The 72,089-nt window shown below is 46.0% G+C and overlaps 1 long non-coding RNA gene across 1 annotated transcript; it reads right to left on the bottom strand.

Moving 5' to 3' along the window:
• Nucleotides 1-36,111: 36,111 nt before the first annotated feature.
• Nucleotides 36,112-58,010, bottom strand: LOC134472412 (uncharacterized). The gene is made up of 2 exons (XR_010042216.1): nt 57,810-58,010; nt 36,112-40,227 (listed from the first exon to the last, which is right to left on the bottom strand). It is a non-coding gene; the product is annotated as an uncharacterized LOC134472412 (long non-coding RNA).
• Between the last annotated feature and the right edge of the window lie 14,079 nt (nt 58,011-72,089).

Below are 72,089 nucleotides of genomic sequence, written 5' to 3'. Positions count from 1 at the left end.
CCAGCACAGCTCCTTCACCCCATTGGCATAGACTTTCTAGCTTCCACTGCTGACCTTTGGGCCTTCCCAGCACAGATACATAAAACGAGCTCTAGACCTCCAGCTGGACTACTGGGAGGGCATTGTCATGGGCTCTAGGTCTTCAGGTGGACTCATGCAGGATGCTGCTGTGAGATGCAGGCCCTTGGCTGAATATTCTGGGTCTTTAGTGTTGTGGACAGATTTCCTGCACTTTCTTGTGTTAACTCTGGGTGACCGTCATAAATAATATTATAAATTCTGTGTCCTCATTCTGACTGTTCTCACAACAGCATTAGGTAAAGAGTGACTACTGTCTTTAATCGTCCACAGCTCGCCCCGTGGCCACAAACTCTTTACTTTCTTCCTTCAAATCAAATACTCTCCTTCACATTCCCCAAACCACACACACACACGCACACGCACATGCACACGCACATGCATACACATACAATGTCATCCATTTACAACATCAGAAACAGACTTGAAGTCCAGGAACTTGTCTTTTAATGGGACCCAAAGGCAATGAGAAATGTACTCCTGGGGCAGGGGAGCCTGCAGCAAAGTTCCTTATTTGGTGACCTGTGAGTTAGACAGACACCATGTAAGACATACTTAGGAGAAAGTGTCAGTTGATGCAGAAACTCAAGTTTGCCTCCCGGTTTGTCCCCTGGCGAGAGCTGTCCTCACATGCCAGCCACCTTGGCTCAGGCGTGAGCTCCACCCTCTGAGTCATCTTTCTGTACAGACTTGGCTTTTGACTATATCCTTGATGTCATGGCTAGAGGTGCTTGGTTTTTCAGCCCATGAACTCCTCCAGGAAGTTCCTATTTCCACAGTCCTTGTAGTGGGACTCCATCCTGACTGAACACTGACCAATAGAAAATGAGGTGACCCCTATGCACCAAGCTTCCTTAGACAGGAAGCAGCCCTGTCTAAATCTCTTCTGCAAATGCGGCCATTTCTAATGTGAAAGCAGATAGCCCAGCAGGGCCAAATCACAACATGAGCAATTAAATATAGTTATCTCTTCGCAGGTCCGTGTCTGCCAAACTTACCCACGCCTCTAACAGTTTGGCCCTGAGGTAGCCTATGCGGTACTTTGTGCTGGGGTTAAAAGGCTCCCAGCCCATTCTCTTGAAGCAGACATGAGACACAAATACTTATGGAGGCCATAGGTGAGTTGAGGTTAAACCACTGCAAGGAAGGACAGATGATATACGGTAATCCCGGCTCTCTCAGAGGCTGAGGCAGTAGGATCAGAAGTTCAGGGTCACCTAGGCAAATAAGCAATTCAGCGAGACCTTATCCCCACCCCAAATAGGAGAAAGAGAGGTATCTCAGTGCCAAGGGCCCCAGTTCAAACACCAGTACTGAAAACAAAAACAAAAACAAAAAGAAACATTCAAGCCAGGTTATAGGAAGCCTTTCAATGCTTGTTTGTGGTCTCCCGCCTTCTTGTGGGCTACCTGGAAAGTCCTTAGAGTTTCTGGACTGGGGAGGGTCATGCGGAAATTGGTTCAGGTAAGTGTGACAGGTGACTGGGGTGTTGGAAGATGGAGTGGCTGGAGCTTGTTTACCAATAATCTCTGGGGCTGAGAAGGGGACGGAGGAGCCGCCTTCCTGTAGCCTGAGGAGCTGTGGTGAACTTTGCACGGCTGCAGAGATCTGTGAGGTTTATGGTGACAGGTACCAGCAAGCACAGTCATGCTTCGTCCTTTGGAGTTAGCGGGGCCTCAAGATCCCGAGCCAGGCTGCTGGGGTGAAGGGCAGCTGCAGAGCCAGGGGACCGTGTCGGATAAGACAAATCCGCTTGGTCACACAAGGGCGGTAAACTGTTCTCTTGGCTGTGTCCCTTCTGACAAATGAAACTTCTCTTGCTAACCAGATCAATAGTCACCGAGCTAAAGAATCGTTGGAGACGCTTTTGAACTCCGGGGAGTTTATTTCTTATAAATCATATTTGCTTTCACACCCATTTATTACCTCGGATTGGTTCACCACATGCTGTGCAGCACTTTGAGGGTGGCAGGTGGGACCCTGTGGGAGTCCAGGCGGGGAACGGAGCAGGGCTCCTCAAGGGAGTGGGCGCGTGGGAGTGCCACGTGCCAGGCTGAGTACCGTGCCAGGCTGTGGAAGAGATTTATGTGGAACTAAACATTTAATACACTCATAGATTTTATGTTAAAATGACGCTGTTCATATTTTTTTTTACATGTCCTTATAAAATGATATTAGGTGATATTAGGTAGTAATATTTGCTTCTGTCTTTTATCTAAATAAAAGACTCCCTGGCCCCCATCTTCTCTCCCTTCTTCCTGCTTTCTTTCTTTTTAATATAAAATTCTCTTATTTGACACATGAATTATTAGCAACTTTGTGTTAATACCGTGATGCCTTCCCTGGCCTATGACGCCGGGCAGACGCCATGGCTTGGGAGAAGGCTTTGTGTGAGTTTTGTCCTGGTTAGATAAAGGTAATGGTGGCATTCCCATCACATCTGTGTGTCTAATTGTATATGTGTGGATTGAAAGCAAAACCTTCTGAAAATATTACTGACACCACCAAGAGATGGATTCTAGAAAGATTCTAATGGATCTAGAAAGATTCTAGATGGATTCTAGAAAAAAGCTATGCTAAGTTCGCCTCTAGACTTGAGACCATGCTGCTCCAGTGACATCCTCCAAGTGCAGCATTCACAGGCAGGCGAGCCCAGGAACGTGTTCAGAACATCAGAGCCATAACTTTAGATAAGGACAAAGGAGATACTTAGGAGCAACCTAGGGATGCTCATAAACGTGTTATTTAATAGTGACGTAAATGTTTTGGTGCTCTCACAGGGGCAGAACTAAGGCTAAAACTAGGGAACTCAACTTGTTTTTACTGTCAGAAAATAAAGTTACCAGCCAGACAGTAGCATTTTCCTCAAAGTGACTACACTGTTGCCTTGCCTATGGATTATTCAGTGTGTAGTCTTCAATGATAAGAAGCTCCTGGCTGTCCTCCAACCTTTTCTGGTGCAGAGCCTGGCTTCTGCTGTGAGACAGGCAGGTGCCTATTGATCTGGATTGCGTGATTTCACTGCTTCACTGTTGATTTATGTCCAAAATGGTGGTTTCTTATAAATTTGTTCTGAGCTCCTGCAGGATAATTGATCTACTGGGAAGTATTGCCTAGCCCACTAAGTTATTGTGTTGGTCAATTTTTCTATGACTGTTAAAGAAAGCCTGAGAAAAGAACTTGAAAAGAGGGAATGTATTGTGGCTGATGGTTTCAGAAGGTTCCGTTCATGGTCAGAGGACCACATTGACTTTGCCCTTTGGTGACAGTGCATATCCTGGTGGATCACACAAGGCAAAGTAAAGATGTTCATTTCGTGGAAGGGAAGGGAAAGAAAGGAAGAAGAAGCCAAGCTTCCACAATCCCCCGAAGGGTGCAGCCACAGTGATCTCAAAGATCCCTCTAGGCTCCACATTTCAATGTTCCCACCAGCTCCAATAGTCCAGGTACTGGGACTAACTCTTTCATACATGAGCCTTTTGGGGGACATTTTTTTCCAATCAATAGCACTTGCATGCCCTGGCTATGTGTATGTGACTATTTTGAGACTATTTAAGAACACTCTTTCTCAGTGTCTCCACATATGGAAACCAGCAGGATTATACCTGCCTAAGTTGTGAGTCCGTATTTGTGTACATTAGGGATGCTTCTCTTGCTGCCACTTGTCGACCCTGATCGACAAGATTAAGGCTCAGTGGCGCTGAGCAAAGACAGCAAGAAGGCCATTAAACAACTTGTGAGGCTCAAAAAATGTGGGCAGAGCAGGTCCTTGTCCGTGCTGAGTCTGCCAACTGGGCAGAGTTGAGTGTCAAGGGAGCAGGCAGACGTCCACTTCCTGGAGTGTGGAGAGCAGGGTGATTTCTGGAAGATGAAGGTGTACTGGAGGGCCAGTGGGTTGAAGTGGTGAGGACCAGGGCACACGGTGAAGGTTCTTGATGGTTTTCTAGGGCAGACTAAAGGACGAGGGGCATCCTGGGAAGACTTGGCTCCTTCTCAGCGTAATCTCTTCCATGGACCACAGAAACTTCTAGTATGTGACTTTAAAACCCAGTTCTACTTGGGTAATCTTCAAAGTATGATGTATCCAAAAAGACTGCCGTGCAGTCACTCAGGTTTCTAGGAGACGGAGCATTGAAAATTATACTAGGAAAAGGCCTTTGTTTTCCACTTTGGAAAAATGTGTTCCCTTTTCACGTCTGTGTTTCTCTTATTTCACTGGCAAAAGAATCACAAATTTGACAAATGGGCAGGTGAGCTGCCTTCAGCATAACAAGAAAAGCAGTTTTTTTTTTTTTTAAAGTACCACTTCCTGTTTAGAAATGAGTCTGCTTCTGTAAGTCCTCCAACTTCCCCCACAAGGTGTCCAGAGGCCTCTGCTGGGGTCTGCAAACTGTTCCAGTCACCGTCTCCGCTCCAGGCCCCAGAGCAGAGACTGTGAGAATTCTCTTTTCATAAATATTTAAAAAGAAAGCAAAAACAAGGTTCCACTCATTGACACTCGTGTGCAGCTGTTACTGCTTTGCTGAGAACTGACATCAGAGGTCAGGACAAGATATCCAAGCCGTCGCTCTAAGAGGCACAAGGGTCCCAAGCAGTTTTAATGAATTATTAAAAATCTTTGCCTGCATCTACGAGTAAACATCTGCCCTTTTGTTTTTTGGTAGAAATACAAGAGGACCAATGATTCTTTTTAAGTTTTAGTTTGTTAGTCCGTGTGTGTAATACGATGTTTGTATTCCTGTGGGACGTTGATTTATGTTCATAACACATTTTAAATCTAACTTTTATCCTCCTCCGTTCGTAAAGTCCTTGCTTGTGTTTATGACCTGAAGAGCCTGTCACTCATCTTGTCTTCCAGCACGTTGAGGGTTTCTAGTGTAACATTTAGTTCTTTGGAAGCAGTCCAGTCCCACCAACAGGGGAATGGATAAAGAAAATGTATTTTCACACAACGTACTACCACTGTGCCATAAAGAAAGGTAAACTTCAGTCATTTGTAAGAAGTGGATGCATCTGGAAACCATGGTTTTAAGGGAAAGAAGTCAGACCATAACTTACGTGAGAGACCCAGATGAAAATAAGGATAGAGAGTAAGAAGCAAGGAACAGATCATGCTCAAAGGGGAAGGGAGTCAAGGCAGGAGTGGGGAGAGAGGGAAGGCGTACGGGAGGAAAGGCATCGGGGTGTGTTATGCACGGGCACCAATTTCCCACAAGGAGTGTGTGAACACTGTGCAATACAAACATGAACAAACCAAGGAAGGAGGTCAGGGACCAGCGCGACGGGGAGGAGAGGGAAGCAGGTACAGAAGGGGGTCAGGTGCGGGGTGTCCGTGCAGCGGTCCTCCACCAGGAAGGAACTGCCACCGCTACGCACGTGTACTAATAAATGAAGATAAAAACACTAGACTCCCCCCAATAAAAGACTCCATCAACATACTGGCAGGCAAAATGAATACGCACTTCACGGAAAAACGAAAGCATAATAAATGCACGAAGAAGCCCTTAATGTCCCTGGCCACTAGAGTGTGCACATTAAAGCAATACTAAGATTTCCGTCTCACCCCACAAAGGAGGTCCATCATAAGAAATCAAATGATGACAAATGACAAGGAAGGTGGGAGAGGGCAGGAAGGCTTGTCCACCGTGAGTGGGAAGGTGAACTACACAAGCCGCTGTGGAAATCAGCGTGCAGAGTCCTCAAAAATCTGAAACTAGAAATTGCATTTGGCCTGGCCATTCTTCTAGATATCTTCCCCCAAGAGTTAAAGACGTCATGGTGCAGTGATCCACACACACCCGTGCGTACAGCAGGACCAAGGATTCTTCAGGCCACTGGAACAAGAGAGGATCACCCAGAAAAGACGGAAATGCTGGGGGTAGGCAGAAAAGCTGCCAGGCAGAAAAAATGCCAGGCGGAAAAGCCGCCGGCCCTCGGCGCACACTGGAGCAGAGGGGCTGCCGGTCAGACAGGGCATGACGGGGGGTCAGCCCAGTCACCGCCTCCCACGCCTGAGTCTACAAGACGTGGGGAATGAGCTTGCTGTTGTTCTCGTCCATCTTCTTCTGCTAAGGCGGAGCGTTCCGTAGGGACTGATCAGGAGCAGATTCACTGGCTCATGGTCCCGGGGGCTGAGCAGTTGCTTTGCTGAGGGCTTTGTGTGGTGGAAGGACAAGAGCTAGCAAGCGAGAGTGAGAAAGCAGGAGAGGGACGGGCGTGTGGGTGACCCCTGCTCCACAACACTGAGTCTACCGTGCAGTGACGACCATCCAGTCATGAAGGTGGGGCGAGTTCTTGTACCCATTCACAGCTAGAGAAGGCTGGGGACACACGTGAGGTCACAGGCAGTTGGAGAGCCAGCCTGTCTGACTGTGCCACCTGCTGGCTGTCACCCTTGGATACTGACCTGGGCAGGGTACCCCCCTGCCCACAAATGGCAAACTGTGTGTGTCTGAAACACAGATGCCTCTCTAACATCTTCTGTAGCAGTCCCATTGCTGCGTCTGATGGTCTGGGCCAAGTTCCTATGGTTCTGGAGGGAAAGAATCACAGCTACCACCAGGCCTGGCCAGAAGCTTCAAGGCTCTCCAGGGTGCACCACGCAGCGTAAGCAGGCTCGGCCGCCTTCTGAGAAAGTCACCCATGGGCGGGCAGAGCTCTGAGCTTCGGTTTTTCCACAGCAACCCCACTGTCCTCTTGTGTGTAGGGCAAGGGGTAAGTGACCTCTTCCATGGAAACGGCCGAGCCTGCTCCAAAAGATGTGCCAAGAAACCTGCTCTTGTACCAGGCTGGCTGCACCCTGCAGGGCCCAGCGACAGCTCCTTCAGGGCAGGGTCTGCGGCAGGAGGAGCTCATGGATGCGCCACTTGGCCCTGCACCAAGCTTGTCTCTGGCTCTGTGCGGTTCCCTGCTTGGATGGCCCTTCTGCCACCATGGACAGGGAATGTGATTCACTGGGACACAAGGAACTGTCCCTGAACTTACTACTCGGGCTGCAGGATGCAAGAACATCAGTGCCTCGGCCTCAGCCGATCCAGCCTTTCTTTCAGGACAGCAGAGCGGGACGGGCTGAGGGCAGCAGGGTGGGATGAAGTAACGATGCTCAGAAACTGGGCTGGAGGCGACTTCCAACAAGTCACCGAACTGTTTTCTGTTCCCTGTTTAATCACCCCGAGACCTGACTCCAGGAGTGTTTCAGAAGTTACATGCCATGGGTGGTACTGGACCGATGGACAGGCTCCCTCTCCTCCCCTCTTGTCCCCTCTCTGTCCTTTTCCTGTGCAGGTTCTGGAAGGATCTGGGAGATGAGCAGCGTGGGCTCTGCACTGTGGGATCTGGGACCCCGTCCAGGTGAGAGGTGCCCCCGGCCTGGGGCGATGCCGCCCCTCGGACATGTAGGAAGTGGGTAAAGGATGCGCTCTCCCTCCCCGTGCTGGCCCTGGGGAGGTTAGGGAGGTAGAAAATCACAGACACCAGGAGCCAGGCTTCATTTTCTGCAATGATATGGGCGAGGATCATCTTCAATCCATGTCATTTCCAGGAAGAAAAAGAGCCACTTCTTAGTTCACCCTCATTTTGTACAAAGGGGAGCGTGATGAGTCTGTCCTCCCTGTCCCTCATCCGCGTGCCACTGCCACCACCTGGAACCCTGTCCTCCCTCCCTCCCACCTCATCTGCTCAGCGTGCAGCCCCTGGATGGGGAGTGGCCGCAGCAGCAGCTGCTGCTCCTTGACATCCCCTCCTTCTCCTCGCTGGATGGGGCTGTGTCTTCTGTCTGGCACCCTCTCTCCGGCATAGAGCTGTTGCGTTTCTGCCAAGGCAGCACAGCTGGCCCCCGGGTATTCTGTGACACCTCACCCTGGAGTCACCAGCGGGGAACTGGCTCCTGTCTCTGCAGCCACCGCCTGCCACCTTTCCCTTTCCCCTGCTGTCCAGGCTGGAGGGATTGTCCTCCCAGCCGTAAGCCCGCACGCGGGTCTGTGATTCCCATCTGGCCCTTGACTTCAGGCCATCTCCTGACCTGAGAGCCTGCTCTTGTCCCTCACAGCTGCAGGAGCCCCCGAGCGTGCTCTGCCTTCTCCAGAGGCGCCTGAGCACAGTCCCCAGCAGTGTTCTGCCAGCCAGCCCTCCGCAGCCTCTGCTCATCTGGGGGGAAGCCGCCCTCGGGGGCAGGACCATGCTAGCGGCTCTCCTCTGTCTCCTCCTGCCTCGGCCAGCCTCTCCAGGTGCTCCCGGCATCCAGTCTCAGGGCACAGGCGGCACAGGACACATGAGACACCGGAGCCAGCTGTCTCCGGCCCTCCTGAAGCTGGCAGGAGAGCTCTTGCCAGCTTTGGGCATCGAGCTCCACCACACATTCTGCCCGTCTCCACCTCACCTCCTCCTAAACTACCTGAACAGCAGTCCCCACCTCTGCTGCCCCAAGAGATCCACAGCTTTTCCTTTGTTTCTTGTCCTTTCCCTGTAGTAGTTTTTTCTCCAATACTACCCTGCGGTGGAAGCCTTTAATGTCACCTTTTGTAAATTACAGCCCTCCCTCCTGCCCTCTGACCCTTTCCAGGCTTCCTGCCTCTGTCTGTCCCCGGTGATAAAGCCCCAGGGACAGAGCCCCTTGTCTGTATCTCAGTGCAGAGAGCTGCCTGGGCTCGTGTCAGCCCTCGGGAGGCACACAGTGGGTCAGCGGGCTGTCATCTCTGCAGCCACGACGAGCCTGGTCCCCTCTCCACCACCGTCTGTCTCATTCTTTACTGCAGTGTGCATGGCCTCGACACCAGCCTCATGAGCTATGCGCAGCAGGAGCACCACAGAAGCACGACCCTCTCTTCAGGAAACAAATCTCCCTCAACTTTCCCTGGCCATCATTTATGTCCCAACGGTACCTAGATTTTTCATCATCATGTGTCACCAACATTCAGGACTCAGTGCAACTCAAGTGACCTTGCTCACCTGTTCCCCACTCAGGGGCTGGGCTCCCCTTGCGGGTGGGTGGCACTCACAGAGATGAACAATGGCCCTGCCATTGCCCTAAACTGTCAGGAGCCCTCATTGGCTTGATCCATGCGGGCTACCTTTATTCAGACAGAACAGAAGATCAGTCAAGTCAGTTACTTGACAAGGTGTCTGAGACACAATCAATTATGTGATGGAAATATGCTATCAGGTAGGTTGGTTGGTTTTGTCTGGATATTTACCCTCCTTCTGAGACTCTGTAAAGAATATGTATCTGTGCCTGGTTTTAACCCCCAGAGCGTGAACCTACACTTACTTCATTTGCTTGTCTGTAGGAATTACTATTTGTGAATAGACCTGGGGAGAAAATTCCTACTCACATTCAAATGTGGGTATTTGTGAGCCTGATCACTGAGACTGCAGCTGACCTGGAGCTGGGAACGAAGCCCTGCAGAGTGGCCACACTGGCTGAGCACTTTCCGCGCACTGTTATTCATCTCTCAATTCAGCCTCATGGATAGGTTTCATTATCACACCTGACTGATGAGAAAACAGAGGTGCAGACAGGTGTGCAATTGCATGAAGTCACTAGATACATGTGGCAGAGGTGAGACTTGGGCCAAAGACTATTTGATTCTGAGATCAGATTCTTTTAGTGCTTTGATCTTCAGCCTTAATCTTCACTCTTCTGGGCTAGTTCTGTGGTTGGCTGAACGAGACGCATGTTTAAAGGAGCAGAAATGCAGAAGGAAGAGATCAGTACTTCGATCCCTTCCCCTTGTGTGGTCTTGGAGCTGGTCCACTCTCTCATCATTTACACAAGGATGCTAGGGGCGCGGGAGTCACCCATCAGTATCCAAAGTCAACCATCTTACTTGAGACTAATGAAGCTGCCAGAGAGAGAGAGAAACTCTCTGTGAAAGGTTTTAAGAAACTAAGGAAAAGCGTTAGCACCCTGAAAATATCCCATTGTTTGAACCCACTTCAATAGACGTGGCATGCAGGTGCCAAGCTGACCGTGGGGTGAGAATGCTCTTGATCTCATGCATCCATCACCCCAGTGTTAGTTTTTGTCACTGACCTGTCCCTTGGGGTGACAAGTTTGTCACAGCCAGCTATCCTGATCTTACTTGAGCAATTCCAGAAGAAATGGGATATTTCTCTCCCAGAATTTCCAAAAGAATCCAGGAGCTGAGTCTCCCTAGCTTGGCTGGACATTGCCTGTGTATATACCTAAATAATGGCCAAGAGAATTGACACGCTGATTGGCCAAACAGAGTGGGGTGAGCCACATCCAAATTCATGAGTCGGGGTTAGGGAGGTGGCTCAGTGCTTGCCTAGGATGTGTGAGGGCCTGGGTTCTACCCCCAGCACTACATATCCATGCTGCAAAACTCATGCACACCGAGTCAGGGTGATGGAAGGATTTACACAAGTGAATCAGGGTATCATGGCCAGAAGGATGGGAGGAACTGGATTTTGGATGGGGAGGAAAAAAGTGTCCACTAAACAACTGTATTCAGTGTATGATCTCTATGGATATCAGCTACCTTCTCTGTATAACAATCCTTTCAGGCATCTCACAGCACTTTTCAAAGATTCAGTGAGACAGTGTTTAAAATTGCAGAGCACAATGCTCAGGTCTTGGTAAGCGCTTTAAGTTCAGTGTCATTATTTCGTGTTACGATGTCCCAGACCTTGTGACTCTCCTGTGTTCTCTGTGCTACAAGATTGCCGTATACCCCTCCCACCTCTGGTTGGCTATTTAAATGGCTGAGAATTTCTCAGATAATCATTGGAATGTCTGATGGCCAGAAGGTCCGTGGGAAGCTACAACTTTCAAAACGGCTCCTACGGAAGCTGTTGGCATCCCTCGCTTTTCAATGGGGAGAATGTGTTTTCAGATTTTTGTAGCTGCTGTGTGAAGCAGAGGTACCCAACTTATTATCCCATTAATCTTCTAATGTGTCACTACTTGGCCATAATCCTTTCTCCTGAAAGACAGTGAGGTGGGAAGCAGCAGTGACAAACACAACAGATTGTGCTTTGATACCCACATGAGATCTGGGGGCGTGTGGCTAAGGGAAAAGCTTCATCCATGCAAAATGCTCCTTCCAATTTGGTCCCTCTAGCAATGAACTGATTGGGGAGACTCTTTGAGGGAAGTTATATTAAGGAGTTATATTAGGAGATAAGCTCCTGGAGATGCATCTCTCTCCCTTTCCCTCAAATCTGAAATGTAAATATTTCAGGATAAATACTGAGAGCTGACTCTGCCTCCCTGGTGGTGGAGAGCATTGTTTTAGGAAACAGTTTATATGCAAGAATCTGAAATGCTGTAAAAAAAGCCAGCTGACTCTCCACTGATGGAAAATAAAAATGGCCCAGAAAACCAAGGAACACAAGGGAACAGGTGACCACGACAAGGACAATGCCGTCTTCGCCTTTTGTTTTCAAAACATTTTTTTGTCTGCACGTAAACATTATTTTTCGATTCCAGATGGAGAAGGTGTGTGGTGATCTACTTGTGGAACTGGCGCCTGTTTTGAAGAGTAGGGATGTATTCATAACCAAAACAGATAAAGTCCTCACTCATTAGAGCTTGCCCTAGTCAAGGAAACCGAAAATTAATGTCATGTAAGAATAACTTTCGATGCAGCAAGTTTATATGACAGTATGTGTGAAGGGCCAGGGGTTGTACAGGTGCGCTGATTTCCCTTTGGATCCTATTTATTTAACAGATCCTGCAGCTGTTGGAGGGTACAACTCTGGCTGGTAGCTTAAATAGGCCTCCTTTGCAGGAAAATTGTCCTTGATGTGAGAGATGGCTGTGCCACAATCAGTGCAGGACTGATACACTAAATCCTGGACCCTCCCTCCAAATTGGCCCATCTATGAACAGCATTGTGCCCCAGACTTCCCCCATCACCCCAATCCCTGGGTCGATTGAAGGCTGGACATTACCTACCAGCACAGTTAAGTTCCATTCTTGCCTGTGTTGTTTTTTTTTGTTTTGTTTTGTTTTTTTTTTTTGTTTGTTTGTTTTTTTCTCCCTATCTGCTTTGTCTCTATAAAAGCTTTCCCTAAGGCTTTATTTCTGGGTAGCCCAAACCAAGACAGAAGTCAAGGAAGGCCTCTTTTAAGGGATGATATATCAGCTGGGAGATTAGTTGTAAGAAGTAACCAGGCATATGATCCCCTGGTAGAGTGAGCTTGCCATGCTGGAGGAACCCAAAGAAAGTCTTAGATGCACAAATTTAGAGAGAAAGATCAAAGCCCAGATCTTACAGGGTAAGGACTGTGGACTTCAGTGGAATGTACCAGGGAGCTGTTAGAAAGTTTCTGAGCAGTTGAACATGCTGACTTATGCTTTAAGAGGGTTCTGTTGGTCAGTGGATAATCCTGGGGTCCCAATGAAAGCACGGAGACCAATTTTGTTTCACTTCTCTGTTGAAACATCAGGCTGAAACGCCCCAGAAAGACTGGTTGCCATTCGCCAAACACATCTGCTTGTAATTATGAGAAGCCCTTAGACTTCCCCTTTTTGTCCACATAATTATCTTCAGTCACAGGCATGCTGCCCTGACCAGCCCAGGGACCCTCTCCCCTGCCAACTGCAGTAGCTGATTTCCAAAGCCCCTGCCCAGTCCAAACGTATGTGCTCTCTTCTCAGCTCCAAGAACAAGACGTTTTGAGTTCAAAATCATGGAAATGGAGGTTGCTTCCTGCTGTGTCTGTGTCAAAGTGTGTGCAAGAAGTGGTTAACTTACCTAGTGCCCTGGCTGAAACTGTAAAAACACCAGGAGATTTGTGCCAGGGAGGAAATTTCAGTGGAGATTTAGTTTGGAAGCTTTTTCTCCCCCCATGAACAGCCATGGTATCCAAAATCTCTTCCTTCCATCGTGACTCAGATAGGAAAAGAGAAGCCAAATCTGTCTCTAGTGATCAGTCTAGGATCAAGGCAGAAGCGATCTTTCAGAGTTGAAGAAGTCATGACTTTGTGCATGGTTGGCAAAGATTCTGTATTAAAGTCCAAACTTTGAAAAGGGCAGGTCAAAAAGTTTTGTGAAGTTAACCTAGGAGTGTGGAGTAATCGTGAGAGGAGTCCAGCGTGCACTAGGACATGGCAGAAAAAGGAGCGCTAACATTTCCTTAGCATCATGCTTGCCAGGGACGGGCTTGGTCTCCATGGTGACGCTTAACCCTTAGGCCACTCCTGTGCAGAGATGACCTGGGGCTGTGCACTTAGCAGAAGGCACAGGCAGGACTGCAGCTTCGGGCTCTGTGTTTCCAATCTGTGATAAAAACAGTGGAACAGTGAGTAAACAAGGGAAATACAGAGAACATGAAGAAGATTTGAGAGCTGTGTGCTTCAAGGATTCCTCGCCAAAAACAGCAAGCAGTTTTGCATTTGGGGTTGAGGCAGCGTTAGAGATAACAGAATCCTAAGGCATACTAAAAACAGCTTGATGAATGCATGAATGTGTGTGTTTTAAATCACAGCATATAATTGCTTATCATTGTTTCCATAGAGCATGGCTCGGTTGTGCTGGAATATTCTCTACGACCCTAGTCAATCCTACAAAGCCCTCGGGGTGCTGGGGAGCTGCAGTAGCACATATCAACAGCATGCAGAGCAGGTTACACCTCTCTCCGAACCGGTTGCATCGGGACAGGCTAGTGCTTGCACCTGTGCTGCGGGCAGTGGCATTGGTAATTACCCTAACTCTAATTCCAGACCGCATTGATCACACGGAGGGCTGAGCCATTGACGAGGGTCTTCCCGGGTATTTCCAGTAACCATCGGCCTCTCCCTGCCCTGTCCTACATTTTTATCAGGGTTTCTGAAAGTGCTTCTTGCTGTCCTGGCGGATGCATAAGCACGTAGATGACCTGCCAGCCGACTCAGATCTCCCGCCCTGATGAGGGGTTGCTATCGGGCTCCCTAAATGCAGTTTCAGCTCCTCTTTGTAAGGTCCTGTTTGTGGAAACCCTGGGGAGTGTCTCCCTAAGTCTCCCTGCTCTGTTAAGGTGATCTTAACGTCTGTGCAGGCATCAGCCTGCTCCTGATGGGAGGATCCTCCTGTTTCTCCTTCTGTCCTTTGCTTTCCTCCATCTCTCTTCCCTTTTCCTTTTCCTGCCTTTTTATTCCTTCTTTCCCTCCTTCTTTCCATCTCTTAGCTTTCTTTGTTCCTCTACCTGGCTCATCCTTTGCAATTTTTCCCCTTGCCCACCTACAGTTCGAACTGATCTTCTCCGAGGATTACATATCCCGCTATTCTCTGGAATGTCCTTTGAGAATTGAGAAACGCGACTGCCAATCTTAGCAGGGTTCACAGAAAGCTCTATTCAGAAAGGATAAGTGGAAATATGATCGAGTGAGCACTTTAAAGTCTCAGTAAAATGCATTTTGCTGAACTGACAAGACTGAGAAGCCAACTTTAGAAACCCAGTCTTCCAACCAGAGCAGCATGGCGGCACTCCCCTGGCTTTATGTGACCTTCCTCCCGCCAGAGGGATGCCCATTTGGCTGATTGAGCTACACAGGAAAGTATTTAGGGCATGGCAAATTCTGGGCCTGTTTTCTTATATTCCTTTCATGTGTCTCTAATTGGGCCCCTGTGATAGATATAAACATAATCAAACAGTGATCAATTTTTAAATATCATGTCAAGGATGATGCTAAGCATGGCATAATGCTTACCAACAACAACCTTCTAGGGTGAGTGTTACTAAAATTCCCGCTTACATTGAGAAAAGTGAGCTTAAAGCAGGAAGAGTTCACATCGACATCAGTATATTGAGCAGGACGCATCCCTGTCCTGCAACACAATGCACAGATTGGAGCCCCAAGCAAGGGACAGTGGAGACTCACCACGCCTGCTCCTGGGACGAAGAGGACAAAAACACCTGGATGTGTAGGGAGGTGCCACCTGGGTGAACCAAGGGACTTGCATGTACTAAACCCCAGCTCTGCCACTGAGTTATAGCTCCAGCCCCTGACTCAGTCTCCTTAATCAGCTTCTTCAACTCTGCCAGACATGTGGGAGTGGAATCCTCCCTGGTGGATTCAGACTCTGCTGGAATTTTTGTATTTTTGATAGGAATTCTTGCTTAGTTTTCTAGAGTCTCAATGCTCTCTAGTACAAACACATTCTTGTCAGTTGGAACATGTTTTCTGTTTATATTTTCCACCCACATATTTAATGCCTTTCCCCAACTTACATTAACACTTATCACACATTGGAACCGTAACGAGTGCAGTTTGAAGTGTGACAGCAAAGCTAGCACAAATTTCTTTTGCCTTCTTCACGGTTTCACGGACAGAAGATTCGTTCTTGCCGTAGATGGTAGCGACACAGATGCGGCAGAGTATCAGTTGTTTATTCATGTTACAGTGTGGCTGGCTGAGAGCTGCGGTTCACTGCTGCTGTCTGGAGCCACAGAAGGATCACAACACATATCAGTAGTCTGGGAAAAGATCAAAATTCAAAGTTTGAAATACGTTTCTGTCGAATAGATATCCCTTCCATACCATTGTAAAGCCAAAAATCCTAAGTAAAACCATCCTAAGTCAGCCCATAGGTGGAGATGTAAGGTTAGCTGGCGCAAGGTTATTAACATCTTAATTGGCTTTGCTTTCAGTTCGGGAATTGGGCGATGCATCACTCCATAAAATAAAACAAGTGACATGACAGACTAACCACCAGAGGTTGGCTTTATAGACAGACAAAGGTCAAAGGAAACAGAAACCAAACAAACACAGATTGGTCCCTGTAGTGGTTGATTGATTGTGTCAGCCTGAGACATTTAGAAGTTTCACTAGACAAACTTAGCAGTTCTATACCCTAGGGTGCAGAAGACCTACCCTGGGGCGCTCATCCCTGGATGGTATGAAAGGGAAGGAGGAAGGATGGATGGGGTTCCCCTCCTTGCAGGAGCTCCAGTCTGTGCCTTTGATTTGGACTTTGTTTCCCTCTTCGGCTTCCGCCTTGGATCCTTCAGCCTTCCGTGCAGAGCCCTCAGCTTGCTGGTGTGGACTTGCACAGGCACTGCGGTGAGCTCCAGACCCTGGACTGACTCCTTCGGCCTCCGGCGTGCAGACACCCTCTGCACGCTCTCATCCAGCTCTGTGGCTGACCATCGCAAGCCAACCTGTCATTTGTATGTTTGTATATCTTGTGTTATGTCTGTTTCTCCAGGAAAGCTCTGACTAATACAAGCACTTGACAATTACTTTTCTTGTGAGAGGGGGAGAGGGAAACAGAACAAAAGGAAATCAACCAGTGGGCTGTCACAGAGCACCTTCTTCATGTCAGGATTGGAGTGGGGAAAGCTCCATCCTCACTCAGCTGACACAGGCCTGGGCAAAAACTCTCCTTTGTGCTTGGGTAGGGCTGATACTAACTTAGTTTCACTGTGGTGAACACAGACCTTTAGCGCAAATGGCTTCATTCGGATTTTTATGCTTAGTCCAGAACAATGGCCTCCTAGGATGTTTATTTAAACCTAAAGTTCTCATGGGAGGCATCTAGGGAAGAAGACAGGGCAGATCATTCTGGAAGACGGGGGAGCAAGTGCTCAGACTCTGGAGGCACAGAAAACGTGGCTCGTACGCAGAGTCCAAGGGAGCAGAAAAGCACGAACATGTCAAGTGGTCACGGCACCAAGTGAAGCCCAAAAGTCTGAGCAGCAGCCAGCCTCAGCTGAGCCCCGTAAAGCCACAGGGTAGCCCCTGACTCGACCCTGGGCACCCCACTCTGGTTTTATACACATGGACATTTTCCATAGGGCTGTGGGGCTCTGCACGATGGTCTACTGACTAACCCAGAGTTTCGAAGGAGGCTGAAGGGTGGTGTGAGCGTGGTCAGGAAGAGGCTGGGTTCACAGCAGGAGACAAGGGGCTGGTTTCTCCTTATGTGGCCAGGAAGGTTGCCTGAGCCCATGTAGGGCGGGAGAAATCAGAAGACCAAGGACCCCTGTGCAGCCTGAAGACTTGAGCTGGACATGGTCACCCAATGGGATTTCTTCGAGCCCTCTGCTGGACCAAGACCTTGCACTCTGGACTCCTCTGTGGGGCCCCCACAGCAGCTCTTGGGTCCAGTGTCCATCACATCTCCGAATTCCCATCCCCAAGTGTGATTTCACATTCTGTGGTTTCAGTTAGCCATGGTCAACCTCAGTCCCAAAATATTTACTGTTATTCTAGAAATAAACAATCTGTAAGTTTTAAAGTGCTGTGATCTCACCCTATCCTTCACCCAGCCAGGACACGAGTCATCTCTCTGTTTGGTGGATCTGGGCTGTCTGTGCTGTCCCCTCTGAGTCCCTGAGCAGCCTTCTCTGCTATCAGATGGATTCCTCTGGTTCACCGTGCTTGTGCTTGGGCGACCCTTACTTGGCCTGAAAGCACAAGGGAAGTCATGCTAGCAATTGAATTACAGCCCTTTGGCATAATTGTTCTATTTTGCTATTAATTATTTTGTTAATCTCTCACTGGGCCTAATTAAGCTTTATCACAGGGATATAGGTACAGTACAGAAAAAATAGTGTACATGAGACACATTATTTCCCATGGCTTCAAACACACATGGGGAGACTCAGAAGGTGCCTTTACTTACAGAGGAGCAATGACTATTGAAATTTCTTTCCATCAGCATGGGGGGTTCATGGGGTTTCTTTTTTGTGTGTGTTTTTCATTTTTATCGATAAAAGGGATCGAACTCACAGGCAGGCGCTTATGCCGCTGAGCTAAATCCCCAGCCCCTCCATGGGGTTTCTTGTGACACACGGAATCAGTATGGAGGAAACAGAATGTTAAATGGCCACATGGACCACTGGATGAGAAAATGAACCTGGGTCTGATTCACCCAGAGAGCTAAGATTCTACTCACAAAGACCATGTAGCACTTACTTTGATGTCCCTGGCATCAAGGTCCTGTGACTCCTGACATTTGATGATGGGCTGCACATCAAACCCGTACTGCAGGAGACTGGGTCCCCAGATGAGAATCACTGCCCATCCTGCACAACCAGGATTCGTTTCAAAGGCAGAGAATTTGGATAGTCAGGGACACCTGGACTCGGAGAGATCCCATGGTGCCATCTGAATGCCAGTCCTCCTGCAAGGTGACGCCCTAACTTTGTTCACTCTGTTGACCCCTGAACTCTTCAGTGAGTTACCCGGATGCCACAGCCACCTGTTGCCAGCGGTGTGCCCTCCTATGCCTCTGGTAATCAACAGATATCATCTGGCTGCCCTTTCTGTCACACGCTGGACACCTGATGCCCCCCATCTGCCAATTATCTGCACATGCTCTGCTCGGAAGGCCAGTCTGGATACCAGATTGGAGCTCAGCCTCTTGCCAGGACCACTTGCCTGCCACCTGCTCTCCCCTCCCTGAGACAGATGGCTTGCTTTTGTGTCAACCCACGCATACTTGGGTTGGCTTCTGACCTCAGCAATCAGGGTCTCCCCAGAGTACAGGAGGCTCGGAGAAAGTCTGGCTCGGTTTCAGCCAGCCCAGTCATTTGCAGATGGTGACAGGATTAATTTTGCTGCCCTAACCCTGGACGGTAGCTCATCCTCAGGAGGTCCTGGACTGTCACTAATCCCCGGCACATGTCCACAGTGTAGTGTATTTGTCCTGCTTCATTTATTTCTTTGCTCTCTGGCTCAGCACTCTTTTTTTGGGTTGCTTACGTCCTGCTTAGTGTCTACTGTATTGCTCTTCCTCAGAAAGTCCTTGTCCTGGTAAATCGTCGCTTTTGAGAGTTTTCTGCCAAACTGATGGACTGCCTTGAGCCCCGAGGTGCCTTCCTCAGATGTGAATGCCTTCATTGCTTACCTGTGATCCCTAGTTCACATTCTTCCTCGAGACCAGCCTCTGTCAGGCTGTGGTGCTGGACTACGGTTCCTCCTGTGAGGGTCATCCACAGAAGCTCATCCTGCTGGAGAGGTAATAACACCAAAGTTACGGATTTGGGCCCAAGGCCAAGCTGCCTGAATTCAAATCCTGGATCTGCCTTTTCTAGTAAGGTGTCTTTGAGCAAGACAGGTAGGTGTCTGTCTGGGTTTAAGTTTCCTCATCTGTTAGTAGAACTGACAATCGCATCTATATTACTGGTTGCTGTAAAGATGAAATATGTGCGTTGGGAATAACATGAAGCAGACAGTGCACTCTGGACCAGCACTGGTTATTGTATCTTATCTTTTCCTACTAGTTGTAAGTGGGCACTTGCTGAGCTTGGGCTAATATTTCAGATGTCTCAGATGTAGAGTGGTTGGCAAGATTAGCAAGATCTCGTAAGATTCTCCCCTGGTCACCAAGTCACAGAATTTACTGGAATCAGAATGTGGAAATGAAATAAACTCACATCTCTTTACCCATTCTTTGTTTTGCTTGTGTAAGAAACACTTACAAGCCTCTGCTCTACAGAAGGCACTGGGCTCAGTGCTTTGCGTCTCTTGCCTTACCTGGAGGTACAGTATTCACATGGAAAGCTAGAACCTTCCATCCTGCTATGATAAACTCTGCCTAGTGAATTGTGAATTTCCATGCGAGGCAGTCTGGTCTGTGCCAGCGAAAGTTGAAGGTCCCTCACACACTGCCTGCTACCCATTCTTGCTAATATCATCACTCAGAATTAGATAGGAGGGCATTTTAACATAAGTCCTCAACACGGCCACCTCTGCATGTGGCTTCCTGTGGCTTCCAGGCTCCAGGGGGCTGGGACTCATTCTCCACCCTGCCTCCCACAGAACGCGGACTCGCCCCACTGTGCTGTGTGCTGTGCCCAGGGTCTCCTTGTCCACAGCCATTTCTGGATCTGTGTCTTTGAACCCCTCAAGGCAAGGTCTCCTGCTGCCTAAAGTTTCCATGTCCTTCACCAATCCCGTGTTCCTGATCACCACAGGATAAGCCAGTGCTCTGGGGAACCGAGAGCAGGGTTTTGTTTTCCTCCTAGAATAAAATAAAAAGCCACAGTCTAGGGTATCTTGGGAAGTCTGACCACATTTGCTGCAAAAAAAAGTCCATAATTAAAACCACCAAATTGAATGGTAGTTCTAAAAGCTGGTTTCATTAGTAATGGGAAACTATTTAAATGCATCAGATTATGGACAGTTTCGCTGCTTTTCAGAAAGAATTGAATGTTTAACAAAGAACGGAAGAAGAGGCTAGAAAATACTCTGTCTCAAGCAGTGCATAAGAAAATGTCTCTGCAGGCTCTTGGGCCTGCCCGCCCTTGCTGCTTCCCTTCTGAAACAGCCGTCAGATGGTCCTCAGCGACAGCAGTGCCAAAGGGCTGATTGGGGAACAACGGGCCCTTTGGAAAATTTGCTTTTTCGTAATCTAGAGAAGCTAATTGATTGCTTGGTGGACGGAGGGATGCGGCTGGCTGAGGAGGGGGACGGACTCGCAGTGTGTCCTGCTGGCTGGGCCAGGCTGGCAGGTGTCCATGTGGTGCTTATAGGTGGTCATTAGTCTAGACCAGGTCGGAATACAGCTGGGAGGCTTGGGGACCCATGGATGCTGGAGCAGCCAGGGAGGAGAGAGGTGAGCTCTGTTCTAAATGTAGACTCGCTTACAGGCTCACTGGGAATCAAGGTCAGATTTTTTCACCTCACTTGGTCTCCTTAACTCAGGTGGAAAATCGGTTAGCAGATCCCGTACATGGGGAAGGGCTGCGGCTCCTGGGGCACTTTCGCCGGCCTGGTGTGGGGTTTCTGAAGGACAGACGGTCAAGGCGGGTGGGTGGACAGGAAGAAGGACGGGGCAGGGCCTCTGGGGAAGCAGGCGTGTCTCCCGCCACCAGCAGGAACTGGGCTGCGAGCCGTTTGCATTTCCCAGCACTGCGCTCCTGTCAGATGTTCTTGCCTTGTCTCAGACTCCGAGCGAGGACCATCGCTCGAACTTGGCTTGGGCCCAAGGGGCTGCAGGCTGTGGACTGGGCATTCTGGGAGTGAGCAGAGCGCTTGAGACACAGGCCACTCAGTGGCCGATGAAAGCCAGATCAATAACCACACCTGCTCCTCCTCCTCCTGTCTCGCCACTCAGCTCCGGCTTAAACCCCCCGTCGCCTGGCCCTCGCTGGAGAAGCTCTGGACGGTGTCTTGGGGTTCTCCTCCTTCCTGCTCTGATTTTTACCCAGCCCCCCCACCTCCAGTCACTGCTGCCCAGATCTGTTCTACAACTCAACTCTGCCGGAAGTGACCATCAAGACTCTCTTGGGAGGCAAAGGCACCCGTGCGTAGTTTCCTAAGGTGAATTTGTGGAATCCCTTTCTCTGAAGATAGTGATGATAGAGACCAAGCTGGGTTTGCTCACTCTGCGCACCTCCGTCAAGCGTAACCTCCAAAAAGAGAGATAAATAGATGTTCTTCACTCACCATATAAAATGAAAATTTTCTGCTGGGTACCTGGCCCTGGACAGGGAACCATTGATCATCCCGAGCAAAATCCTTCAATAAATCTTTATCTCTCCCAGAGATAATTGGGAAGACGGTGACTTCTGAGTTTGCTGTCTTTCAACAGTTACTTTCCTGTCTTTCTTCTGGGTATATTTGTTTTCAAAGCCAAAATGTACAACATGGCCCCATCCATCAAGCTGAAGGAAGCCCAAATGATTTCCTTTTTCAGCTCTGGTGTGTCAAGCTTGAGGATTCTTTTAATCTTCTGGCTTTATGAGGTGCCTGGCATTTTCCATCTGAGGCGGGCATGGCTTCTTGCCCCTGTCCTCCTGAAGGATGTGCCTATGTTACCAATGCCATGGACATGTTAGTTTATAGGACATTTTGCCATTCATTTTTTCATTCCCCACATAACCCATCAGATGCTTATCATTATGCTGTGATGTCAGTTGCTAAGGTAAATCTACTGTAATGTGTGCCCGTGGATATCTGCCCAGGTGAAATTCCCTGGGGTCCTGGCCCCCTGGTCAGTGTTTCTGAGAATGTGCAGCTACAACAAAAAGACATCATTTTGGTTGCCACTAAATCTGTGCCTTTTTTACTCCTAAAGTTCATTCGAAATATCCAAAACCTTCAACTTGGTATTTGTGATTTTTCTGAAGGCTTAATTAGCTGTGGAGCTGGTACATCAATATCATAAACCTCATATTCATTTCTTAAAATCTAGGTTATAATAATGTACAACTTTTAATAAAACCTTCCTGCTATAGTAATGCAAATCACAGAAGCTCTGAAAGGCCCATGAATCAAAGCCACTCACGCCCAGTGGAGGTAGTTATTTGGTATTTGCACAATAAACTTTTAATAGAGGAGTGTGTTCTCAAACACATTGGGTCTCTGCAAGGGGCCCACCCCCATGATTAGGAGGCTTAATAGTCTGTGTGTTGCACTCTTTGTATGAACATAGCAGAAGGAGCTTTCACCATGGCAGAAACAAAATGCTGATGCTTAAGACGAGGTTTCACCAGGACCTGCTGGGTGTAAAGGTTACCAGGGCAACGCAGAGGGCTGCTTTCTGTAAATGGTAACATGCTAAGGAGGGCGCCTCCTATGGGCGGAGGGAGACATCAGATTCCACCGTGGAGGCTGCTGGAGTAACTTAGGGATGGTAGACCTGGTTTCCCTCAAAGTCAGGAATCTGGAAAGCTTACAGTTAGCAAAGGGAGGGGTATCAACCCCACGGACAGTGGAATAAACGGGCACTAAGTGCCTTCTGGTGGCTGCCCTGTGTGGGACAGAAGGTTTCAACTGCAGTCCTAGGAAGTGTGTAGCCTGGATCTGATGGAACCAGGGCAGAGTGAAGGATGTTCCATAATACTCAGCTTGACTCTTGAAAAATGTCAAAGTCATGGGAGAGGAAGGTAAGAGGAGAAACAGGCCCTACAAGGAGGGCACAGCCCTAGATTAAAGTTTGCAAAAGCAAATATATGAATTAAAGCTATTATTAAAATAATCTCTCTCTCTATCTTCTATCTAGCTACCTGTCTATGTTTGTGTACCTCTGACTTCCATATCTGTGTGTATGATCTGCTAACAATGACATGGAATCATCCCACAGTAGTCAACATTAGAAAATTTGACACCGAGGAACATAAAAACATTACCCTCCGTCCGCATCCTCACCCTGTCAGTCGTCCTGGTCGAGCCTTTAGACCAAGGGTCGGCAGACATCGCCCCACTCAGCATCTGCTCGCACGAGCAAAGTTGCATTGGAACAAAACCGTGGCCATTCGTCTACATGTTGTCTGGGGCAGCTTCCACACCAGAGCCGCGGGGTGGGGAGACCGCAGGAGAGACCATATGGCCCGTAATGCCGGAAATGCTTACTCTCTGGCTCGGGGTGGGAAGGGTTTGCCAGCCTCTGCTTTTGAACGGTTTCACGCCAGCCCCATCCGGGACGGATGCTTTACACTCAACCATCGGGGCCTTTGATTCTCCTGGATCAGGATTCGTTCTCCAGCCTTTCTGTGTGTTTCTTGACACTGGTATTTTTGAAGAGCCTCGGCCAGTTATTTTGTAGAATTTCTTTCACCTTGGGTTTGCCTGCTTCTTTCTCCCAACTGGGTGTACATTCTGCATTCCCAGTAGGGCACCACTGCAGAGAGGAGGTGCTTTTCTCTGGGCTTTGTACTAGAAGAATATTCTCGAATTTTCCACCATAGGATGATGATAGTGTGGGTCATCTAGCTGAGGCAGTCCCAGAAAATGACAGATGTGTTTTCCTCTGATGGACATTATTGGCATGATTAGCCATATTCAAATATAGGCTGTGTGTCAAGTAATAAATCTACCTAATATTAAATTTCCACTACTTGATCATTGTGCCATGGCTATGTATAAGGACAACTTTGTTCTTGAAAAACTAGTGCTGAAGTGTTTAGGCATGGAGGATTATTACAATTATCACTTATGGTCAAGTGATTCAATGAATGTGCACACACACACAGCAGAAATGTAGAAAACACTCCCATTTGGCCATCTATATAAAGTTTGCAGATGGCTATTGTGCTATTTGAAAACTTCAAAATTTTTGTATGGATTTAAGTTTTTTAAATAGCAGTTTAAAATCCGAATGAGCCCACATCCCCTGGCACCTGAGATGGAGTGGAAGGGGAAGAAGAATTGTAAATCAGACAGGTTGATCATGGTGATCGCTGCCCCTTTGAACTGCAAGGCACATTTGTAGTCCTGTGAGAATGATAGAGGAGCTTGTGGAGGAAAGAATCTGGTCATTTCTCAGGTTCCTGGTCATTTCGTGGCATTCACCCACCGCCTGGGTAGAATTGATTTTTGTTTAATTGAATCGCATGCCTCAGTGGGATTTTTAATTTCCCTGCAAAAGCTACAACTTTCAAGTTGAGAGAGAGAGATAGAGAGAGAGAACCAAATTCAGCCTAAAGATTTCAGCTATAAAAGTAGAGCAAATTATTAAGTTTGATGCCTCACATAAGGTCAAAACACAAATGCAAAGTGGAAAATAAATTACTTGCAAACAAGGCTCAGACATAAACAGCAGACATTAGATCAGACAAATGAAAATGCAGAAACCAGAAACAGAGAAATGAATGACACAGAGACAGAAGGTGAGATAAAATACACTGCACTCGTTCTTCTTTGTTTGTTTCTTTCTTTCTTTCTTTCTGCTGAGTGGATCAAGGCCTCGGGTTTGCTTACCACATACTCTACCAACGAGCTGAGTGTGCAGTCTCTACTTTAAAAACGTTAATCTACAGTTAAGACAGAAAGTATATGAACTGAATAATAAGTCACTGATTAAAACACAGAATCCACACAAGAGGTAATTGATAATTACAGAGAGTATCCCAAAGCTCAAGTTTCAGTGTTTGACATATTGAGGAAACAGCAATCTAAAAAAAAGTTACACACACCACTTAATTAGCTAGTCCATCACTAGTACACATACATCAAAATGTATTTATGATGCCTGGGAAATGTTTATAGAGATGGATCATGACCAATATTAAAAAGCAGAGAATGTCACTAAATCCAAGATTAGACATTCTGCAATTCTCAAAAGATTAATTGTTTTGTAAATAAATCAAATATCTAATACCTAATAATATCCATGTATAAAATATCCATTAAATAATTACAATTATAAAATAATTGAAATATTTTAAACCAAGTAATAGAAAATAAATCAAAACGCTTCATATGTTTAGATTTAAAGTATTAATTTTGATTGTAGCAATATTAAAGAAAAGTCACTGTTAAAAAATTTTAAAATAATACTTAGTATTAAGCTATGACTGTAGCTTACAGATTATCTCACACAAAGATATGCTCAAGAATGCATACACTTACTAAATTATTCTTTTTTTTTTACTTTTAAAATTAACTTTGAAAAACCTAATAAATGTAACTCTCTGTGTTAGGAGCAGTGATCAATAAGACTACCTAGAAAGTTGGTGGAAAATAAAAGCAAAAGTTAATTAGAATAAGATTCAATAAAATTGAGAAAGAAGACACAATTTTTAAGAAAAGCAATAATATAAATATCTTATTTAATACTAAAAATGACATAAAGAAAACTGTTATGCATGTGAAGTATGCAGACATATGAAGACAGAAACAGAACTCCAGATAGTGTCCCAAGTGGGAGAATGTATCAGTCACCAAGGAACGACTTTTCCAGAAAATATATCACCAAAGCTCCTTCACAGAGCTTGCAGAAATAGAATATTAACTGTGGTGGAAAATGGTACATGTTGTTAAAAAAAACTTCCTGAAAAATAAGTATTCAAATTGAATCATTCCTTGAAAGAATTGTATCCAATGGTATTTAATAATAAAATAAAGAACACTCAACTATGAAGCTATCATAAAACTGAGTTTAAGAAAGTATTATAAAAATGACTTTAAAAAGCTGAGAACATTAAATATAGTAACTGATACAGAAAAATAAAATAACAAGCAACAGATGGGAAATTAAAAACTGTCGATGAGTTACTAAATGATGTTTATAATGATTTTAAAATCATTGATGAAGAAGCTTGCTTATTCTTAAAATTAACAGCTGATACACCACTAAAGAAACAGCATAATCTCGAGCCTCACTCCATAGTGTTCCCAGAAATTCTGTGGTGGGATATAGTTAAGTCACAAATAAAAGCATGAAAAAGTTTAACAATGGGAAATACATGTTAAATAGCAGGCCATGAAAGAAAAAAAGCAGCATCAGAGAAAGAACCGAAGAAGAACACCATTATGTGTCTGAATGACATAAACCTAGAAAGTTTTATAGGAAGAAACACCATAAATTAATCCCAGAATTAAGTAGAGCAGAAGGCAACAGGCAAGGCCAGCAATGAATCTGCCTTTAATCTTAAATTTAAAAAATGTTTACAAATACGCTGTGATTAATAAGACAAATGCAAAATAATTCAGCTGATGCACTTACAAGTATATGTGCTAATTTTAGTCGAGCATTTGAGTACATTTTTAAAAGTCTGTTCTTTGAAACATTGCATAAAACCTTCATAATTGAAGGAGGAGAGATGAACCAGTCAAGAAGAGGCTTAAAATTATGCGACGTAGATGTCCTATGACACAGGACACTCCTACCATCACCTGTCATGTCTTATACACAATGCATGGAATACAGTGTGTGCCTTAACAGGAATATATGCTTAATGGTGTACTTGCGTTGTGGGGTGAAGATTACAAATTGATGTTATATTTTAAAAATCAACATCTTATTAAGAATGCTTTCATCATTGTCAGAAAGACATATTAAGAAAAATTTCAGAAAGACTTGCCTGCAACTATTATCAGTGATTTATTGAGACACATAGGGGACTTTCCAGTTTTTAAGTGCTCTTGACCTTTCTAGTGCGACCTGGCTCACAGTTCTCCACTGGCCCTTGAGTTCAGTGGATTATTAGAGGCCAGGCCACATGGAGGATGATGATGCAGCTTTGGGAAGACAAACACATTCCTTGTCCCAGTGAGCTTACTTCCCTGAGGAGGTGACCAGTAAACAAGTGGTCTGATAAACTGTAAAGTAATCACCATGGCTGCAGGGACCTGGGCTGTCCTTCAGAGGAGGTAGTTGGGGTCGGGGTGAGGAGACAGTGCTAGAAATGGTACATGGAAGATGAGACTGCTCACCAACTGTGGAAGATGTAGGAGGAGGTCAGGGTTCAAGTCCAAGGAAAGGGTCGGTGTCCAGCCTTGGGTTAGGTGTGTAGCGAGAACTGAAAGCCAGCGATGGTGGCTGCGGGGCAGGATGTGAGGGAGACAGCTTGGCCACTGCTGCAGTGCATGCTGTGTCCTAACGGGGGTGCTGTGCACATCCCACCCCAGGGCTGTGAGAAAGGACCGTGGAGTGTGGACAAGGGCGGCCAGGCTGGCTCAGACACAGGGCAGCGCCCACTGTGAGGAGGTGGCCTGGTTGACATCAGGCAAGAATGTGCATAAAATGTGATCGTCTGTGATAATAGTCGTGACAACAGGAAAAGGAACAAAGATTCTAGAGCAAGAGGTGAGGCTGGGATTTGCTTTGCAACGTCCTATTCACTTTTGTTCCTAGAGTGTCAGGCTTCTCTCGCTTTTCGTGTCTGCAGTGCTAGAAATGAACCCCAAGGGCTTCCCTCTGAGCTGCATCTCTAGACCCTCACCATTTGGTTTTTTTTTTTTGGACAGAAGCTCACTGAGTGGTCAAGCCTGGGTTTGAACTCAAGGTCTCGTTGACCTCAGAGTTCTGGGAGTCCAGGCCTGTGCCACCACTGCTGGATCTGAAGGCCAGTTTTAAAGGACAGATAGACCAGTACTATCAGGAGGGCAGTGCTGACTGCAGCCCTGACCTGAAGGTGGTCACACAGGGGCCACCGTCATTGGTGATGAAAGCTGACTTTGATGAGCTCTGTGTCTGGGTTGCAGTCAGGACCCGGGGGAGGAAACCTCAGGAACCCAGATCTGGCTCCCCAACCTTGTGGAGAGGTGGTGAAGGAGGGGAGCGTGTAAGAAGAGACCTGAGCCTTCAGTAGCACCGCACCGCGGGCAGATGTCTGATTCCCTCCCTCGCTGTCACAGCATATTCGCCGTCTTCCCATGACTGCAGGTGTCCAGACAGGAGCTTTGGAGCCGTTCTTCCTGGCCTCCCAGCAACATCGGTTACCTCTGCCTTCCAGGTGTGCACGGCATCCAGTCACTCACCACCCCCAGGGTGACCACGCTGCCCATCTCCCAGCTGCCGCCCTCTTGCCCAGCCCTTTTCAGTCCATTTGCTTTTCAGGTAGCAGCCTACAAAGTGCTTCTGAAAACCCAGGTCTAGTCTGGTCACTTCTCTGTAAGATACCCCAATTGCTTTTCATCACTGGGGCAACACTGAGTCTTCTTCGTTGGCCATGTGACTCTTCAGGTCTCCCTCTCTGTCTTGACCCCAGCCCACTCGCTGCCCAGCTCTCTCCTCCAGCCACGTGGGCTCCTTGATCTTGGCTATTCCTGATTTCTGCTCGCTCAGCTTCTGCCCGAGAAGGCCCTGGGTTGCTCATCTCCTGATGAGAGAGAGCTCATCGGGGCTCAGGAACACTCTTTTTCCCTGCCTTCTGCTGGTGTCTGAGAGCAGGGAGTCTCTCTGGCTGCCCTACATGAAGTTGGCGTGCACAGGCGACCTCCGTGAGAGTGGTGAGCTCTGATTTCAGTGTCTCGAACATGTCCTAACCCAAAGCAGCTCTCAGGAGAAGCAGAGCACTGGGCAAAGTCCCTGAGAATGTTCTAAGACTCAGAAACCACAGATGCACAGGAAGTCAATATGACGGAGACCGGAGGAGGAGACAGAACGCGGAAGACCAGCACTGGGAGTAGCTGGGCGCTGGGGTCAGCTATGGTCTATGTCAAACATCATCTGATGGCCCTCTGCAGCTCCGTGACAAGGACTTGAAGTCTTCATCCTGAAGAAGAGGAGATGGGGGGTGACAGTGGCATCTCCATTAGGAGGCTGACATGGCCAGTTGTGCATTTTAGGGAAATTCTCGAAGTGCTGCGTGTGGGTGGCGGGGAGGTGCGTGAGAAGGTGCGGGAATATTCCCTGTGGGGAAAGACGCACACTCACACTCAAGCCAGATATCAGCGGGGATGGGGGTACAGAAACAGCCTTAGAGAAGCCGTGGTAGAACCCTCGGATTCAGCCATAGGAAGCCATAAATCAGGCGCACTCCTGGGAGGCAGTAGATTCCCAGAAAACACCTCACCTTATCTGCCACACTGGTTTTGTTTTGCAGGGTTTGATGAAAGCAATTAGAAATATCTTCAGAGCGTCTTCTTCATCACAAACAAGGCTGTCACTCTGCACACTCAGGAGAAATAGATGTGACTCCAGCCAATCTCAGTCCTGCACTCGGGGGACGGCTTGTCATGTGTGGTGACAGAAAAACACTATAGTAAGATCCTGCCTCTCACAGCCCAGAGCCCTGAGCCACAGAGAAACCATGGATGCTTGGGGTTTATTTAATGATAGCACTCGTTTTTAAATTAAAGCTTTATCCCAGCCTTTCTAAGGGCTAAGCATACAGTCAGACTGAATCGAAACTCTGCTCGGCGCCTACAGTGTGACCATCAATTTTTTTCTTTTGGGTGCTAAGGATCGAACTCATGACCTTGCACTTGCCAGGCAGGCACTTGTGCTGCTAAGCTATATCCCTGGCTCTGTGAGCATCATTTTTTGACACTATTGGCACTACTGACAAAATCCTGGTCCCCAAGGATTCTGTTTCTCCAAACCCAGGGACTGCCTCGCTTGCCTTGTCTGCCCAAAGAAAGCGTGTACATCAGAGGATTTTGGGCTCTCACATGGGCAATGAAGGTCTGGGGTCCTCCATGGCTGGAGCCACCACCACGTGCAGGAGAAACACTGCCACACATCAGGGTTTTTTTTCAGGGATTTGTAGCTGATCCTGGGGAAAAGCTAAGGATGACAGACAACCACAAAGCAACAAAAATAAAGCTGCATTCAGATAAACTCAGCAGTGAGGAAAGAAACAGACATGACAATATCAGAGAAGCCCACAGTCCACAGGGAGTCAGGTCAGGTGCTGGGGTCCGGTCAGTGTAATCCCATCCCCTCACCCTGCCTTGGTGCTGAGCGAGCTGGTAACTGGGCAGGGGGTCCAGTGCCTCCAGGTCTCTGTTGTGGACTGTGTTGGTGAGTGATCAGGCCTCTAAAACTTGAGGAGAGCAGAACAGACTCAGAGATCAAGTCAACTGTAGGGTGGGTCCTGCGTCAGGGAGCCCTGGGCAGGAAGGTATCTGATGGTCAGATGTGGGGTCCAGCAACCTGTCTCTGCCACGAAGAACTTCCTGCCACCCTGTGATCTGTCACAGTAAGCCCGCTTGTCTAGAAGTGTAGGTCAGAGTCTCCTCCTTCTGCACCTACTTCCGCCATCTAGAACAGACTGTGATCCAGTTACAACAGCAGCATCTCAACCAACACCATGATTCACACCACAGATGTCAACAAACCCTCTACAAAGTCCTCCAGCCCTCTGTAGAAAGGTGCTTTCTGTTTTGATGTAAGAAACAGCTGTGACCAGCAGCGGGGTGATGTGATGCTATTCTGATCTGCTGCACAAGCTCACGGTACTGCTCATCTAAGCTTGATTTTTTTTTTTTTTAATTTGCAGGTCATAATAAAGCATTGCATATCCACAGACCAGCAAGGAGAATTAATTAAGAGGAGCCTTTTAAGGCAGAAAGCAGCTTACTGAGATAATGGAAAGGGCTTGGGTAAGACTTGGCTTAATTGGAATTTCAGGCAATTCCTTGCTTGTTGTATGAGGGATTTTTACTGTTATAGGCAGGATGAGCAAGCTGTTTAAAGAGCTTACTGGCAGAACTGGACTCAGAGGTTTCCGAAGAGATGGATTTGGCTCACACAATCAGGGCCGCCTGGGAAAACATCAAGCAAGGAGCATAAACCTGTCCTCCTGACATCCTGTCTTGTTGCTGCACGAACATACAAGTGTCATAAACCTCTGCATTCCAGAAAACCCAGAAACTAGAGGACGAAGCAGAGGTCAGATCCCCGCATTCCAAACTCATTACCTGTTTCTAGGTACAAGTATGGAAGGAATTAAAGACGGACCAAATGCAGAGCATGGACTCAAGCATTTGAAATTCATGAGTTGGCGCATGGTTTCTCTCATGTGTTTCTGGGTAAGTTTCAGCCAATCATGCTCACCTCCCAGGAGCAGGGTCCACATCATCTGTCTATGGAACTTGTTAAATGCATGGTGCTATGCTACAAAGTGCAGCATTCTCTGTGCAGAACATATCAGTGATGGGCTCTGGACACTTCCTTAGAGAACCTTAGAATGGGACAGAGATGGCAAATAAATTATATCGGCTGAGATGGAGTCTTCTGTTTGGATCATGGTATGTTAACTGAGCACTGGAAGACAGCCTATTGAAGAGAATGCTTTTTGAGCACATGAAAGGTCAGCAGAGAAGAACACAGCTCTATTTTTTTTGCAGGCTGCATAAGGTGGAAAGAGGCACAAGAGGTCTGAGGATTTAGAATGGTTTTGTGTCCCGCTGCTCCGTGGTGTAGCTCCAAGGCTGGTCCTTGGATCCAAGTGTTATTCTTCACAAAACCCATGCCTGCAATTCAGTGGGACCATGTGATGGGCTCTTTGCCTGAAAATTAGCTTGATTCACATCAGAATTACAAATGATTACGAATGATTAGTTGATTACATCTTGACTTGAGCTTCAATTGCTATAGAGTGCTCTATAACACCCTACAATATATTCTACTGAAGGCTGATTCTATTTGCTTTGTGTTGCCTCTTTGCGTGGGAGGCTAGTTCTCCTAGCACATCCTTTGCTGGATTTAGGGAACCCGTGTGTGTTCTCTTCCGACTCACTAGCTGAAGGTCTACAGAGAGCAATTTCCCGCACCCAAGATAAGGCCCAGAGCTCTTTCAGGGGTAGCAATTTCTCCAGTAAACATACCATTTCTGCTCTTGCTATAATGAAGAGGAAGAAACTGAATCCAAGGCCTTGTCCTAAAGCTTTTTTAAATGTAGCAGATATGAATGGCTTGAAAAATAAGCAGTCTTAAATAATACCTGAAGGCAAAGAAAGATCCAGAAAAATATGCATTTGCTGGGATAAAAATTTTCTAAATATAGCAGCATGAAGAGTCCCCAGTGCAACAGAAAATTTCAGAAGAGACTGAATTATAGCAGTTCATATGAAGGGAAAAAAAAGGCCCACAATTACTGCTCACAATGTATATTGTATAAGGGCATAGTATAGATTTATTACTGTTGAAAGCTTTCGGGTCTGACTTCTGATTCTATCTGTACCACAGACCAGAAACACATACTTTTTAAATTTCCATTATGAAAGAGGCTGCACAGCCTAAGGAAAGGGAAATAGCCTCCCCAAGTTCATCCAACCATCAAGAGTGATGATTCAGGTGAGGAATGTAAGCTTTCCTGCGGTTACCTTCTAAGACCTCTCATGCCACAGTGCGGAGTGCTGTTTTGTTCTCATCTGACAGTTTCTCAGAGGAGTTTTCTTCTGTTTGTACCCTAAAACTTCTCCCAAACCACTGCCTCAGCTGCAGGCACCTCTCAAGATCTTCCTGCCCAGGCCAGGGGTTCCACAGTGTCGGTGCCGCTCAGAGATTCCTGAAGAGCTGCATAAACAAACAGTTCTGGATCCTACTATAGACTTAACAGGTCTAGAAGAAGCCAGAGAACTTGCATTTTCCACTGGCATATACTTTGCATACTGTAATAGTTTTCCTGAGATATACTTTAGAACTGCAAAGGTCAAGGATTTAAAACATGCAATTCAGTGGAAACTTTACCTACATGTGCAAACTATTAGCATAGTCTAGTTCTGGAGGAGTACCACCGCCCCACAAGGATAACGTGTGCTCAGAGTCCAGATTCTGCACCAAGGCCTAGGCAGACATTAATGTGTTTTCTGCCCATAAACTCATCCTTCTTGTCTCTTGCATTTGCCTTTTTCCATACAGTTCACTCTCCTGAGGTCTGTCTGTGTTATAACACTGTACTTTATTGCTTTGTATTGCTGAGTAGTATATCATTCATTGCATAGACAACAATTTATGGACCCAGTCACCAAAATTTTCATTTTTGTCAAATTTCTCTTTTAGTGGCCACAGTTTGAAACTAGTTTGTGAGAGCACTTGTCAAACATGAACTTTGAGAAAAATAGTCCTCAACCTTGGCTGCCCATCAGAAGCCAAGAGGAGATTTTATAAAATCCAAAGCCTGGGGCTCATGTGTGTTTTGGCTTAAATAGTCTGGGGAAGGACCTGGAACAGGCACTTCAAAAGACCAACCAGGTATCGTGCAGTGTGGTAGAAGCTAAGGATGACCAGCAGGGCAGGGCTTACCTGGGAGCCTGCTGGACTCTGAACCACAGGGCCAGCCTTAGATTTGCCGAATCAGTGTCCCCAGGGGATCCCTAGGCTCAAACCTAGAGGTTTGAGAAGCGCCATTCCATATACAGCAAAATGGCAAAGGAGCAGAAATTTCAGAGGAAAATTCACTTCCGACTGAATTGTGATGGGATCCAAGAAGTGGCAGTGAATGACCAGGCTCTGACGGGCTCTGCATTGATCACACCCTGGGGCACCAGTGGCTGGCCTTCCTCCCTCTGTCCGGGGCTGCAGATGAGCATGGTAAACTGAGTCCGGGGAAACTGCCTGCTCTCGGTGGACCTCAGTCCTCTCAAGGAAGTGTAGATGGGACACACCAAGAGTTTTATCAGGGCCCATGCTAACGAAGATGTACTGGGATTTATCAAACAAGTGTTTCTTTCCTGAATTATCAAAGCAGCTTGGATTCCATGAGTCCCCAACATCTTGACTGGGTAATGAGTCCAGCTAAATTTAGTTCTGGGCATGAACAGATGAGCACAGCATGAGAGCATGAAGATCAAGATGTAGTGTGTGCCTGGAGGGATGTGACACACCGTGGGCTCCCCACACATGAAGAGAGTCAGTGCTCAGGGTGATGGTGACAATGGAAGCTTCTGGACGAAGCCGTGTTTGGTGGGAGGAATGCAGTCGGGGACAGTTTGTGGAGGGGGTAATTATTGGGACAAGTCTGAGTAACCTATAAGAAGGTTTGAGGCTGTGGAGATGATGGGGTGTAAGGAGGTCTGAGACAGGCACAGGGAAGAAATGCAGTGAGAGCCTACAAATGACAAAATACTTGAAATTTTGCTTCTTTTTCAGATCCAGTTTTGGCTAAAAAAACTTATTTTGTACACAGAAGCTCAAGTTAGCATATTTTGTGCAAGGTCAGAAGGAGAATTTTGAAAATGGAGCCAGACGTATCTGACTGCAGCCAACAACCCCAAGCTCAGCTCTGTTCGTGACAAAGAGGTGGGCTTTGGGAAGGAAGTGACGGGCACTACTGTGAGTCTGGGGCTGCAGCACAGGGAGGTCCACTCAGGGTCACCATGGTCCTCTCTCAGCCTGACAGCACTCTCTAGAGCCTTGTGACACAAGGGATCCCAAGAACATGTGAAGAATGCTGACAACCAGCCACCAAGGAGTCCACCTCTTGGGACTCACACGGGCACAGTGGGGTGGGGATTGGGGGAGAGTCTAGGCAGGGAGCCCTAGGCCTGACCTCTAGCATTCTGAAAACACAGAAGATAGATATGAGCTCAAATCAGAGCTGTGAGTGGAATACCACAGGTTTAAACCCACACGGATGATCAGTTGATGCTGATCCACTTCTCTCTTGGGTCGGACAGCTTTCCTGCACTGGACACAGTACCCCTAGTCCACAGTTTACAGAAGGAGGACTTTAATTTGACTCAGGTTTTAAGAGGGTTCAGGCCATGGTCAGCCAGCTCCAAGATGGAAACACCATGATGGATGGGCGTGGTGGAAACACTGCGTAGCTCATGGTGGCCATGAAGCTGAGCGAGAAACAGTGTCAGAGAGGAAGGGGCAAGGGACCAGACTTCCATGACCCGCCCTGACACCCCTAGCATGCTTCACTGGCCCCCCAGGCCCACCCCAGGGTCCCAAACCCTCTCTACCTTTAATCACCATATCTATCATATCCCATTTCAGTGACAATACTCAGAATCAAAGCCAGATCCCAGTTATCATGTGCCAGAGTGACTTCCCCACAATTTCCTTTTGAAATTCTTCTTTACTAGCCTGACCTTTATCTATCTATAGAGTCAGACTTATGTTGTGGGCTATAGATCCCCGCAATAATCAACTGAAGAACTTCAGTTCCCCTCTCTGGATCTCTTTTCCTCCTTCCTCCCTTCCAAGTTAAATGAACCCTGCTGCAGCTGCCTGGATACAGCTTAATCACATTCACAACGAGTGGGAAAAAATTAACATTCAAGGGTGGGTTTATTTCAATCCCAAAATAACTCCTTGAAGTAGCTAATAACATACTATCCCTATTTTACAAGTTAGAGATCTTGTTGAAGACCACCCAGCTGGGGAGCAGCAGAACTGGTCTGTCCAGATCTACCCTGGCCCAGGCTGTGTCCTAGGAGACTTCTTCCTGTGCTGGTTGCTCAGCAGACACTGGAGGGTCAGATGTCCACGGATGACCGAGTTGCAGTCATGTCTGGGCCACTCCCTCAGAAATAGACCATGATGGATGATCTGAGGGCAGCCCAGGGGTTGGGCCAAGTGGCTGTGACCTTGAGTGGATGGGGTGGCTCATATGCTAGGATTTGGCCCAAGGCATATGACTGGGCCTTGTTTAGAATTCATACTGTGTGGTGAGGTCAGTGCAGGACTGGGACCCAGGGAAGGGCGCAAGAATCACAGTTGCAGAACAGTTCCCTTTCATTGGATGCCAGGAGGAGAGTTAGCTAGAAAACAAATTATGCTTAGGACAGGGTTGGATGAGTCCACTATGGACAGCCCGCAGTGGTGCAGGTTATTTCTCGCCTTTAATTACTCTGTCCTCCAGTGCTAGAGGGGATACAAGGTTAATCCATTACATTCCACTCTCAAAGCACAGACCCCTTGATTGTTTCCACTTTTAAGATACTCATTTTGTTTGAATGAATGTGATTGTTATTTTAAATTTGCAAATTAATGTAATTAACGAAGAAATGCTAGCTGAAGTGTGGGATTACATTTATTTGGCATCTCCGCCATTAATTTCTAGCATCTAAAAAGCATTGTTAATCATGTGCACACTGTTAATTATCTCAACATGTTTAATTGTTGTTTTCTTAAATAACTAGTAGGCCATATGTAAATGATCTTTCCAGCATTAACATTTCATTTGTGAAAAAGTAAAGCACAGAACGGATTGCATGATTCATTAGATGGAACATGATCTTTGGGCCTTTCGTGCTGGATCTGTATGGTAGAATGTGAAACAGGGGACCACTCCCCCTACATCTCAACCCAATGCCCTACTTTCCCTGGGGCACACATAACTATGCTTGGAAATGTTACAGAATTGTCAAAGGAACAGAAAACCTGCCGTGGAAATTTAGAGACATATGTTAGAATACTATTTTTCTTGTGATTGTGTGTTTGACATCTTTTTTGTCAGGCTAAGAAACAAAAATATTAACATCAAACATCCAGGGAGTGCTTGCTCTCTATTCCCAGAAGTGTTCCAGGGCGGGGAGCAGTTTTCCATTTAATTTTCATAATGGTCTTACAATAAAGAAAATATGATTGTCATCCCATTTGATAAAGTCGAGAGGAATACGTTTAATCACTTGTCCAAGGTCACGCACCTCATGGCCATTTGGGAAGCCTGACTAATATTTCTCATTTGTTCCTCTGGATGAGACTGACCAATAACCTCCTCTGGTTTACATCCTTAAAATAAAAAGTTAATGATCGCACCTCTCTGCTCGTTGAGCATCTAAGCTCAGCATCTAATAGGAGATATAAAATTCTCTCTCCAGCAGTCCTAGAAAACCTCTGCTATCACTTGACCTCCCACACAGTGTGCTGGGGGAAATATATTAGCCTATTCAGGAGATAGATTTACTGGGTGGAAATGTTCTTGATTGTTTTCTTTCTTTTGAAAACAAGGAGGCAGGCATGGTAATGAATAGAACAGAAGGGAGAGTGTGCACGTGAATGTGAGTGTGTGTGTGTGTGTGTGTGTGTGTGTGTGTGTGTTTGTGTGAAAAAGATGAACAAACATGCAGACAGCAAGAAAGTGAGAGAGACAGCCAGGAGCAGAAAGGCACATAGGACATGAGGAAAGGACTCTACTGATCCATGACTTGGGTGTGGAGAGCTATCTTTCCCTCCAAGGATTCAGAGGACTGAGATGGAGCTCTGTGTCTGACTGTGAGGAATCTCATGAGCAACACTCGGGCAGGACTCTGGCTCCCTAAACATCACCTTGCTGGATGCTTATCACTGATTTAGTGGGTGTGGAAATTTTGGTTCTTTTGTCCAACCATGCAGAGGGAGAAATAGAAGCTGCATTTTGCTACAGGACAGTTTCCAGCAGAGCACGGGAACCTCAGCACACTGCTTCATGGTTTGGGTAAGTGACTTCCTCGGCCCAGTGTTGAAGGCTTGGTCTCCAGCAGGTGTGCTACTGAGGGCAGAATGGGGGGATAGAACCTTGAGGGGGTGAGGCCTCATGGGAGGCCTGTAGGTTATTGGGGGTGTGGCCTTTATAAGCAACTGAGCCAGCTGTAGACAGAAACTTCTGAAGCTACAAATCAAAATAAACCTTTCTTCTTTTAAAGCCACTAATCTAAGGTATGTTGTCACAGTAGTGGAAAGCTGACTGATACATACACTGCAAGAATCACTCAGCATCATAGTAACCTTGGTGATGGCAGGTGCAGAGAGCTGAGAATTCTACCAGAGGGCTGACATGCAGATGCCACAGCCAGAGGGAAAAGCTGTGTCTGTGGTGATTGACCTGAGCTGAATGTGAGTGAAGATAGCACTTAACTATAAATGCCAATCTGCTACATAAGTTTGTTCAACAACCTACTCAGATTTAGCATTTTATTAAATCTGCAGGGTCTGAAAAACATAGAAAATGAGTGAATAAACATAAATTTAGAGCATGGTGATAAATGGAATGTGATTTATTAGAGTCAATGAAAATGGCAAATGAGGGTTAGAAAACAATTTAGCCACAGGCATTCCCAGCCACTGCCAGAGGTACTGTTTAGAGAACAAATTCTCTGAAATGTCGCCCATGAGAGTAATTGTGTATTTTTAGAGAATATCTTTCCTCAATTTTGAGGTCTTGGTGTTTCTTAGTTTTTGTTTGTTTGTTTTTTAGATTTGTCTTGATTTTTGTCCAGTCAGACCACATTTCTGAATCTTACTTAAGTTACACAGAAACCAGTGGTTGTCTCTGGATTCAGAATATGCATCAGTTTAGAGAGGAAGTAAGGATGGGGAAGTCCCTGGAGTCCTCTTTCTTTAGAGGGATAATATTCATAAGTCAAAACCAAGCACGCAAATACAGGCTTAAGGGTCCAGGTTCCTGTTCTGTCCTGTTTAAAATAGTGAAGATTATCTGTGAAAAATATTTGTGGTTCACACCCCTGCAATGTGACAGGGTTACATTTGGAAATGTAATATCCAAATTCATACAGTAGTTGTATTTGGAGGTTGGACCTTTGGAAGTAAATTAGGATTGGATGAGGTTGTTTGGGTGAGAGGGTTTGTCTCTCGCTCACAAACCCTGCAGGATCCACTTCTGGACCCCTGCTCTAAAGAACAGTGCTTACTTCTCACGCCTGCGGGTCCCTGAGTCCTCGTCCTACATGGAAGGAATTGTTCTAAAGTTACTTCTCAGATGCTCTAATTGCTGTTTGGCTTTCTTTGGAATAGTTACCTTCACTGCTGTTCATCTGCCAGCACCCTATTATAGTCTGTTTTAGTCTATCATCTGTTGCTATAACAAAAATACATAAAAGTGGGTAGTTTATAAATATGAGTTTATTTGTGTTAAAAGTCTAGAGACCTGGGAAGTATGAGAATAGGGTGTGGGCATTTCTGCTACATTATAAGAAGACCATCACACAGTGAGACACAGAATGCGTGTTAGTAGCTCTGGGCCTCCTTTCTCATAAAGCCATTAACATAACCTGAAGACCCGTCTTTCACAAACAACCTCATCTAATCCTAACTTACTTCCAAAGGTCCAACTTCCAAATGCAACCAATGATGAATTTGGATATTACATTTCCAGCACACAGCTTTTGGGGAGACACAGTGAAGTCATGGTAAAAGTTAGCGCCATTCCCTCCCACCACTCTCGCCCCATTCCGTTCCACTCAGAAGCCTCGTTATAGGTCTTCAGGATTTAGCCTACAACTGTAAGTGTTGGGTACAGCCTTCCCTAATCACCCCAAGGTGTGGGGGATCAACCTTTGGGGGGTTGTAGTTGTTTTGATCTAATGCTTCTTGAATAAGGAACTATTGGCAATGACTGTGATATCTTAATCCTCTAGGTATCTCCAAAGCCTACCAAGACTTTGGGAAATCTCTTTGAATTCATAACTGCAGGGTAATTAGTAAGAAAAAGGCAAGTAGAGAAAGAAGGGAAGCAGTGAAAAGAGTAGACAAAAAGAAGAAAAGAAAACCAGAAAGAAAAAGAGAGGCAAAGCTTCTGCTTCATCCAGTTCAGTAAGGATTGGGAGACGCAGTTAAACCCCACACTGTCCCTTGGGATCATCATATGGGTGTTGGGACACTTTCTCTGTGACTGTCACTGTGACTGCTGCCGGGGACTGGCAGTGCCTTGGGAAAAGGTAGTTTTCCCAGGATACCTCAGCAGAAGATTGGTACAGCTTCAGGGGTCTCGTGAACAATACAACTGGTCCGTGACTCTCAGTGTGTTTCACATCAGGAGCTCATGAACTTCCAACTTTTGCTGACAAGGTCTCCTCGCCTTGAAATAGCCGTAGCCCTGTGGATGGCAAGTAGCACAAATGTCCCACGGTGCTCCTCACTCCTGGCTTGAGATACCAAGGGTGTAGTCCTCCCTGGAGCACCCAAATCTGCGTTCCAGTGGCCTTGACTCCTTCCTGCTGTCACGATAACCGAGGCTTTCTCTTCTGGTTTCCTGCTCTTCCTCTGCTGATTAACTGTGCTTTGGTATAAATAAGGATGTCTAGGCCAGAGATCTGTGTGTGGGAATCTCAGGAAGCGAGCTTTCTCCAGGGCCAGCCTCAGTTCCTGGGGCCACGGTGTGCAGGGCAGCACACGTCGAAGTTCTCAGATGCTGGAAGAAAGGTGAAGAAGGCAGAACAGAGCTTTATATCTAGAGAAAATAGCACAATCTGAACTTCCTGGTCTTGACTCTGCAGAAACCACGGCAGGGAGGTCACTTGATAAGTGGTTTAGATGACAATTTCTTCTTGCAACAGCAATCAATTAATTTTTAAATTTATTATACTTAATTTGCAATGAGGAGACCGAAGCATAGAGCCCTGGTACCAGCTAGACTCTCAAGGGCACAGCTTCTGAAATGAATAAGAAATAACAAATACATCTCGTGGAGCCATTCCTGTGAAAGAACCAGAAAGCAGGCAGACGTGGTCAGGCTGGAGCACACACGTGCTGCTAGCCCAGCAGACAGCACAGCGAAGGTGCCCAAAGCAGGTCCCCCCTGGAAGACATGCCTAGGTAGGGGGTGCCTCCTGCCACCATGCTTGGCCCGTGACGGGACTGCCTGAGAGTAGCACCATAGAGCTGGAGGCTTGCCTCACCTGGCTCAGGATCCCAGTCCTGAAGGGAAAGTGCAGAGCCATCTCTCCATGCCTGCCCACAGGCAGGCGCAGGTGGCCAGGCCAGCTCTGGGCCCCTGTCCCTCGCCCTGCGGGTCTCACTCCAGCTATTTTGCTGCCCTGTCTAGCATCCTCTTGCCAGCATGGAAACTGCAGGCTCTTCCCCTGAGTGCCCCGTGGCGCACCCAGCCCCGGCACAGAACCTGTGAGTCTTTGGGGGACCAGGACAACCCTGCTGGAGGCTCCAGGATCAGCTCTGCTCTGGCCTCCTCACCACTCACTTTTGTAGTGGCATAAGTTGGCTCCAAGTGCCCAGCAAAGACTGGCCCGCTGTGGAAGTCCTCTCCCTTCCCTTCCGTGTTATACTTTTCAGCCTAGACTTTAGGACATGGCTACAGGGTCCTGAGGTTTGTCAGTGTCCTCCCTCCTGATCTGTGCTGTCCCGTGATCCTGTTGGGGTTGGCTGCTTTGCGTTCATCCTCCTCCTCTTTCTACAAACTCAGGGCACATGAGCTATTGGATTGGTCCAAGGACAGCAATGGCTCCTACATCATCTCATGCAAGTCAATCCTCTGGCTGCCTGAGCTCTAGCATCTTCCTTCCCCTGCTCATGTGGGGCATTTGGATCACAGTCACTGGCCTTGAGGTTAACTCCAAAGAGCCAATGGCCACAAGTGCAACCCTCAGTGGTGCACACTGCTGCAGCTCAGCAGGCCCTGGCCTGCTCTTAGATGGGTTTACAGACTCCGAATTGCCCTGCGGCCACTGTGACCATTACTAATAAGTTGACTGAAGGGGCATCCAGCAGGGAAAGAGAGATGGAGAGACACTTAGGGAGACTTGCTTCTGTCCCCATCCTGATGAGGCTCTGACTCTCGTCTCGGGAAGGTGCTTCTCTACCCAGCCATTCCCCTACAGCATTGGCTGTCAGTGCATGAATGTGATCCCGTGCACCCCGTGAATAGTGATAACCTGGCAGCCATGCAATTAGGCACTGACAATTTCCAAGCTGCCTCTGCCAGCCCTGTCCTCCCCAGCAACTCCCAGCTTCCAAGCCTCAGTCCTGCATGGCTTCCAAATCAATTGTCACCTAGGCAGGGAACAGCCAGCCCGCAGCTCCTGGAAGGTCGGTGTGGGCAGGATGGCACTGAACCTTGGAAAATCTGTCCCGTTCCTCTAATGGCAGCATAGTGTGGCTGGAGTCTGCTCACAATACGACACTGTTTTCCCCAAACAATCTAACATGGAGGTTCTATCCGCTCCAAGGAGCCACTGAAAATGCAGCTGAGGAGATGATAACGTGGCACCCGGGAAATGAAGCCGCATCAAAAATCTAATTTCCGTGAACAAATTTCCACAGAACTCATTGAAGGAACAATCATAGTTACCTACATCTTTAACTGAGCATTTACAAACTATGATTCCATTAGATCTTAAGCCAGAATATGCCTGCAAATGTATTTTTATAGAAAAACTAATTAAAATAACCTGATACAGAATTGAATATGAGAATTTTTTTTGAAAGGCAAATACGAGCGACAGAACTCAAATAAGCTATGGAAGTATCTTTTCCGGTGTACAATATGAAACAGAAATCTTAAGCCCCTTTTGGAGATTAGGATAAAACCGTAAAATGAAATTCGGGTTGTACGTGATTTTAATTGAATCTTCTGGTTCTGTTTAACTGTGCGGCTCTTTTGTGCAGGGAGCTGTCTCCTAGTCTCCTGCAGGGCACGCTTCTGGCCTGATGTCTCCCCAAGGACCTCTAGTTTTGCTCTCTGAACCAGATCATCCCAGGGCCCGCTGGGGTGATCAATCACTCAGGCATCTCCCTGGACACCAGGCCAAGAGGCCACAGTTCATCCTCCAGGACTGTCGGTCCTCGGGACCGTGGTGGCATCCATTGTCAACTTGACAAAGCCAGCTGGGTTTTTGTGCAGTCTGCAGACAGCATCGGGCAGGGTACATCACGGAATGCCAGCACTAAGCCCGCAGGCTTTCCATAGAGAAGACTGATGGGGCCCTGCGTGCAGGAGGAAAAGCAATCAGCCTCTGTGCACCACTTAGTCACTGCGTGGACACAGAGCAGTTGCATAAGCTCTGTGGGCATCTGTTTGTTCACCCGAGAATGGACTGTCCTGCCTGTAAGAGGATAACAGAGCTAAACTCCAACGTGAACAGACAGCACATTCAGTAACTGTAAAAAGCACATCACCAGGCATTGCTGGCCCTGCCTGTGTCCACTCCTGTCCCAGCCCTTTTGTGGCAGGAAAACAGGGTTCACCAGGTGGCCCCAGGCAAGAGCAGGCCTTTCCCAAGTGAAGCGAACCCCTTCTAGGCTTTAGGCCTCGCCACTGGGAAGGGCGGCTCAGGCGCCTCCATCCCACACCTTCAGGTTCTTTGAAACCTGGGTGGATGGTGATTCTTGCCTCCTAGGAAACTTTCCCACCTTTCTGGCCAACTTCCTATTCCTCACCATCAATGCTGTGTCCTGGGGCCTCCCCAGATACAACCCAGCTCTGCACGTCGACACTCCGAGTATTAAGGTCATCAGCTCCTTCCTTAGAATCACACCCCTTCAGGACCCCACAGAAAACAGCACACACCAAGAAGCAGACCCAAGCTTTGCCCGAGCCACTGGTCATGCTCGGTTCTGATCTCTGTTCACCCGGACTTAAATGTAAAGTGACAAGCCCCAGATCCCCGCTTCTCGGTCTCTGTCCCTTTTTTCTGGTGGGTTGGGCAGCAGGTGCAACACTCTCCTGAACGCAGTTTCCCTGGGGATTCTGGGACCATGAATCATCGCCAGCCTTTACCTGGATCTCGGAACTTTCATGCCCGAAACTTCTCAAGAACAAAGTGTTGTGTCTGGACAGGACTTCCCCTAACAGAGTGTGTTTGAACTGTGTTCCAGTTAATAGATTTCTACGTGCAGTTCATTGTGTCCTGAAGTCTTCATAGATACCATGTCTGTCCCTCAGGAAGGCTGTTTTCATGCAGAAGACTCTTGGAAATGCTCCTCCTTGGACAGAGGCCACAATCTACTTGAACCCCCGGATCTCAGGGGTGAAGTCAAGTGATAGGTAGGGCTTCTACATAAAGCATGGCAGAAAGATAGCTTGATTCTTGTCACAGAGAACCCAGGGTCCTACCTCCCAGTGAGCACAGCACGCAGGTCCGTCTCTGATCTCTCCCCAGAGGGTATCTAAAGGGCTTAGTGTTACGTGGCCACAGGGTGAAGTCATCCTCCAACTGCTTATTACTTGGAAGTCAAGCACTACTTTTCTAATATGGAGAAATTACAGGTTGGTGATGTGATCCCAATGGAAACAAAATACAGTGGCTGATCCCTCCTGTCACTCAAGCCTCCGTGTCAATGGGGCACCTCCATGCCAAGGGTTACATTACCATGTGCTAAAAGAGGAGCTTTTAAAATGTAAATATCAGGTAGCTGTGTTTTACTTTATAGAAATTCTTGACCATTTAGCTGTTTGGTAATTGCTATGCACAACTGAGTAAATATATGGTGAGTTCCAACTGATTCATACAATAAAGTGGAACTTTCTCTCTCTCTTCCATGTGTATATAAAGTATTTTTTCTTTGAGTCTGAGGTTTGCCATTTTTTCTAGCTGTGACTTGAGGTCAGCTAAACTGTGGTGAAACGTCAGAACTGTGACATATCCTCTTTAATTTCCACGGTCCTAGAAACTAGGTCTCTCTGGGCGTTTGTTCATTTCCCCCATTCTCCATTTCTTTCTTCCCTGAACACGTTGGGCATCACTGCAGCTAAGCACAGCCATTTCCTTCCTGTCCCCTCCCCGTGGCCATCTCTAGGGCAGCACAACTATGGGCAGGTCTCCTGCAAGGACATGGGCCAGGGACAGACTGAACCAGACTCCTTGGAAGCCTCACCCCTGAGGTCCTTGGCAGAGTCCACGCCATCTGAGTGGGATGGGATGCCACCCCCCCACTCTCCAGGTAACCTGCTAACTGTCACTTCCCCAGATGGCCTTGCCTGGTCCTATAGACAAGGGCACATCTCTTGTCATCTGTTTTGTTGTACCCTGTATTTCTCTTTATGATTCTGAATGAACAGCAGGGGTGAAAGAACTAGAATACCCTGGTTTTAAAAGGCCAAATCTAGGGTTGGGGATTTAGCTCGGTGGCATAAGCACCTGCCTTGTAAGCAGGTGGTCGTGAGTTCGATCCCTGGTATCGATAAAAAAAAAAAAGGTAAAAAAAAAAAGGCCAAACCTACCAGCTGGCATCTAACCAACACCCATGTAATGGGTCAACCTCCTCTTCAATGTCAGAACCACAGTGCATGTCATGGTTTATGTCTGTGGCCCCCAGACCTCATGCATTTGCATTGTGCATTTGTGATTGGTTCATTGTCTAGTGCTTGGATTGGGGTGTCAGTGCTACAGCCACATAGGGGTGGAGCCAGGATGTGACGTAATGGCAGGAAGAAGGTGTGTGTCTCTTGCCAGTTTCTGCCTTGCTGTTTGCAGCTGCCATGAACTGTGACCCCGCCGTGCCATCGTGCCTTGGAGCCAACTGAGTGTGGACTGAAACCTCCAAGAACTGTAAGAAATAAACCTTTCCTTCCCCAACTTTGGGCTTCAGGTATTTTGTCTCAGCGATGAGTAAAAAGTAACTAACACAGTGCCCCACGTGGAGATGGCTTCCAATTAAATTCAGTTGGAAGAGGACTTTGAACAAACTGACTCGGTCCTCTTGCCCTGTGGCCTCTCATACTCCAAGGATCTCATTCTCCAAGGACCCCAGGCTGGTTTGTCACTCATATTGCTTCTCAACCATGTTTTGCAGGATTTAAAAAATGACATCATTATGCTGCCTTGTAAGATGAGTGTCTGGCACGGATCGCTTTCAAACTCCTGGCTCTTCTTTGTCTTATTTCTGAGAACTTACGCTCTCTTACCAAGTAGCTCACCTCCTCTCCTGGCTTCCTTTCCTGTCACCTCTGAGCACATTTCTTGGGCTTGGATTGCCATCTCGTTTGTACTTAGGGATTAGATCCATCACCACTTATTCTCAGCTGGACCTCGAAACAAATTGGTCAGGTTTTAGAGTTTCCCATGGCGTTTAAGCAGAGAACTCAAATCTCTTGATAAACACAAGACAGGGTCTCTATCTGGGGAAGACTGAATCCTTCCAAGTTTCATTTCTCTACTGTGAGGCAGGCATTTAGCTATCAGATTCAAGGATGAGAGCCCCAGACCCACTGGAGCAAGAGAATTTAATAATGAATTCAGAAAGGAGGGCAGGAACTTCCAATTCCCCTTGGCTTGTATTTAGAATTAATCCTGGGGATAGGAAATGAGGCTGCGTCTGACGTTTAAAGTTGGATGTCTCCATCTACGGGTAGGTGTGGGCTGTGCATTCTCCTGAAGCCACGGTCTATATGGCTGGGTCTGCTCTGGTTTCTTAATGTCTAGGTCATTCCTTGGGAATCACCAATGACTACACAAGACTGGATGTCTTCTCCGTGAGGGTTATTTCCAGCGGAACATCTTTCTGAAAGAAGTTATGACAGGTGATGGTAATAGCTCATTGCTGTATCCCAGGACCAACTGTGCCTGTAGGAATGTGCTCGCCCCCTCCCTTTGCAAGCCCTGCTACCCAACAGCTCCTCCAGGCCTTCACAGCCCATTATCACCTCGTTAGAGAGGATTGCCATCAAACGGGCCTCAAAACCCCACTGTAGATGGGTCCTTAGTGACATGATTATTTGTGTTCTCCTCTTCAGAACTCAATTTACATGCTAATTACCTTTTGAGTAGTGAAACGCATTTAGTGCACGTTTACTGGTAGCCAGTGGTGGCTCTCTTCTTCCTCCTGGAACGTCCAATTTTGTTAAGCTACCATCTCGTTGAGAAGCAGTCACAAGCATTGGGTTTTTTAGCCCAGAACTGGAGGCATTCCTGTTTCAGAGCTCTTGCAAGTCACTCACTAATTTAGCCTCCCTAAATGGGGGGCAAGGACAGAGCAGCTTGTGTTCCTCAATACAAGAGAGGACGTTTCTTCCTGCCTGGATCAGCCTGCAAGGCCATATGGAGACCTGTTGTCTAACAGTCAATACTGGAATCAAGCGATTTCCCTCTATCCAAATACCACTCTGAAGTCTTCCGATAGTTACTAAGGGACCCATTTTGCCCTCTGTAGTGTTTGTGTGCAAGTGTTCTGGAGCACAAAATGCCAAACTGCGTGTGTGAGCAGAGGCTGCTCTTCTGCAGATTTCACTCCGCAGTTTTCATTCGGATGTAATTGACCATGACCAGATGGAAAGAACTGGAACCGTCCTTTATGGAATCAACTCCAAAACATTTCACCTACTGGTGAGACATGCCACACAGCAAGGGCTTAAGCAAACAGTTTGTTGAAATGGCAGAAGACAATTACCTGGGAAGTTAGGGAAATACAGAACTCAGGACATTAGCCTGAAAGGGAGGCTCCGTGGGCCGCGTGGGCTGGCCTGGATTCCTCTTTGATTTCCATTTTTCTGTTCATTTAATCATGTGGCCCAGAGGTGACAAGATCTGCCCGTGTCCTGCAGATATTTCCCGGTTGCCTTGATGCTGTGTTTCCCCGAACATTTATAGGTCTTCTTGGAGGGACTTTGGTGTGGGAGTCGGAGGAAGGGTAAGACAGTTTGGAGCCTATGAAATCACTTTTGGCATTTCTCCTGAATTGCATCCAAGGAGTCTTTCTCAGAACACATAATTGAAATCGGAGTCTGTGTCTCTGGTTGAATAAGATTCTACGTGACAAAACTATCAAGACCCTGAAAGGCGGCAGGGGTGTGTAGGTGGTGTTTCTACTGCACAGAGAAAGCCCTGATGTTCAAAACAGGACCCTGGAGATGCCTCTCAGAGAGTGTGGGTGAGCAGGGCAAACCACTCAGGATGAATCATCTGTCACCCTGCTCCCCAACACCCTCCCACCCACCTGCCACCACACAGCCTCTCAGACTTCCATGGCAACAACTACCAGCACTAATTGCACCTGTTTACACAGGTGTTTCTCCCACTGGGCAGTGGGTTCCTCAGTGTCAAAATCGTCTCTTTTGTCTTCATGCCCAGATTTTAGTATACACTGTCACTACTTGAGCTACTTGCCCAGATTTTAGTATACACTGTCACTACTTGAGCTCAATTATATAAGACCATCCATTATAGTTTATGTCTGGATGTCCCCCAAAGCCTCATGAGCTCAGAGATTGGGATTTTGCAAGCTGATCAGGTTATGAGGATGTTATGGTTGACCTGATGCTGGGAGGTGGGGTCCATACAGGTTATGTGTGTAAATCGACCTCCTTTCCCTGCTGCACCCTTGATCTCTCGATCTCTCTCTCTCTCTCTCTCTCTCTCTCTCTCTCTCTGTCTGTCTGTCTGTCTGTCTTCTCTCTCTCTGCTTCCAGTTAGCCATGAGGGGAGCAGCTTTTCCTCCATCCAAACTGCTGATGAGGTCATGTGCTTGCCCCTGGGGAAGGAAGCTGGCCAGTACACTCTTGAATCCGGACAGTCTAGTATCCAGGGCCCTCTGGAAGGGAGTTAGATCTCGTTTCCTACTTTAGAAAACATGACAGTCACAGACTGCAGCCCTTCCAGGGAGAGAACCAGCAGTGTCTCCTGAGATCCACACCATGTTGGAACTGAGGACACTGTGAAAACAAATGACCATCTTGTCTCCCTGCTTAGCAGTCATGAACCTACTGCTACATAGCCTAGAGTCAAATATCCCACTTTCCCCATCCTCCCCCCACCCCGCCCATTAGCAAATGGGAACCAGAAATCTGAGCATCTCCTAGGAGGTTGATCATAGCAAACAAGGGTGACTTCCTTCTACCATTTCTTTGAAGGCAAATACTTTTATTACTGTTTTGGTCTTTTCTGATGAATGGTACTGCTCTATTCAATATTCTGTTTTGATAAGTTCTATAGTGTTCTATATTTCATCTCATTTTGATATACGGGATTGAAAGAACAACTATTATAAGGATAACAAAATATACTATGACACCTATTTCTGTTATCCAGGTAACCTGCTGTGAAGTTCTGTACCAATTTCACTGTACGATCTTAGTTAGCTTTATTCTGACTTGTTCTGTTGTATACTTTCAAAATAAAATTAAAAAAAATAAAAAATAAAACATGACAGAGCCACAAGTCTAGGTGACCATGGAGACAGAAATGATCATTATGCCACGAGACTTGCAGATCAAGTGCAAAGTCCTAGGGAGGAGCCTCTGACTCTGCCAGTGGTGTGGAGCTGCTTCATCCTCATGCAGTTCGTATGCTGCAAGCCACTGAGTATGGAGAACCGCACACCCCGAACGTCTCTGGCCCAGAGAGATTTATCATGAGACGATGGTGCTAACCTGGATGTGGGGAGTTAGGAGGCTGCACCTGGGTGAGGGAGCAGGTGAGCTGTGGGGTTTTCAGGGTTGGAGACCGGCACAGAATGAGCTTCACTGCCATCTCCTGCTGCTCAAAGGTCACTGGAAATATCACAGATTGATGCGGGCAAGTAGAGCTTTATGGATGATCTAACCTGAGACCCCTAGAAGCCCTCAGCCTCGTAGAGAGCTTGATAGGAAAAGAAGCTATGAGAGAAAAAGCACCTAAGATTACCTGTGCTTCTGATATTGCCAAATTCTTCACAGTATTATTCACTGAACCTTCCGAAGGTCGGAAGGCTTAGCATCTAGCATTCTCTCTCTCTCTCTCTCTCTCTCTCTCTCTCTCTCTCTCTCTCTCTCTCTCTTTCTCTCTCTCTCTCTCTCTCTCTCTCTCTCCTCTTCTCTTTCTTTATAGTCCTGGGCTTCAGGCTCCAATCCCACAGCCCAGCACATAGTAGGCAGGCACTTTACCACTTATTTACATTCCCTGAACTCTTGTGTATTTTTTAGAAGAGAAAAATAACTCATCCATGATTTATTTAAAGTTTCAATGTCAGTAAGTAACTAGCTGGCTCCAAAATTTCTGGTCTATTCATTTTCCTGGAAAAAGACATGCTAAAAAGAAGAAAGGGAAAATTTACAAAAATCAGGCAAAGGACAGGGAAGACGAAGAGAAGAAAGAAAATAAGGAAAAATAGAAGCTGGGCATGTCAGGACAGAGAAGGAGGAGAAATGTTCAGATTGGGTGGCCGTCCCCTTAGTCTGTACTGGAGGGGATCTCAGAGCGAATTACAGTCAGCGGAACTCCTGCCTTCCCAGCTCTCTGCCCGACAGCAGGCCATTTTCCACTGTGTTTAGCTCTTCATTTTTCTGACCATGCAATCCGAGTTTGGGTGAACCTCTGAACCCACAGGCTGACGAAGCACACAGTGCAAAAAGCCCATTGATCCTGAGGTCACAGCGTTGCATAAGTCTGTGTCTTGTAGGAGGAAGATGAAGTGTGAATCTGTTCAGCCGCGATGCTGCTTTACCTTGAGTCAGTGGACATGACAGGGGTGACCTTCAGGATGCACGGTCGACACTGTCAGTCTGCCCTGCCAGGCATGTGACATGATGGTCTGGGTTCCAGTTCTCGTGCCCTTCCTCGCTTGAGTGTCTTCACTTGGGAAAGACACCTGGGACTTCATGGTTGTACCTACTCAAGCATCTTTCCAGTATTTTACCTTTTTTTTCTTTTAAGCTTGGCTCCATTCGCAATGCAATACTCTTTAAATGTTTTCCTTAGCTCAAAGATTTATATCTTTAAAAATGTCTTTAATGGGGGCTGGGGATTTAGCTCAGCGGCATAAATACCTGCCTTGCAAGTGTGTGGTCATGAGTTCAATCCCTGGGACCAATAAAAAAGAAAAAGACCTAAAAAAAAAAAAGTCTTCAATGTTTTGATTGACATAATAAATGTACATCTTTTTGGGTTGCAGTGTGATATTTCAATCTTATACATATTGTGTAATGATGAAATCAGGTTAATTATAATATCCATTACCTTAAAGATTGTATCATTTCTTTATAGTGAGCACATTCAAACTTCTTTCTTCTAGCTATTTTAGAATTTTGTTAAAAAAATTCTTCTTTTGCAGAAATGTAGCAAATATTTACTTCTATTTCACTTTATCATTTTGTGTGATTTTATAAAACATTTTTTGAACATTTAAATCCATTTAATTTAGAGATATTATATGAGGTAAGGATAGAATTTATCCCCAATCATTCAAGCAGCAAGCATTTTACAATCAAACCTATCACTACTAATTTCTGATGTTCCTTTTAAACTGGGGTATTTTCTCTTATTTTGTCTTAAAACTTCTTGTGTGTTACAGTCCTTCTTCCAGACATCGTTCTGGTTTGTTTTGTAGAGGGGACGATGTTTTGCAGGAATGTCTCGAGTAATAATTCTCACCGACTGCCTGTCATTCATCTCCCTGTCATCTTTCTCATGTTCCTATAAATCTTTGTCTCCTCACTACCATATTTGGTTATGTCTTCTGATTTCTGAAATAACTTTTCAAACATTTCTTCAGCATCCATTCCATTTTATGCATCATAAAGTTTATTCTTTTTTGACCCCAGTGCCAATTTTTAATCTGTTTTCAGAGGGATTTTGTGGCAGTCTTTAAAAGTTTTATCCTAAAATCTGTCTTCTCTTCTCATCTCTTTTTTCCTCTGTCATCTTCTCATTTCATGGTTCTTCTTTATTTTAGAAAACACACATCAAATATTTTTTAAACCTGATCTATTTTCTCAGCCCCTGTCAAAGGCATGTTTTTCCCTCTGAGTCCTCCACATCTGTTGTGTCATGGTTTTCTCATAGACAAAAAGTTACAAACACAAACAGAGTGAAATATTTGGCAGGAGACAAAATCCCCATTCCCTCAGCTCTTTATCAGAAGCTTTTGTGCCTTTGGATGTCCCTAGAGAAAGCTGGGGGACACCCTGTGCATCTAATTTGTCACTAGCTCCCATTTGGCCCTCGAAGTTCTGGAGGAACTGTCAGGAAAGAAATCAGTCTGGGCTTCTGGTTTGGGGAGGGATTACAGAGTCCAACATTTATAAATTAGTCTTCTCCCCTCACTCCACCACCAACGTAAGACCGAGACTTAACCTACTTTTTTGTACAACCAGCGTTCATCACTAAATCTTTTCCCTGAGGACACAGTCAGCCGCTGAATGTGGCCTCACCTTGACTCCTGGGGCAGGGACATGGCTAAACCCACATGACCACATGCTCATCTGCATCCCATTGGATAAACCTCCGAGACCCAGCTGGAGAAAGTTTGCTCACATTTCAACTCTTGTTCTGCTCATGAGTCACCTTACTACCCTGAAGTACAAATGCATTCCGATGTTACTGGCTGATTCTTGCTGTAACAGAGTAAAAACAGAGATCATGGAGAATGTGTAGTGGTCTATAAAATCATCTTTTTAATTTTCTTTTCAAAAGCTGGTTGTAATATCTATCAGACTGTATCTGTGCTCCTCCTACATTTCTTCATGCACTTGCCTGGTCTAAAATACTTGACCTTGGAAGACTAGAAATTTCAACACGTGTCCTTCTACAGAACTTCTCAGAGAACTGCTTAACTGAGATTACACCTAAGAGGTGTAGGAATCCAGACACTGGGGAGTGGCAGGGACTGTGGGTGGAGTGTGGAGACAGCACATCATTCTTGCTTCAGGTAGTATTTATTTCATCCTGCACGGTATCATTTCTAATCCAGTGTTTGTCAAAGATTAATACGCATCAAGATCAACACAGTTAAATGCAGCTTCTCCATCAGCAGATCTGGGTCAGAGGAAAGGATTCTGTGCTCCTGACACCCTCCCAATGAGTCTGGTGACCTTGCTCGGCCTTTTGCTTTGGAAAAAGTCTGGCAGGAATTAACTTGATTTAGTCTTAAGATCTATGCTTCTTCTGTCTTTGGGTTCTCAGCGGTTGTGTGTCTGCCTCTCTGGCTGGAGAATCACCCTGCTAAGCCCAAATGTGCACACCAAACACATGTGATCAAAAAGAGCTTATAGAGCCATGCATAACCTCAGTCACTTTTCCGTCACCTCTGCATCCAGCACCAGGTGGATTAGGTCAGTGCACTCTGTGTGGCTTTCAAACACCTGTTCTCATGGAGTTGAGATCGGTTTGGATCCACTCAGGAGATTAAAATCACACCAGGTTTTTAACAGAGAATATTAAATATGCAGAATTGCATAAAGTTTCTCACTATGCATCATGGAGGTAACGTGCACAGGAAGCCACTCGCACTCAAGAGCGGGAGAAAACAGAAAACAAAGCAAAACGGTTCAAGTTTAGAAGTTCTGGAGAGGGTCCACTGTGGAGTTGGACCCAGATTGCTGATGCTGGCATCTGTGCTCAAAGGAGGGTCCCAAGGAGTCTGACGTTACTGGTGTCACTGGTGGTTCTGGTGTCTTGGGGAGAAAGAGGATAATATCTGCTGCAGAAGTGTGGGAGAAACCGCAGACTGACTCCAGCTGCTCCTGCAGGAAGGACCCGTCTGGGGAGACGCTAGCAGGAAGGGGGAGTGGAGCAGACGCCAAGGAAACGGCCTGGAAGGAGCGGGCATCTCCGGCCCTCCTCAGCAGGGGTCTCCTGCAGTGCCCCTGTTGGAAGCTGTGGGGACGGAGCAGCTAAAACACAAGGTGTGCGGAGGCCCAGCCTCACCTTCACTAAGCCAAGGACAGAGACACAGATTTGGAGCTGATGGACAAGAGCCGAGGTCTTAGTAAGTGGCAGCCTGTGCCGGAGGCAGGGCTCTGCAAACACATAGATTTGGGTAAAATTGGCTAAGTAGATGTAAAAATTCAGATTACACCTCAAAATACACTGCTGCTGGGAATGTAAATTAGTACAGCCACTATGGAAAACCATATGCAGTTTCTTTAACAATTAAAAATAGACCTCCTGTATGTTCTGGCTATATCACTTTTGTCCAGGGACAAAGAAGTCAGCATATAAACATACCCTAAATTTCCAAGTTCATTGTGACATTATTCACAATAATCAAGCTAGATCTGTCAACAGATGAATGGATAAAGACAACATAGTGTGTAAAAAAGAATGAAACTATGTTATCTGCAAGAAGACGGGTGGAATGGGGGGATATTATGTTAGGTGAAGTGACATCGGCCAGACACCAGAGAATAAGGCTTGCCTGTTTCTTGTAATTATTATTGTGGAAACGACAGTACCAAGATAGGAAAGCAGATGAGAGATCACGAAACCAGTAGGGATGAGATGGGGATCTGGGGGCGGTGATGCAGGCAAGTGAGCGGAGCGGACAGACGGAGGAGGACAGGATCAGGGTGCCATATACACACGTGGGGGAACCTTGCAGGGACCCCCTCAACATGCACAATTTTGCCTGGTAATAAAAGACGAACCTTTACAGTGTCCTGTGTCTTAAATCGTGAGGCTCTATGGTTTCCCGACAATGAGTAACAGGGAGTTTATTGCACTGGGGGAGGCGTGGATCCTGCACTAGGCACAGTGGCCCGCTGGAGGACGGAAGGCAGGGGAGACATGGGGACACCCTCATTCCCAGCAGAGGTGCGGGGAGGAGATGCTCTCTTGGCTCAGAGAGGTGAGCATGACAGTCAGAGGGCATCAGACACAAGGACCTTAGTCCCTGGCCTCCAGAAGAGGATAGAAGAGTAGAAGAAACCCCAAGGAGGACGATGGGGGTCTACGTGTGGAATTTCTGGAACAGATGCCCTTACTGCAGGTCCCAAAAGCAACATGGACCACTGCAAGCCTTTCTTTCGGCTCTCATATGGCAGGTGCGGAGGGGGTCAGTAGGGTTCCAGGGTGTGGGTGGAAGGCGGCCAGGAGCGAAGCTCCAAAGGCCTTGCCTGGGTCAAGGTGAAGCAGAACCGAGCCTCTGATCACAGCTGGCAGGCCTGATCCAGCAGCAGGGAGTTTGCGGGTTCAGCAAGAGCCATAGGGAGGGTAAGTCAGTGATGGAGCCTCGAGGGAACGGTGACATGAAAAAGGTCATGGACGTCCCCAACCATGACCTTGAACTGGAGCTCCTGGCTGCAACAGGTTGCCAAGTGTCCAGGCAGAGTCATGGTCATCCCTACCGAGGTCTCAGATGATAGCACAGAGCCCGGAGAGGAGGCAGAAGTTCCCTTCCTCGCTCAGGCTGAAGACTATGACATCTTCAGCAAAGGAAATTTCAGCTCTGCTAAGGTGTTTGCACCTTTAGGTTGACTTAGTGTTTATTAATTTACCAAAACAACACTGCATTGCCTTGAAAGTGACTTAAAGTGAAAGAGGATGACAAAATGTGTCACCAACAACTCCGTCACACACAAAAGCACACACATGTGCACAGGAGAGAGAGAGAGAGAGAGAGAGAGAGAGAGAGAGAGAGAGAGAGAGAGAAGAGAGAGAGAGAGAGAGAGTCAGAGGACAGAAAACCCAGGCCCTTGAGAATATAATAAGACCTAAATCAGTCACCTGAAAACATTCTCTCTTCATACCCAAATACAGTGCAAAGTCTGCAATATTCACTACACAGTCAGAGTGTCCATTGTCCACCTGGTCCAAACCTTTGATGGAATGGTGAGCCTGTGGTATTCCTCTGTTCCCCAAGAAAATATCACCAAACAAGTGCCCTGAGGGACACTCTGGGAACGCTGGACCACGTTCAGTACTCACTTCTACCATTTGCGATCTCTGCCATCTGCAAAGCACAGTGGCACCTCCTGACACGAATCATCTGTCACCAACCCCTAGAAAGGGGAGGCCCTGCCCTGTTAGCATCTCCTCTGGGGAGACAGAGGCTAAGCAGTTCCTTCTGACTCAAGGTCGCATATAAATCAGGATTCAAGCTGAAATCCATTTAGTCTCAAACCTACTGCCCTTTCTCCAGCCCCCCAAAATCACTGAGCAACCGAACCTAGATTGCAACACCTGGAAACCACAAGAAGGCAGACCGGAGGAGCCCTAGGAAGGGCCGCTAGTAACTCCTAGGCCCTCAAGAAAAATAATTTAGAAGTAAAGTAGCACAGAAGTCTAAGGGAAAGCCTCCCCTCTTCTGTTCAGATCCTCCACAGCACTGATATTTGCATCACGCTTTATCTGCCCAATTTTTCTTACACAATTGTCAAGTATTATCTCTAGATCTAAATTAATTAAAGTTGGCCAAAGGGTACAAAGACAAGGAAACACGCTCTGTAGGAACATATTAGACGCTGTTATCCATCAGTGATGTTCTTAATCATCGCACGAATTGCAGAGGGCATCACTGAACACATTTTTCTCTCCCCGTCTCTAGTGGTTTCTAGTCTTATTATCTCTACGAGCTTTAGTGTTACATACTTTTAACTCTTTCATTCTAAAACTGGCACCAGGAGAGTCACCCAGCTCCATCCTTAGTGCTGGCTTAGGTAGCTGAGTAGTAGTCATTGCTTTGTACTTGTGGTCTTTCATTCATTTTCTGGGAGTCCTGACCCCCACTGCCTTAACCCTTTGAAGTCCCTGTGTCACAGGCCTCTAGTGACATACAGCTGACTCCCCAGCACTACGCTCTGCTCATGTGCTCCGTTTGACTCTGTAGTAAGCGTCCTGTTTTTGAGAATCTGTTTCCTTCCTGGATGCCTGCTACACAACTCTCTTGTTTTGCACTCTGCACGTAGCTTTCTTTCCTTGTTTATTATATCTGCCTCCTTTCTTGCTTCACAGTGATTTTCCACAATATCATTCTGCCCACACCTGAAACCGAACTCCTAAGTATCCGTCTTTCGCACGGCACTTAGCCCCGAGCTGACGGAATCTGCATGTGGCTTCCCGGCAGGTGAGCAGACCGAACATCTTCAAAGCCAGCTTCATCTCCCAGACCTTAAAGCCAAAGCTCCTGCTTTCCCCAGTTTGGCTTTAGCTTCCTCATAGCAGGTGGGAGGCTGGGAAAGCAGACAATCCGAGTGCTGTTCTCAGGGGCCTGGTTACCCTGTCTGCTGGTCCCCGAGGCCAGTGGCTCCCCGCACCCTGCCCTTTGTCCTTGCCCGTTGGAATCACCCCTCAACTCCTCCTGCTCCTCGGCTGTTCATCACGCAAGCTCCTCTGCTCTCCCTCCTCACCGTTTCTGCATGCGTGTTGATCAAATCAGCTCTCTAAACGCACTGTCTCTCCAACAGTCCCAATGCTAAGACGCTGACAGCTTCCCACTGTCTTATTGTTTTGCTTTAAATCCAAACGGTAGCCGGTATTTTAATACGCTGGCTTCAGGCCACCTCTGCAGACCCGCCTCATTCATCATCAAGCCCCTCTGTTTACACAGCGCTTCATTCTCCTCATCGCTCATAACACACTACAGTTCAAAAATCCAGGGCTGGGCTCAGATGCTTGCTTTCTTTATTACTCAGCTTTGTTAAGACTCACTGCAAATGTCATTCTTCCTGCGGTTCTCCAGGATCCTCAAACAAAATCAACTGCTCGTCCTGCTCCCTATGAACGTGTATAATGTCAGCACACTGCACGGCCAAACGTGCAGCAGTATGTGAGACAGAAGACTTTGTTCTGATCTCAGTGTATCTCGGTGCTAGCTCGGTCCTGTGCCTGATGGCACTATTCTTAGATAATAATGGTGTCTCTCGTTTCTTTACTTCTTAAACGTAGCCTCAATTCAGACATTCAGGTGTCAAGCTCCGAAAGTTTTAATTATCTCCAAAAATAACTTTACTTACCTGCAGTGGAGAAAGAATCCCTAGTTTTTCTCTCTTAATTCATCACTCCAGTAAATCAAGAAACAAATCTGTGGTAAGGTTTTGCCAGGCTGGTACTGACACAAGGTACCCTAGAGGTCGCTGGTGCTGACAGATGATGACCCTGACTACCTCGGGGACTTCTGCAGAATTTTGGAGGCTCCAACTGTCCACGTGCCCCCACCCCATCTCAGGAGACCTCGCTTTCTTTTATTTTGGAGCTCACCACCTCTTCCTATGGTGCTCTTGAGAAGCCAGCAACAGAACCAGGTTGACTCTCTCGGGTGGAGTCGACATCCAGATCCCATAAAATACTGGCTCCTCTTTGAACTGCAAACAGCAGGGAATTCAGATTCTTCCTGGAAGCAGCAATAACTCACCTTCCTTCCCAGCAGCAGAGTACTTGGCCAATCTGTCTCGTCTGCTCACCTCGTACCTTCACAAGATCAACCCCTCTCCCAGCTTCTCTCATATCTCTGTTCTCTGTGAAGCTGCTGTGAAATCTCGGTCTCCAGCCTTGACATGAAAGAAACAGCATCCTTACATTTCTGTCCTCCACGGTGGGAACCAGGTACCTCGGGAACCACATCAGTTCTTGTCAAAGAAATTTCATCATGAAATCTTACTTCCCTTGGCATTCTCTCAAAGTACAGAAACAGAGATTAGTGCCAGAATTCCCTGAGTGGGGTGATCACGGGTCAGGAAATCAGGTTTCAGCCACTTACTTTCAAATTCTGCTTTTCTGTTCTGGTCTACTTCACTTTATAAGCAGCCTCTATAGAGCTTGGTGTTTGGGTGAAAACTTGAATTTCAATATCCTGTCTCACAGAAATTCACACAAAGAGTGTAAAATGTAGGAAGTATGAAAATACTTTCTCTAAGTAATGCTGCATTTGGACCAGCCGTACCTACCAAAATTAATGAGAAATCCAACACGCACCAATCACATACAGCATGGAGAAGGTGGAAATTTCTGCACCTGTGCTAGGACAGTTTGAAAACAATGGGACTGCATTTAGCATGAAAAAGTGAGCTCCTAACACACTCACATATCCAGGAGTACCAAGTATGAACTCTGAATTACCTTTAAAACAAACCAAATGACTATTTGAGAGCTCTTGTGATTACTAGAGAAAGTATGTAGTGGGTGAATTCCTACATCTCCTAAGAGTTTCTCCATCCTCCATAAACCACCCTAGTGTGTGTGTGTGTGTGTGTATGTGTGTGTGTGTGTGTGTGTGTGTGTGTGTGTGTGTGTGCGCGCACGCATGTGTGTTTGTATGCACATTTACAATTTTGTTAGAGAAGCAGCCATGGTCACAGTTAGCAACAAGAAGCTGGGATTTTGATGGAAAACCTACATAGATTTCCTGATTTAGTAGACATCTCTGGAATCAGCAAGGCTGCTGGGAAGCTAGAGAGAAACATTAGAAATGAAAGATAAGCAAAATTATGGAGTTCCCAACACTGTGCCTAAGCTTTACAAACATTTGTGACTAACTCCTAAGACATAGAGGAAGGGTAGAAATCATACACCCCAAGCTCAGTGAGATGAATTGGCATACAAAACACTATTAACTACAGGTATGATCAACTGGATTTGAGTCTTAGATATAATTGACTTCTTAAAAAAATCAATAATCTCAAAGCTAGGCGTGGTGGTACAAGGCAATAACTCTAGCACTGTGGGAGGCTGAGGCCAGAGGATTGCAAGATTGCAATTTGGACAACTTAGTGACCTAGTGAGAACCTGCCGCAAAATCTTAAAAAACCATTTTTAAAAAGCTGGGAATGCGGTGTACTGAGAAGATCATAGGTTCAGACCTCAGCATCTCTCACACACAAAATCAAGCATTTGAACATATATAAGAATCCATATCAAATCACATCTGAACTTCCCATGACAATATTCAAGGTCACTTGACACCCAAAGAACAAGGAAAAAGATGAGCAGCGGATGCCAACCTTGAATGACTCAGATGCTAGAAATATCAGATATCTACATACGTGTTACACTAAGTTGATGGAAACTGTATTGATCACACACACATAATAAATATGAAGATGGCAGATCTCTATAGAAATAGGTAACAGACAACAGATTGGTCACTGTAGAATGTAAAACACAATAACAAAATCTTCAATAGATGAGTTTAATAACTATAGAATGGAAAGGAAGGAATCTGTGAACACAGAAATTAGATCAACACAAATCAAATGGTGTGAAGATTAGAAAGAAATAGAATAAAACAATAAGCTACATAGTCTAAGAACTTTAGAGACAGTTTCCAAGACTCCAGAAATCTGAGTCCTAGAAGTGAAAGGAAGAATGAGAAAAATACTTTGAGAATTTATGAAACTGAACTTCTCCAATTTGTTCAAAAACAAACAAATCCGCTTAAAATTCCAATGTATAAACAGTATATACTTGGGGAGAGCCACACCTACACAAGTCATAATCATATTGTAAAAATTCAATAGAAAGAGAAAAACATTTGGAGGTCACTAAGAAATCCCGATACATCAAACACAGACAATGATAAATCGAATTACTGTAGACTCCTCATTTGAAACTATGGAAATCCAAAGATTGTGGAACAACTGATCAACATGTGTTATGTATATGTGCAAATGTTCCCAAGTGAATGTAATTATTAGGTATTGCAAACATACACTAATAAAAATGGGAAAGAACAAGAGAGAAACTACATCTGTAAAACTCTGTTGAGAGGGAAGGGTGTGGAGGAGACCCTGGCCCAAGAATGCAAAATTCAAGTTAGAAAAAGTAAGTGCAAGAGATGGACTGTGCAGGGGTGAGTGGAGCTGCTCACAGCGTATGACTTGAAAGTTGCTAAGAGAACATTTTAAATGTTCTTACAATGACAGATAAGTGTATCAGGTAAAGCTAAGCTATGTCAACTCAGGTGCTCAACAGTATATGTGTATTTCCGTCCATCATGTTGTACATCAACATTGACCATGTTAAAGACTTTCTAAGGCTCAATAAAATAAAAAATAAGGGAAGCTGCAAGTTCAGAACTTTCCAATTAGCAATGATGTTTTAATAAATAAAAGAAACACAGCTCTGCTAGAGTAAGAGCCCGGGTGACATCAAAAGGCAGCAGCTGGACCTGAGCTGCCGGGTGCCCAGCCCACTGCCAACACCACGGCCACAGCTCAGGGAGCCCCACCGTGAAGGCAACATTTGATTCTAGAGTGCTGCAAGCACAGCCCTGCGGGCCAGCTTGAGCCTGAAGGCCATGGAGTTCTCCCAGAGTCCTGGAATTGGTGATGTTGGGCTGTTGCAGTGGAGGACCGGCCACCATGCTGCCCTCCTGAACCTCTGTGGTGAACCTGGAAACCAGAAATATTTTAGCTGACTGGACAGAGTGCCTTCAGGACTCACTACTGTGACAATAATCACTGTCACATGTACAGAGTCCCATGGCCTAGAGGCGCACGAGAGTCTATAAGCTCCTCAATACATGCAAACAAGCAAGGAAAAGTAATAAGCATTGGAAATAAAAAATAATTTTAAGGCTCTAATACCATGAAAGGGAAACATCAGAGGAGAGCAAGATAATACATAGAACTAACATCAGAGGAGTCTGAGCTGATATTGGTCACAGAAGGATTTTATTTATTTTGAATTCATATTTTCATTTGGATTAAAGGATGTTTTGAAAAACATGTTTCCAAATTGCAAAGTTACAACCACATATGCAGGAGGCTGAAATTAGAGGATTGTCTTGACCCAGGAGTTTGAGGCAAATCTGGGAGACAGGGCAAGACTCTATCTTTAAAACCAACCTCAAAAGCAATGGAAACAAAAGTTATACCAACAGTATCAAGCTGAGTAATGGATTTGTCACTGGTAAAGATTATGTTAGTGAATTGGAAGCTCAACCTGAAAATGTATCTCAGCATAACGGCTTGCTTATTCGACTGGTTTTATTTGTTTGTTTGTTTGTTTTGCAGTGCAAGGGGATTGGCCCCTGGGCCTTTCTCCTGCTGGGTGACAGCTTCACCCCCACTCCACCTCTCAGCATATAGTTAAAAAAACTCAAAGAAATAAGATCTAAAATATATGCAGCATAACACAAGGAGGTTAGATCCACAGTAATCAACATCTTTTGCAAGAATCAGACTGAAATCCAACTTCTCACCTAAAATGGAAACTAAACATAAAAGTTTTGAATTAAAATATACTAGTTTTACTAAAACTTGGCTTCAACTAGGAAAAACAAGATTTTTTTCTATATCAAAGGGAAAAAATTACATATGCCCTACACTTCCCTTATTTATTAATAAGAATCTACTCTACAAATCAGAAAGTGAATCTTAACACATGGAGTATTCGCATTAAAAAGTAATAAACTCTAAATGATTACCTGTAATAAAGTTATGAAACATAATTCAACTGTCAAGTGTGTGTTCTCTCCACGAAAAGAGCTTAGGTGGGAAAGATGTACTCAACTCTTCCTGTCATTTTCAACTGTTCTGTAGAATCCTAGGAGTGGGGAATGGTTAGAGACACAGAGCTGACATTGCCCAGGAGCTGTGAGCATAAATGCACTTCCTTAAAAGTTAGCAAATAGCAGGACAGGTTCCCCTCGAACTTTACGGATGAATGAGAAGCCTGGTCCCTCTCTACACCCAAGAAAGGTAAGAAAAGACACTGATAGATGTGTAGCAGTTTATCTGATACACTTCACCCTTTCAGCCATGAAATATTCATTTTGTCCTGTCCCTGTACAAGGAGATGGCTCAGATCTAGTTGAAAGTCCTCAGTTTCCAGGTGATTCTCATTCTGTGCCATTATTTTTTATTTCCAATGCTTATTACTTGTCCTTGCTTGTTTGCATGTATTGAGGAGCTTATTGACTCTTGTGCGCCTCTAGGCCATGTACACGTGACAGTGATTGTTGTCACAGCAGTGAGTGCTGAAGCACTCTGTCCAGGTTTGTTTGTATGTCCCCAAGGGCCAGTGACCTAAGAATAAAAACAACAGATGATCTACCCTCTCTGATACACAGTGACGGGAAAGTCATGGAGGAGCCACAATCAGCACCTCCTCTAAGGAAAGACCAGCCCGTTACCACAGGATTAATGAAATCTGGCTAAGAAGGCTTTGCAAAGTTCAGAGTCCTGGTTGTGGGCCAAGTTCCTTGGAGAGATTTTCATTCTTTCTCTGGCCATTTCCAAAGTAGGTCAGGATAAACATATTCTAGTAGATACTAGAAGTTATAATAGTGTTATGTACTATAAAACTATTGTATTAATATTTCAGAAGTAGGTAATCAGAAAAACACACAGATTATGACCAGCAATAGGAAGAGAACTGGAGAATCTCTCATATGGAAACTTGGCATGCTCAAGGGTAAAACACTTCAAACCGTTGCATTCTATAAAAGAAATAAATAAAAAAGACTCTTATGATACCATCTCCCCAAGTGTATTAAATATCCACCCATGAAAAGTATCAAATTTTTAAATAAAAATAAAAGCAAATCTCTTCATAAGGTTGAGTGAAGAGATTATCAACAAGAAGCATATAAAATAGGACAAAAGATGGATGCAAGTGACTATAGCATAGAGTTTAATATAAAAAATAATAATTCAAAATAAATTCCTTTCACATTTTTGATAATGGATTTATACAGTGACGGATCCATGACATACAAAGTACTCTATTGTAGTTCTAAACATAACTGAAAAAAGAAATCACAAAGATAAAAAAAAGTTCCAAAGACAGAGTTGCAAGGTGACAAGTAAATATATGAATGCTTTTCCCCTAGAGCGGGCAAGAAAATACGCCTTCAGTTGAAAATCTCCTTGTTTGGCTCTCAGAGTAACCGTGAGAAGCGAGGAGGAGAAGCATGCTGCTGAGTCTCACAGCTGTGGGAGGGCTCTAAGTCACAGTTCTAGAGAGCGTTTGTCAATTATGTACGGACAAGTGTGGAGGTGTTTAGACAAGCACATGAAACTATGCATGCAAGGATATTTATTTCTTCATTGATTATAATAGCCCGAATTAGAAACCAGCCTAAATATTTCAGTAGAAAAATAAATGACAGTTATTTTATGTCTCTAAAATGGATTATTGTAAAGCCATTCATTTATGAATGGACCCATAGCAATCCTCTTGAGACTCCTTGAGACACTGTTAAATGCTAAAAAGGCGTTGTGCACAACAGTTTACATGGAATCATCTAAATAACTTTCCCTCCTCGTAAATACTTGCTGTTGTGTGCGTATTTATACGTACGTGCATAGCTGAAAGACATACCTAATCTGGTAATCGTGGTTACCATCAGATAAGGGGGCACTGGGCTTAGGGAAAGAACCCCTTTGCCTCTTCCTCTAGAGCTGGTCTCATAAACCCAGGCAACCATGGACTTTACAGTTAAACCCGATCCCTGGAGAGAGAAACGTATCTAGATCTTTCAGGCTGAAGCTGTTTTCTAGCTGACCCTGGGAGAGGCATTTCCACTCCCATCACTGTGGGATATAGTGGACCTGTAAGTCCTCACTCGCTCCTCCCCTTGAGCCTGGCTCCCCCAAGAATGTCAGCAATGCTGGTGACCGCATGGCATTCCCTGGACCTTGTGACAAGAGAGTGCGAAGTTGGGAACTGGCCTCTGTTCCCGTGAGATGTGTGCTTCCTTCTCCCACACTCTGGCCATCCTGCCATGCGGTCACCCTCAGACATCTCTGTCTGATGACTTTGTCCAGGCGCCTTTAAAGGTAGAAATCTGAAAGAGGCCTATACCTAATAAAACGAGAAGAGGGGTTTGAATAAGCTCAGTAAAATAGAATGAGGATCAGAATTATAACATCAGAATTTAACAGATTTTATAAATGAGCTTTAGTTTTGTTTTCTCCCTCAAGTGATCAAGGAAACACAAGCACAGTTCCCAGTCTTGGTTGTGGACAAAGGTCCTTGGACAGACAACTCACCTCCAAAATAAGAGAATGATACCAGAGAAATCTTAAATATCACAGGGTGTAAATACACTTATAAATCTAGAGAATGCACACAAATATTTAAAGAACATTACAGAGCCAGCTTGTTGTAGGAGGTTTTACACTACCCCAAGAGAGTTTCAGTCCGGACACACCAGCAGGAGCAGCCAGTGTCTATCTACCCAGGCAGCGTCTGGACCAAACAGCTCCCTGGCTCAATTTTGATGGTGGAACAGGGCCTTTTGAGATGTCTCAAAGTCTCAAAAAAACAGACATTTTTTGATTTATTTGTTGAAAAGTTACAATTGCCTAGAAATAGGGCATCCTTTAAAACAGAGTAGGGTCGCCTATGTACAAATACAGGAAGTAGCTCTTCTAATCAGTGAAAAACAATAGATTATCCAATCATTTAATAATGATATTGGGAAAATTCAGTGTTTGGGAACGAAATACAGACACCTCACATTCTACATAGAAATAGATTGTAGATAGGTATAACTTCTTTTTCATACTATAAAATAGGATAAATATATTACAAAATATTTTATGTTTGCTTATAAGATGGGAATTTTCCTAATCAATTCAAAAAAGTAAATGCCCAAAGTATTTTATAGCACACAACTTTAAATAAAGTTTTTAAAAAAATTTATTAGGAAAGATGTGCTAAACAAAGCCATCAGGAAAGGGAGTCTGAAAAATGGCCTTCTCTGAAAGACAGAGCAGAGCAAGGGAAGGAAAAGGAGAGGTCCTGCTAGGTAACAAATAGATAGACGGACAGATACAAAGCTCAGAGTCAGGCTGCAGAAAAGAGCTCACAAAATGCGTGGGTCAGTTCACAGAAAAGGCCATCCTCCCTGTCACTCTACGACAGAGAGCGCCAAGCAGGCCACACAACCCTAATCAAAGCCATCTGTCATGGGAAAAGACTGCAGAACAATAGCCCGGGGGGGGAGTGCCTTCAATCAGCCATGGTAAAAGTTCTCCGATATGTTAGGCCCTTTTCAGGCTACAAATACCTACCCGTGTGGAATCACAGGGACCACTTAAATTTGAAAGGCGCTTTAGTTTCTATGAGCAGCTGTTATCTCATTTAATCCTCTCAAACTATGTTAGTCACATAATAGTGAACTTATTTATCTATGAGAAATAAAGGCTCAGAGAAATTTAGAAATCTTTCAAAAGATCAGACTGTGAGTGGAGGGCGTAGGGTCCAGGTTCTCCTCTGGTATAAAAATAGAGACATTTCTACTCCTTTCCTGACATCTTTTCTTTATTCAAATGAGTTTAAACAGCACACAAACAAGGGTAAAAGATATGTAAGTGATGTATGTATTATGGTTTGCAACGTACACAGTACACAAAGCATGCAGAGCTGTATTTACAGTGCATTTTCTGGTGTGAATAAAAGGCAAAAATTAACAGAAAAATAAGTGAGAAAATTAATGATATAAAGGAAAAAATATTGACATCCAGAAATAGATTTGAATAAATTATTTTCTACTAATAAGAGGATACAGATTGAAGATGTAATAGTGTATTATTTCTTGCCTACCGGTATATTAAAGTACTAGGATGTTTGTTAATATTCAATGTTTGATAATTGCATTATATTTTAATTTTATATAAAATGGATCCTTTTGGTAATTAAAACACAAGAGAAAAGATAGTTTACACTCATTTGATCAGAATAGGACCCATGGGCTGCTTTCTGCCAGCCAAGAATGTGCCCTGCAGAGACTGAGGCTTCTGTTTTCCATTTCTGCCAGAGCAGATCTGCAAATACACTAAGACTTGGTAAGAGTGTGTTTCCAAAGATCCCCAGGTGGACTAATGCACAGGGAGGCTAAGAACCAGCCATCCAACAGTAAGCCCCACAGGAGTCCGCAGGAGGAAGGAACAAGCCACTTCCAGCGGGACAGATGCTGCCTCTGATTTCCTCCCGCATCTTACAAAGGGCGTTGCCTTCCTTACAGAATGGTCTGGGTAATGCTGTTGTTGCTAATAGAGGATAAACTTGTACAACCAAAAAAAAAAAAAAAGATCCACCAGACTTTGTTAAAAATCAGCCAAACAAAAAAGCCACCAGTTTCTTCTGTTAAGATGGAGGGGGAGGAAAAAAATTCTGAAGGAAAATAAAAGTATCGGCCAATCTCTCTTGGTTCACTGCACCAGCTAGTTCGGTGTTAGGTGTCCTCCACCTGATTTTCCATGAGTCCGCGTGTCATTAACAGAGTGTGTCTGAGTCCAATCTAGGCATCTACACCAATAATTTGAAATTTCTATGAAAGCTTTAAAAAGCCTGCAGGAGGGGCATCGAGGGCATCCTTTAGACTGGGATTCCTGCTGTCTTTTCTGAACTTGCTCTCAGAACTCCTCTCCCCAGTCCGCAGGTCCTGGGGCTGCAGTGACCCTGGGCTTCTTCCCAAGTCTGTGCTTTAGCCCCTCAACACTGCCACATTCTTCTGACCTCTGGAAATCAGAGACCAAGGGTGCCAGCCGGTTCCCAGCAAGGAACAGACATGGGTTCAGACAGCGAGGGTCATGCTCTCCTTCTCCCCTTCTCTCTGTCTTCCCTGTCACTCACCAGCTTGCACAGAACCACTTCTCCAGGCTGAAAGAGTTTTTGGCATGATAAAAGAAAGAATATAAAGTAAAAATAGCCTTTATTCCAAGGGTGTGGAGAGGAGTCCATGACCCCCAGCGGCCTGGGGCATGGGATATAGATATAACGTCTGACCAGGGGTGGCACTTAGGGCGGGCATTGATGAGGCGCCAGGAGCTGATTGGAGTTTTCTTCACGCACAAACAGGAAGGGGAGTTGCACTCAAGGCTGGGGAAGAAGCAGGAAGTGGTAGGCGTCCTGCTTTGGCTTTCTGCCACATTAGACCACCGCCATAACCGTACAGTAATTTCTACTAAGGCAAGAACCTTTCATGTGCCACCTAGTAACTTGCTGCCTGCAGTCTGTAGCTGATAACTCTGGTATCCAGAGAGAGACTTTTTCTCAGATCCATTCAAACATTACCAGGAAATAGTAGTTCTTGGTCCTTCTTGGGTTAGAGTCCCAACTATGACCAGTTCCATCCTGGAAGTCCCCCATTTCTGCATCTGTTGCAACTAAGTGGTGAGCTTTAGAGAGGGAAGAACCCAAGGGCAGAGGGTGCTAGAAAAACAGATGGGTGCATGCCTGCCTCATCACCCCCCTGGGGATGGAGTGGGATGGGAGGCAGAAGAAGAAGGCAGAGTCACGTCCAGGACTGTGGCTAACGGTGACAAAAGCTGTAGAACAATCAATGACAAGAAGGTTGGTGGGAGTGCCTGGATTTGGTAACCAGGTAGTTTGAAGCAACCTTGGCAACAGCTGTTTATGTGAAGGGTGGGCAAGGATTAGAGCCACGTTGCCCAGGAAGGCGAGGATTCTAGTGTGTGTGTCAGCATTTTGTTGCAGGGACCCAGTTCCTGACACCCAAGCTTAAAGGAGGAGAGGCTCATTTTGGGGTGATGGTTTCAGAGCTTTAAGTCCATGATTGACTGGCTGCAAGGCAAAAATTCCTTGGCAGAAGGGTGTGGTGGAACAGCTTGACAGCCAAGAGAAAGATCAGGAGAACAGCACAAGAAAGGAAAGGGACAGGGCGCATGGTCACACCTCCAAGACTCATCCAGGTGCAGAACTGTGCTTAACTAATATTCTAGGTGGCTCTCTTGACAGTAAGGTGGACACTCCAGCTGACCTGCAACAGCTGGTAACTGAAGTAGGAAAAATATGTTAAGATATGACCACAAAGCACTCGAATTAAACTTTGCTGTTGCTATCAAAGAATGACCATGGCCATAGGCTGGCAAGATTTCCACCTTATAACCCATGGCTTTCCACTGACCAGTGCTGGTGAGCGCATTGGCCAGGACCGGTTCTGCATAAAGGACTGAGCTCCTTGCTTTCTGTGATTCAGAATCTGTTGGTGCTCTTAATAAATCATGTCTTTTCCCAATATAAAAAAGCATGCAGTGATCACACGGGAGCTCACCACAAAATTTCTCACAGTATTTCTTACCAACAGATCAATTTATATTAAAAATGTGATATTTGTTCAATTCCCTGAACGAATTACAGTCCTTCCTATTTATAAAATGTTATCTCTTCCTCTGTCCCCTATCAGTCTGACTGCAAAACTGCTTTAACACCTTCCTTGGTGGAGATTTTTCTGGAGTTTTCCATGGAAAGGAAATACTTTTTGCTCTCTAAGTCTGTGAGATCGAGCACCTCTCATGTACCAGAGGCAGCACTGTATCACTGTTATTCACTCACCTGGCTTGCAGATGTTACATCGGCAGGTGGGGAATTTACACAGCCCATTGCCCAAAGCCAGGTCTGCGGTGGGTACAGGCACAGGGCAATGCCCAGGTTCAGCCCTTCCTACCTGGCCCTGCTCTGCCCTGTACAGTTGGTTGAATATCCATAGAAAACCAAGAAAATGAGATGATTGCACTCCAAGTACCTGTCAGGAATCATACCACATTCTGCCTGCTGTGCTGAGTTCTCTCTCAGCCCCTGAAACAGCCACTGTGAACCAGCAGCTTGCCTCACCCAGGGGAGTTAGATCAGCCCTAACCCCGCCCACTCTGCTCAGTTCTGCAGCACAGAAGGTGACAAGGAGCTACAAGAGAAGTGGGCTTCACCGGGTGGCTCAGCTCAGACAAGGGAATGTTGTGTATGAAACCAGGTGCTTAGCAGGAAGGTGCTTGGACCTCATATGGAATCCTGGAGGCTACATTTGAGCTGCAGCCCTGCAGAAATGAGGGTAGAGGGTTTCTCTCTGGCAAGACTAGGGAGGAGAGATGGAGAGGGAAAGGCGGGTTAACAATCCCTGTGCTCATTTTACAAAGCACCTGCAAAACCTTGCCTCCGAGCGAAGGAAGTTGGTGTACGTCGAGGGGACTCTTGTGTGCCCACTAGGACTGAGTGAGGCCGGGGAGCTCCGCAGTTTTTGGTGACTCCACTTAGACACCTGGCATCACCCAGTGAGAGAAGTCACGTGTTAAGGGTCAGCAGCACACCCTGAAGAGGCGGTGTCTACCCTTTGCCAGCTCTGTGATGTTGGACAGGTATTTAGATTACTAGCCTATCGCTTTTTCATTGCAAATTGAAAAATTATGAGTCCAAACCTGCAGGGTTGCTGGAGGGAATTAACATAGGCAGTGATTCACACAGGACCTGGTAGCTGCTCGGTAGATGATGTTGATTACCTAGATGGTTTCCAGAGCCTGAGATTTCCAGAAATCGGTGTTTTCAATTTTAGATAAGGTTTTGTGTTTGTTTCATAGTCTGACGTCAGCAGTTGTGTTTAGGTGAGTGGAAAGCTGGGAGCAACTGAGAGGCTGTTATGAACTAGTTAGTAAAATCCTGTAACCACGATCTTCAGAAAAAATTAAATTGTTTATTGTTTTAACATTAAATGCTTAACGATATGCTGATTATTTGCAATTCGGTCGTTCAACTGACATAGCTCATTTATCCAGCATGTGTGATGTCCTATAAGATCCCTATTTTGGAAAGTCGGCTTCCATTGTTAATGCATTGCCAGTGATTATGTCTCAAGTTATTAAGAAGAAGAATAAACTCAGAGACTTCAGCAACATTTAAGCTTTCAGAGTCTCTGAAAATAAGCCTGATCGAGGAATAGTCTGTGCTTTTCTCCACCATCTGGAGGGATTCTGTGGCTCTTCCTGAGCTCTGCTCTGCCTCTGTGGTCAACCTGCCCTGTCCCCTCTGCCTGGCTTTCCGTAGTGCAGTGACACTGACTTTCCTCTCCCTGCACCTCTGCAGGCCTCCCGCTCTCTAGGTCTGCATGCACTGCTTCCTGTAGGTGGCGGGCTCTTTCCCCTCTTTTGAGGATCCTGTCTGCCTACCTTTGGGTCCCAGAGCCAGTGGTTCCTTTTCAGGAGCATCCCTGGTGGGTCAGATGACAGTGAATGTCCCTCCATACCCTTGCATTGCCCTCTGTGCTTTTTATCATAGTTGTTACCATAGGCGCTTGACATGCTTGTGTGTGTAATTTTCATTTGGTTCTCACCCCTATTCACGCTTCCTTTTCACACTAGAGCTTACTTTTTGGTTTATTGCTATATTTCCAATGCTTAACCCTGTACGCTTAATAAATATCAGTGAATTGGGTGAATCAGTCAGAAATTATAAATGAGAAGCCTGCCCCCCCCACCCCGAGGCTGGTACTCAGGCTCTGTGGTCGGACCAGGTTGACAGGGAAACTCAGCTTTGCCAGCGTCAGTCCTGCAGCCCTGACCGAGGAAGGGAACGCCTCCAGGCCTCAGAGTTCCTCTTCTGTGAGGGAGATAGTATTTACCTTTATGGAAAGTTATTGTAAAGGGTATAATTTACTTTGTGGGGTGTTCACAAATGCCCTGCACAATGCCAACCTTGTAGTAATCACTCAATACAAAGTGTCCGTCCTCAAGGATGGTAACTCTTGTTTTGTCTTTCTGAAACAGGATTTTGCCACATAGTTTAGGCTGGCCTTGATCTAGCAGTGATGTTCCTGCCTCAGTCTCCGAATGCTATTATTACAGGCATGCACCACTACGCCTGACCTAAGGATGGTAACTCTTAAGCTTGATATTGTAAATAACTCCAAATATGACCACGACAAATGAATGCTGTGTATGTGTCAGTAAAACTCAGACAACTGGTGCCACAGCAGAGTCAACATTAACGATCAACTGTTTTCTCAGCGTTTATTAAGGATGCAACTAATCACGGACCAGCACGTAACAAGACCATCTGCTGCCTCCCCATCTCGCCTGAGAGGAAGGGTGTCATGCAAGTTGTAGTCAGACGTCTTCATCTTGGGGCTCCTCCAATTTCTTCCAGGAGAGCGACTGGGAGAACCGATCCTGACCCCCAGTTACACGGTTTATGATGATTTGATGGTTTTACTGTCAGCTCGATGGGATAAAGAGACTCCTCAGTGGGCTCATCAGTGTGTTCCTAGCTGGACATGCTGTTGGGAAGCGGGCTGAACTGGATGAGGGTCACGGGGAGATGGCCTGGAGGGACCATCTCGCATGGGCACTCTCCCACTGTGCGTTACTTCCTGGCAATCACGGATTAAGTCGCTCCGTGGCTCCTTCTGCCGTGATATTCCCACCTCGGAGCTGGCTGACCACGGATTAAAGCTGAGAAATCACAACCCAAATAAAACTCTTCTCTAAGTTGTGGGAGTTGGGTGTTTTGTTCCAGCAACAGGAAAACTGACTGATACAGATAGCATCTTTCCTGCTAGAGGATGGGGCTCATTGTGACCCCCAGTCCTTACTTTAGCATCTAGTCACTTGGCAACATTAGGAAATGCTCTCCAGTGACATCCTGATCTGGTCAAACACGTCAGCTTTAAGCATAAAACCATGCTTGGCTCAGAACAGTGCACAGTCTCTGTCACAGGAATGCACCGCCCTGTAGGACCTACCATCTCGCACATGGCCACCTCCGATGGGAATCTGCTTTATATTCGCCAAATAAAATTATTTCTAAAATACTACAACAACCTTTCATTTCTACTTACGGATTGTTGGCAATTGTACTGCGCCAAAAGAAGCAGCAGGTCCTTGAGATGCCCTGTATAAAGGACCTTTTAAGAACAAGAAAAAAAAAAAAAAAAAAAGCATGAGAAAAAATAAATTAG

The sequence above is a fragment of the Cavia porcellus genome, unplaced genomic scaffold, assembly GCF_034190915.1.
Source record: "Cavia porcellus strain 051 isolate PalLab524CR breed Dunkin Hartley unplaced genomic scaffold, mCavPor4.1 scaffold_23, whole genome shotgun sequence".
Lineage (NCBI taxonomy): Eukaryota > Metazoa > Chordata > Mammalia > Rodentia > Caviidae > Cavia > Cavia porcellus.
Note: the sequence above shows the minus strand (reverse complement) of the source record. Positions and strands in the feature narration are given on the sequence as shown.